General features: G+C 50.0%; 2 protein-coding genes across 2 annotated transcripts; one reads left to right on the top strand and one right to left on the bottom strand.

The window, feature by feature from the left end:
* Positions 1-33817: 33817 nt before the first annotated feature.
* On the bottom strand, positions 33818-39826 carry COX4I1 (cytochrome c oxidase subunit 4I1; the record flags this gene model as incomplete). The annotated part of the gene is given in 7 exon segments (XM_080937022.1): positions 33818-34044; positions 34755-34886; positions 35294-35461; positions 38659-38732; positions 39719-39764; positions 39767-39796; positions 39799-39826. Coding segments are annotated over 7 exon segments (615 nt in total). The 3' UTR covers positions 33818-33907.
* A 139-nt stretch (positions 39827-39965) lies between these two features.
* EMC8 (ER membrane protein complex subunit 8) lies at positions 39966-49704 on the top strand. Its single transcript, XM_080936881.1, has 5 exons — positions 39966-40287; positions 46626-46702; positions 48391-48460; positions 48905-48999; positions 49285-49704. Exons 1-5 carry the CDS (start codon positions 40066-40068, stop codon positions 49442-49444), a joined length of 624 nt encoding a protein of 207 aa, XP_080793007.1. The 5' UTR covers positions 39966-40065; the 3' UTR covers positions 49445-49704.
* The last annotated feature ends 21278 nt before the right edge of the window (positions 49705-70982 follow it).

Here is a 70982-nt window from a genome sequence, read left to right as displayed (position 1 = left end):
AAAAGGCTGGACCTAGGAGACTCTACACTTCAGATCCTCTTAACATGCAGCCATTTAAAGACATGACCGGGGCTGGAGAGATGGCTCAGTGGTAGGCTGCTCTTCCGAAGGACCCAGGTTCAGTTCCCAGAATCCAAGTGGCCCCCTCACAACCTTTTGTAATTCCAGTTCCAGGAGCGCCAGTTCCCTTCTAGCTTCTGAGAACATCAGCCACACACCGTGTTCACAGATGTCCATGAAGCAAAACATGCATGTACGCATGCGTGCGCGCGCGCGCGCACGCGCGCGCGCACACACACACACAAATGTATGTCCCGACCAAAATAATAGCAAAGCAAAGGTCACCAGGGAGAAGTAACTAGAGGGGGAAGTGACCCTCGGAGGGCTGGGGGAACCTCAGAAATCATGTAAAGATAATCTGTCGTGCCAGAGAAATGAATAGACAAGCCCACACGTTTGTCAAGACTCATCAAATTGTACATTGAAAACTGGTGCATGTTCTTGCCTGCATCTCACCTGTATGAAGTCAGAACTCTAAACAAAATACATAAAATCTCTGAGTTTCCAGGCGCTGGGATCACCGGGACCTGGAGGGAAGGAAGGTCTCTGTTTCTGTGGCCAGGGGCTTCCTCTCAGCGTGTGAGACACTGCAGGATTTTTCAAGCGTTTCCCTTACACTTTCTCAAGCCCCACCCCAGCCCCCACAGCTCTGTTCTGGCCACTCTTGCTCTCCTAGGACATCAGCTGAGACTCTCTGTTACTCTTATTAAAAAGGTATGGCTCAGAAAAGTATTGGATCTCTGCGACCTGTCAGCATGTAAGTTCCAGGCTGTGGTCACAGCGGACACCCCGGCCCTGAGACCTGTCACTGAGAACACTGAGACCGCTCCTGTGGACACTGACCTTCACCCTTTGCCTTCTGAGGTGGCCCGGTGGATTCTTCCACCGAGGCAACCCTGCGGGGCACAGATTCCCACAAACCATGGAGGAGAAGAGAGTAGCAAACAGTTAGTGGACTTGTCAGACTTCGAGGCTGGGGAGTCAATTCTCAGTCTTCGAAAAGGCTTGGCCAGCCAAGAGACCAGTCTGCTGATTTTCCCACAAATGCCAATAGCCAGTGAGGGTCAGACTTCCCCTAACTACTAGATTCTGCTTCTAAAAAAAATTTTTAAACCTCTTCTTTGTTATTCTAGTCTCCCCAAGTCTTACACACACACACACACACACACACACACACACACACACACACACACACATGCCAATCCTGAACCTCTTAAAAGTGTAGTTGCATCCAATTCGAGACCCAGAGGGGAAAAGGTTGCTCAGTGGTAACAACAGAGAGAGCAGATATGCTACCACAGGGTTCTGAGGACAGAGTAGGGACCACCTGCCTGCTCTGCAGTGTCCTTTCACCAGCTGGAGGACTGTCCAGCCTCCTTCCTGCCTGTCTGGGTTCCATTTAGCTGCCAGTTTGGTCTAGCCTAGAGTTGTCATCGTCCAGACCAGGTTAGCCTGTGGTCAAGTCTGTGAGAGGTTGTCTTGATTGATGTGAGAAAGCCTATCCCACTGGCCAAGGTACCTCCTCCAGGCAGTGATTGATGTGAGAAGGCCCAGCCCACTGGCCAAGGTACCTCCCCCAGGCAGTATTCCTCGCCTGTAAAAAGAAGCCAGTTAAGCCTGAGCCAGCAAGCAACTCTTAAGTCTCTGTGGTTTCTGCTCCCAGTTTCTGCCTCGAGTGCCTGCTCTGACTTCCCTCCGTGAGGGACCATGAGCTGCCTTGTGAGACCCCTTTCTTCCCTGGGTTGTTTGTGATCCGATTGCTTCATCACAGCGCAGAGGGAAACTAAGAGACAGCTCTTCCCCTCGCCCCTCCTCCATGTTCACACCTAAGGCCCTCTAGGAGCTCCGCCAAAAGCAGAGATATGGAGATCCCCGGGATGGGCTATCAGCCCACTGAAACCGGGGTATATGAGAGACTGACAGCAAAGGATCCAGAACCCGAGCTGCCACTTCCCACCAATGCCACCTGACATAGCAGGAAACAGTGGGGGAGTCCCTCAGGCTCTCTGAGTCACAAACGCCGCCCACGCCCACAAAGCCTAGAGGACACACCTGTGAAGATCAGCACGTGGTCCTGTCAGAAACTCAGACCCTGGTTCTTCCCCTGCGGCCTGTTTTCGGAGGGAAGGCAGAACAAAAAGGTGGAGCCCCTGAGTCTGATGGGACTTATTATACCTGGCTTGTTACTGTGTTTCTGTCTCCGTGGATCTATGAAAACCAAACTAAGGCTGCTGAGGATCTAAGTCCCCACCCATCCCCATGGTAAAGATGCTGCTCTGTAAACATGAGGGAGGCCTTTGTGGACCCAGCTGCCTGTGAACCATGGGCCCCAGTATAAGATGGGGTAGAGGAGCCTCAGGACATTACACCCACTCCCTCCTGCCCAACACCTCCTGTTAGGGATTCCTTTCCATCATATTAAAACTGAGGGTACATTGAGGCTGAGGCAGGAGGATTATTAAGTTTGATGCTGGGCTGCATAATGAAACCCCGGTTGGTTGCTCTATTTTTCCTTTGGTTTGTTTGCTTTGCCGTTGCTTTGTTTCATTTAAAAAAAAAAAAAAAAAAAAAAAAAAGCCTGGAAGGAAAGCACACTGAAAATACTCGGGATGCCCTGTGTATCCGTTCACACCTCCACAACAGCAACCCTCAGTCTGCTGGGCCGTCCTAACCACACTGCAGTAAAGACGGTGAGCCTCCCTCCTCTGCTGTTGCCAGCCGAGCAAACGCCAGGCCAGCACACTTAGAGCCTGAGAGCAACCTCCCTTCTCATCTCAACCCCAAGACTTCTTGAGCTAGGGGCAGGACTCACTTTAGTCTCTTGATCTCTCCCGGGCTTCTGTCTCATGTTCTCATCAACCCAAACCTCTGGGAGCCCCTTCACTGAGCTGCTGCTTCCCTAAAAAAGAATAGAAGCAACCAGAAGGGGAGGAGGGTGGCATCTCTGAGACCAGCGCTGCAGGGCCATGGATCCATCTCGAGACAGTTCCCGAGATACCCTGTGTTGATTAGCTTCTCGCTTGGTCCCATTACATGAGTCTCTGCTGATTTTGACCCATTTCTACCCTGGAACTAACATATAAATACTCTACTTTTTCTAATAGGCTTGTTTGGCACAGACCTCACTTGGATAAGTGCCATTCCCAACAACTCCAGCAGAAAAGTCTAGATTGGCTCTGAGATTTCTGAGACAGTTTGAAGGCAGGCATCCTCTTCCTCAGACACACAGGAAATCACACACTCCTCAGTCCCAGTGGGGAGAAGCCTTTCCTTTGATTTCCAGAAATCTAAGATAAGGAGGAAGATGGGCACAGGAAGGTTCCTTGTCACCACTGTGCCCAGCCCTGTTCCCCACTGAGTACCATCAGATGGTTAGATTGCTAGTAGCCATTATGGAGATCACTGAGCTAAGAGACGACCCTGTGTAGCCCATAAAAAGTCTAGGACCATGTCCTATAAAGGTTACAGAGGAAATAGGAACCTTGCCGTGGAGATAACATGCCATCACACGGACACCTGCAAGCACAGGAACCAGCCATCCAGACACAATGCATGCCTTTGGATTCCTGCTGTCCATCCTGGCTACCATGGAAGTGCCACGGCTGGACACTTCAGCTCCAGCAAGAATCCTCTGTCTCAGTTCTGGAGACCAGACATCCAGATTCAAGGCACCAGTCCCCTCTTGGGACTCCTAGGAAGGAGATTTTCTTCCTCTTCCAATTCCAGTGGCTGACACTATTCCTCAGCCTGACTATATCACTCCAATCCCACAGCCTCTTTCTGTGTCTGTCTCTTCTGGGATTTGCAAGGTATTTCCATTGGACATAGGGCCCAGACAAGTCACCAAGAGTGGTCTCATTTCTAGCTCCTTAAATTAATTTGCAAAGACCTTTTTTGCCAAACAAAGCCACATTGTAGTGGCATTTTTTGAGAATCTGGAATTTGGGTTCCTTAAATACACAGAGAGGGAGAGATAGATAGAGAGAGACAGAGAGACACACACAGAGAGAGATCATAAAACATGCTCTTGTTTTAATATCAGGTGTGGGATGTGGGACTGCTGCAGACTGTCCACAGCAGCTGACTATGATTTGTCTGCTGCCCTAGCAGAAGCTGGTTTTGCCAGCTGTAGATAAGGTTTGCAACTGTGTGACGTTTGGAGTTCTGGAAACTCTTGAGAGGATACATAGATGCTAGGGCTCTGAGAGGCAGGTAGTAGGTTGTTGGTTGTTCCTGGAGGTTAGTTACTGCTTGTTAGTGGCGATGGTCAAAGAAGGAAACAAAAGGAAATAAATTAGATTCAGGAATTTTCCTAATGTTTCTCAACCCCCTCGTCCTTGGTTCTCTCCTACTAGTGTTAGGGGGTGAAACTGGGGGCATGACAGGTGAGAAAAGAAGAACCCAAAAAGTAGCAAAGACCAGCTACACCACAGGTCAAGGGGTGATTGATTGTGCGGCCATCTCCGGAAGCTGCCAGCCTCTACAGCTGAATGTCGCTTATCTATGGGGCCAGTGTCCTCAGCACTCAAGAACTGTCACATCTTTGCTTGGAACGAGTTTTCTAGAGCCTAACACATCCACAGAGGAAGAGCAGCAGTCTCTACCCTGACATCTTCAGCTCCACCACAGGACCATGAGAGGAGACCGTCCAGAGGATGGAGAGGGAGGTTGTGGATAAGAAGAAAAGCCAAGGACCCAGCTGGCAGTCATGGCTCATCTTATTTCCTGCTGGAGATGAGCAGACCTTCTAAGTACAGAACATTGTGCAAACTCCACCGTGTTTACAGAGGCATGATGGGTGAACAGGCAACGCATCTGCCTGGCACCTGCGTGGATGGGTATTGGGAACTCCAAGGGACTACTTGTGGCATTCTTCACTGCCATAGGCCAATGACTTTGCCGTGAGAATCTGAAAGTGGGCATGTTAGAGCAGCCATCTTGGGACACTGGGGGCTGCTGTGAGTAGATGGCTGTGTGTTTTCCAAGCCTTTTCTAAGCTCACAACATGCTCACTGGAGGATCCCATTGGTTCATCCTCACTCAGGCTGGCTTCCCAGTTAGATTCTCAGTTCTGTCTCTTTCTTTAAAGTACAGGTTTGGGAGGCTGAGGATGTGGCTCAGTGGTCAAGAGCACTTGCTGCTCTTGTAAAGAACCTGGATTTAATTCCCAGTATCCCCATGGAGGCTCATAGTCATCTGTAACTCCAGTTTCAGGGGCATCTGATGCCCTCTTCTGGTCTCCATGGGTACTGCATACATATGGTACACAGGCATACATGCAAGCAAACACCCATACACACAGAAAACAAATTTTAAATTGAAAAATAGAAGTGTTTGATTATCTCTGACTCTCCTCGTGCATGGGGTCCATGTACTTTTTGAGACATTTGACTTTTGAGTTATAGCTGCCACCAAGGGCCTGAGCCCAGAGCCCAACCTCCGGCCTCCGTGTATCAGCATTGTGCAACCGGGGCTATAAAGAGATGCTCAGAAAATAGCTTCTTCAACAGGCTTCCTTCCTGTGGCTGATTTCATGTAGACATGTCACAATGGTGGGGGGCAGGGGAAACGAGAGGTTAAGGAGTGTGCAGGATTTGCTGAAAAGGTTATTTCTTCTTTAAAAGAAAAAAAAAATAAAGGTTTGCCCTGTCAAGTGGGGAGACAACAACTGGGCAGACTCTACCTGCTTTGTTTCCCAAGTGTGTGAGGATGAAGAAGTTCCTCACATGCCACCAACCATCTCCTAGCCCTGGCACCACCAAACCAGCTTCCCAGCCCTGTAGATGCTCAGGGAGTGTCTCTGGGTGTGTCCCATGAGGATATCCATCGTATTGGCGTGGAGTCCCTGGAGGGTGAAGCTGGGACTTGAACTTAAGGACTAAGCCTTGCTGCCTGCAGCTACCTGTGCCACTCACTCACTGCCCTCCATGGGGCGGCTCCTGTGCCTTTGTTCCTCTTGAGCAGTAGCTAAGTTGGGTCCAGGTCTAGCTTGGAGGTTTTCTTCTCTGTCTCTCTAACGATGCCCTTCTGCATCCAGCAATGTGGCAGCAGCTCTTCTCCTCTGGCTGCCTTTTCCTTCCGGATGCTTGCCGGGCATCTTCGGTCTGTGGCGTTGGAAGCATCACTAAGTGTCTAACTGTGTAGTCTTCTCCCTTCTGCTCTGTACTTCGTGAATTGAAAGAGTCATGCTTCAGCAGGGTGTGGTGGCGCACATCTTTATGCCCAGCGCTCTCAGGAGGCAGGTGGGGCTCTATGAGTTCGGGGCCAGCCTGGTCTACATGGACAGTTCTGGCATGGAGCAATCTCATGCTCACACACTCTGTGCCTTCCCATGGAGCTCTGGCTGAGATTGTAGCATAAGCCGGTCTGTGGAGGGTTTCATGCTGGAATTGGTGTGGTCCTCACCCTACCAAGCTTTGTCACTATTTCCATGGTAACAATGTAAAACACTTGTTTCGTGGGGAAAAAAAAACAATTTCCTTTTGATCTAATGTAGTATTGTCACAGGTGAAGCAGATGGAAGTTATTGACAACATCCAGACCCCAATTCCAGCGACAAAATCTATCTGAATGGCTGCCCAGTCCTTTAACCCTAGAAGGACCGGGAGTATGGCAAGTGAGTAAGGCTTTGCAGACTGTGCTGTCTCTGCCGCAGCTACTTGATGCTGAGTGCAGAAGCCGCTGTGGAGGATGTCAGTGGGCAGGCGAGCCTACCATGCTCACTTCTTAGAGCAGGTGACAGGTTAGACACGTCCCATGTGTCTGTCAGATGCTGAGCAGGTCTTGTGTCTTACACTAACACTCTCTCGAAGATGCCTAGAAGCCTTCTTGGATACTCTGAGAAGCGAAGAGCTTACTCCTTCCTAAAGACCTTGTCTTAGTCAGGGTTTCTATTTCTGCACAAACATCATGATCAAGAAGCAAGTTGGGGAGGAAAGGGTTTATTCAGCTTACACTTCCATATCGCTGTTCATCACCAAAGGAAGTCAGGACTGGAACTCAAGCAGGTCAGGAAGCAGGAGCTGATGCAGAGGCCATGGAGGGATGTTGCTGACTGGCTTACTTCCCCTGGCTTGCTCAGCTGCTTTCTTATAGAACCCAAGTCTACCAGCCCAGGGATGGCACCACCCACAATGGGCTGGGCCAGGGATGGCACCACCCACAATGGGCTGGGCCCTCTCCCCTTGATCATGAGTTGAGAAAATGCCTTTCAGCTGGATCTCATGGAGGCATCAAGTTGACAAAAAAACAGCCAGTACAGACCTCAATAAACAGGGATAAAGCAAGTTCTTAACCACACACCCCCAGTGTGATTCTTCCCCAAACCTCAGTGAGGGGAAGGAGGGACAGCCAGGGAAAAGTCTGAACCAGTTAGGTTCATTTCTCACACCTGCAAGCTCCTTAGGAAAGACAGCCGCTGGTGCCTTGACAGGAGAAAGTGGGCTTGAGTGGTCAAGGACATGCCCGCAGTCACTGAGGTTTAACGGTAAGCCTGTAGTCACACAGAGATGTGCAACAGCTGGATTTCTGCCTCCCAAGTTGATGCTCATGGCACTCAGATGACAGCCCCCCTCCCCCGTCTTAGAGCAGTGGTGGTGAGGTAGTTGGAGAGCGGGGTGAGTGGTTTGTGTTGGGTTGAGTTTGGGTTGGGTTGGGTTTGCAACAGGTCATGTTGCCCAAACTAGATTGCAGCTGTTGGCCCCAAGCATCCTCTTCAGCCTCTCTGTCTGGCTGTGACTACAAGCATGCACCTCGTGCCTACCAAGTTCAGCTTCTAACACCGTCATTAAGCAGACGCCGCCTGGGGCTGTAGAGGTGGCTCAGTAAAGAGCTCACTGCACAAGCATGAGGACTGAGTGCAGATCCGCAGCGAACGCTAAAAAGCCAGGCACGGCAACGTGCCTGTCATCCTGGTGCTGGGGAGGCGGAGGCAAGCAAACGGCTGGAGCTCACCAGTCAGCCTAGCCAATCAGTGAAGCTTCAGGTCCCGTGAGAGACCCCGTCTTAAGAGAGTGCTGTAGAAAAACGACAAGGACACCTGACACTGATCTCTGGCTTGAAAACATAAAGAACATATAACAATATACACCACATGTGTGAACATGTATACACACATGAACATGCACACGCAGCATATACTACACACAATGGTAGCATCTTTTTGGTAGAGTGTATTTGAGGGATCCCCCCTGGTCTTGCAGGTCGAGTGGCTTCACGTAGAGACATTTGTTGCCCTTGGTCTGTTATCCACATGACGTTCAGGCCGGGTCTCCCGTCCACCTGCTGTGATGTTCCCAGGGAAGCTGGCAAAGAACTAGAGTTGAACCCACTGCACACTACATCCACCCAGCCCCATGTGTTTCTCCTGCTAAATTACCATTGGCCAAAGTGAGGACAAGATCCAGGTCTAAACACGATTCCCTTGCTTTGTGTACACCTTGCACACATACGCTGGGGGTAATTTATAGAGTATCAATAACTGTGCAGGAAACTCATGGCCCGACAGGGTTTTCTACTGTGACGTCATACCTGTGCTCTTCTAGAGCATTTAAGACCTCAGACTTGAGGCTGGAGAGATGGCTCAGTGGTTAAGAGCACTGGCTGCTCTTCCAGAGGTCCTGAGTTCAATTCCCGGCAACCACGTGGTGGCTCACAACCATCTGTAACGAGATCTGGCACCCTCTTCTGGTGGGTCTGAAAACAGCTACAGTGTACTCAAATTTTTTTTTAAATCAAAAAGATCTCAGACTTTCAGTCATTAATCCTAGCACTCGGGGAGGCAGAGGCAGATGGATCTCTGAGTCCAAGGCCAGCCTGGTCTACAGAGCGAGTTTCAGTGCAGCCAGGGCTGTTACACAGAGAAGCCCTTTCTCAAAAAAAAATAAAGCCTGTGTGTGGTTGAATTCATAAACACTTTCAAGGGTGGGATCAGACTATAGGAAAGTGGTCGACTACACTGAGAATAAGCGTCGGGGACAGAGAGAAACAGCTGCCACCAGATGGGTGCTGCGGTTACCTTGGCACCTGCCGCCATCATGCTGGGGCTGAGCACCGTGAGAAAAAGAAGAGGCCAGCACTGAAGCAGATTAAGGTCAGTCAGTGTCTCAAGTGTATGCAGGATAGTGGAGTATGCTCACACACAGCTCCCTCTCCCCTTCCACTTCCCCTCCCTCTCTCCCTCACCTCCCCCTCCCCTTCCCCCCTTTCCCCCTGTTGCTCTGTCTATCTGGCGTTTGTCCCACATGCTGGGTCTGTGTAAGGTTTTGTCGTCTTCAGGTCACACAGAGTGTGAAGCAGAAAGTTAAGGGTTCTTTGGAAAGTCAGTTAAATGGTGTCTTGCTGGGGCAAACACGTGAAGGAGCCTTGCTATAAAGTGGACACAGGTGTGAAAGGCTAAGGTCGACTCATTCAGCCGACACAGGAGAGAGGGTGTTCTGCTAAGGCAAGCACATGAAGGACTCTGCTAATGATACACATGTATTGGTCCGCCTTACATTGCGTAGCCGATCTGCCTTTATCAGGACTCCTCAGACTCGGGCCAATTGGATGCACGTGCTAAGGCAAGGCACATGGAGGACAAGGCACAGTACTGTTTGGAGGGCATAAATAGGACTCCACAGAGTGATGGAGACAGAGCTCGGCTTGCTGGTACAGCTCGCTGTGTAACACTGTGGGTCTCAATGGTTTTCGCTTCCCTGAGAAATGCACAGCTGAGAACTTCTGGTGTCCTGTTGGTCTCCCGGTAACTCGAGCTGAGGCTGAGGCCTGGCTGTCTCTGCTAGGTCATGTCGCCACTGTTGCTAGGTCGACTCTACTGCACTCACTGGACGGCCGGTGTATCCGTGACGTGTTTGCGAGTGGATCGAGCTGCCGCCGCTGACCTGTGAACTCAACTGCCGATTTCCAGACAACACAGATGGGAGTTGCCCCCAAAGAACATTTCTAAACAGGTCCACCTCCTGCCTGCCCCCCATATCCTTTCTCCTCCACTACCTCTGGTGGGTGGTGGGCTACAAGGGAGGTTAAAGGAGGTTAAGGAACTGTCATTAAAATAAGGTTTGGGAAGATAAAAGTTACACACCTGCACTGTGCTTTGTCCCTTTCTGCCACCAAGAGGCAACCCATGGTCCAAAACACAGTTCACCTACCCACTCCCTCTCCTAGTGATGGGAACAGTCCCCTTGTTAACCGTCACCAGGAATGCTGCTCTGTCCACTCCCTGGCAGATGGCAAACATTTAAAAGCACAAGAGAACATCAGTAAAAGTTTGGCCACCACCTCCAGGTACCAGGCAGGACTCTGTGTAATACCACACAGCCAGACCCTGTGGGTCTCAGCAGCCTGCACTGTGAGTACCTCCTCCTTCCTCCCCTGCATGCAGAGATGGAGAATGAGTGTGAACACATGTACATACACACACGGGCATATGGGCACACATATGTGCACATACATACACTCCCTTTGGAGCCTAGCCCCACTCTTCAGAGTACACTTTTTCCCCTCATTAGTTTTCAGAAACACCAGACTTGCAGGTTGGCTCTGGCTGGAGTCTGCCAGCATTTACAGTGAAGTCACTGTGTTTCTGAGTTCAAACACCCTACAGACCACAGCCTCCTGCTCAGGCCATCTGCTCCTGTCGAATTTTATGGCTCTGGCTGCCTCCAGTTGGAGACATGCTTCGTAGATGAAGATGACGGCTTCCACCATTGTGCCAGAGTTGGCGTGAGGCATCTTGAGTGTCTGGCCCTGGTCTGGGAGAGCCAGGGTGACCTCATTCCTTACAGTGGCACCTGAGTGCAGAACAGGAAGGTGACAGCACTGACTGTATGCCCTTAGAGTCGGTGGTTACACACGAGAGAAAGCATCCCGTCCTAGGAGAGAACTTCCTAAGAGAGTTCTAGACTAGACCTTGCTGAGTTCAAGCCCACCAAACCCTCCCTCTTCAGTCACATCTGACACTGTGGGAAGTACCCATGGAGAGGGACAGGTGAGCAAATGGCCAGCAGGAGAGCTCACAGAGGGACAGCAGGGGTCACCCGTCAGCTTGGGGTATAAGAACATATGTGCCTCAGAAGACACAGACCTTCTCCTTGACAGAGAGTCTGCAGGCCGGGCCCAAAAGGAAAAGAAAAATGGGCCATTGTGCACATCTATGGAAATTGGGAATCAGGCAGACTGCCCACGGGACCTGTTCTTTATCTCAGACCTTGAACCCAGGCTCCTTCAGGCTGGAAAGGTGTCCTGGGTTTGCTGCTTCTGAATGGGGCAAGTGCTCTTCCAGGCAGGAGGACATCTACGAATCTTATCCCAGACTGCAGGGCTGCCACCTGCCAAGCAAGGGGCAGTGGGCGTGTCCCACAAGTGACTACCCTTGGCCCTCTGAGAGACAAAGGCTCCTCAGAATTTACTCCAAAAGTAAATGTTCCAACCAAACGAAGCCCTGTGAACTCCACTGTCGGCACTTTGTCATCAGAGCCAGGAAACCTTCAGAGACTGCAGCAAACTGCCTCTTAATCCTGTCAGGCAAGGTCAGTAGCTGGGTGCAGGCTCCATACACAACCCAGAGCCCCAACACTCCATCCATCTCCCCAACACTACAGGAGTTAAACTGTACCTGACCCCCAAAAACACACAGACACATAAACATTGGGAGCTATGACAGCCCAACTCCGCTCCACTCTGAGGAAAGAGATGAAGAGCCTCTGAGAAACAGCCTCGCTGTGGGAAGGTGCTGGTTAGCCCAACCCCTTCCAGCAGCTGCCTTTGCTGTGGTGTTGGAGGAAAGTGCTCTTGGCCCGGAAACTATTGGGGAGAAATGCAGTATGGGGTCAAAGTCATAATGTTCAGGAGCAGAAAGAGGCACCGCCCAGGAGCTTGCTTGAAAGCAGACAGTGGTGTGTGTGGCTGTGTGCCTGTCAGGGGCCTAAGAATGGTGCAGAGACTTCTCCAGGGTGAAGAAAGACAAAGGGACAGAGAGAAGCTGACATGGCTGTCCGTGAAAAGAAGGGAACTAGGTGTTCCTATCTAAAAGGCCCAGACTTGTGGCTGAGGATGTGGCTCAGGGCTCAGCAGTGGAGTATTTGCCTGGCATGCACAAGTCCCCTCGTGCCAGCACTGCAGAAGATCAAAGGTCAAAGCGGAAACCAGACGAGGGGGAGTGGGGCACCCTGTGCTGGGCAGCCTGGGGCGTGGCTTACTGATGTCCCTGATGAGATGGGGACATGGGGGTGGGGGTTCTGTCAGAAACCAGAAGCCGCTCTTCTGGTGATAACAAGAGTGGGACATGAGGATTTTCGGGGTTGGAGACATATTGCTGGCGTGTCAAGGGGTGCCAGGTGCTGATTGAACAGTAGATGGCAGGAGGCAGGGCAGACTGGCTGAGAAGGCCAACGGGTGGACACCAAGGGGAGTTCTCCCAGCAGGCCTGAGGCCACTGCCCCTACAAAGGGGGTGTCACAACTGCCCTTGCTTCACATCTAGAAAGGATGGTTCTCCCTTTTCCAGAACCAAGAAGAGCCATGTACCCAAAGCAAATCACGAATTTCCACAGAACTGGACAAGACGAGCCTGTCTACTTGAATGGTGCACCTGAGTGTGAGGTTGTGAAGCTGTGCGGCTGTGAGGTTGTGCGGCTCTGAAGCTGTGCACTGTATAAAAGCATGTCAGGACTCAGCTTCCCTCTACACTTTGGATAAAATCCTGTCTCAGAAAAACTGGCATACCAATATCCATTCATTCTGAACCCAGTTCCGAGTCATGTCACGCTAGAGGAATTGGCAGCCAAAAGGAGCATTGGTAGCTACAGGAAGAAGGAAATCGGGGCACTACAGGTTTAGGGTGAGGACACGGGACAGCAGAGGCAGGAATTGCTGGGTAGGGCTATAAGTCCAGGATCCCCCAAGGGTGGTCAACAGCCACCAAAAGGCAAGAGGAAGGGAGGGAGAGTACTCTCCTGACACCTAAGAAGGAACCTGAACCCACCCACATCTGAATTCCAGCTTTCTGGCCCACAAACTAGGACAGATGGCTGCTATTCTGAGACCTCCTACCCAGCTTGCATGGTTGTAGCAGCCCAGGAGGCTGAGCACTATAGAAAAGCATGTCAGGACTCAGCTTCCCTGACCGTGTGCACTGCCTGCAACAGAGCTAGCAAGAGGTCCAGAGCCTTCTCTATGCTTGGAGCTGGTGAGCCTGGGAGTCAGCCACATCTCACTGTCGAACCACTGACTCCCAGCTTGAGTGGAATCCAGCCCTACTTGACAGGGGAGAATCCTTACTCAGAAACACAGAAGGGAGTTAGCAGGTGACCAGGCTTCCTGCTAGGGCAAGATCTGCCACCAATGGAAGCATTAAAATGGTGTGTCCATGCGTAGGGGAAACCATTCTAAACTCTCACTAAACGTACGAAATTGTGTGTGCTGGAATCAAAAGAAAGTCTACACCCGCACAACACTGAGGACGACCCCAAAGTCACAGGTAGATTCTGACCCCTGATGCTACAGGTGTGACACTTAAGTCACCTGCATTCCCAGAAGTACCAAGACACAGCCAGTAGGCTCCCTTCTCCCTGAGCAAGCTGAAAATGAGCGGGTGGGTAGCTTCTTCATCAGCGTATCTCCAGGGATCAAGAAGTACCCCTAAGGACATGAGGTCAGCCCCAGTTTCTTCTGAAGGAAAGAGGAGACACACCATAAAGTCGCAGGACGCAGTATCACAGGAGGAAGGGACAGAGCAGGATGGAAGGGAAGACCTGGAGAGCGTCAGAAGATAGAAGCCAGCAAATGTATACGCCATTTGATCCTCTCAGCAACATAGCATGTAGACCTTGTGGCCCTGCCTTACAAAGAGTGCGGTTGCCTGCCCAGTGACACACAGCCCTGCACTCAGACACAGAAGTCCACCCCTGCCCTCCCAACACCTTACCACCCACCTGAAAGCCAGCACTTTTACCAGGCCACCCACGATTGCTACCCAGCCCAGCCAGGACGGTGCTCTCTGTTCAGTGGACAGGAGCTGGCACCCAGACACGCTTCCAAAAGAGGTTGAACCTGCTGATGATGGCTGGCTAGGCTCATGGAGAGCACTGGACAGAGAGAGACGGACCATCCAGGAACTTGGATGCCAGGGAAAGGCCTCGCCAGTGAGCAACAAAATGCAACATAGTTTCCACTTTGTTCTCAAGCCAAGTTTCTCTGACCTGAAGGCCAGGCTGCCTTTCTCAGTTCTCCGTGGAAACCTCTGTTCTTAGGGTTGCTGCAGGGCATTGTGGTGACCACACTTTGAAAACAGCACTCTGGGGTCATGGATACCAAGGAGGAACCTAAGAGATGGATGGAGCCTCCCTTTGGCCTTATCCTGTAAACAGGCTCACGATTCCCAACATTGTCTAACCTCCCCCAGCTCTGACCTCTCATAGGTGCGGAACACTGGAACACAGCCTCCCATAATGCTCTGAACAAGAACAGGTATTCCAGTCTGGTTCCAGGATGTCCTCAGAGGCATGTAACCCTCGCCGGGGACTTGAGCAGCTGTGCATTCTCTTCTGCTGCACCCACTGTCACTGACGCCTGAATAGCCTGGTGACCAAGTTCTCTGTGCAACACTCAACACCAAACCAATTACTTCCTAGCTTGTCACATCCTGCCAGGACCAAATGGGGCACTGTGTCCTCTTCATCGTTTTTTGTGACATCTCTTGTCAAACCCGTTTCCTGGCTGGGAAAGCAATGCTTATCACACTGGGAACTGTGGGTCACACCGGAAGCTGGACACCTGGATCCAGCCTGGGATTGATTACTTATGTCATATGGATCAGGCACTGTACTGGCTGATTTTGTGTCAACACAACACAAGCTGGAGTTATCACAGAGAAAGGAGCCTCCCTTGAGGAAAGGCCTCCATGAGGTCCAGCTGTAAGGCACTTTCTCAACTAGTGATCAAATGGGGGAGGGCCCAGCCCATTGTGGGTGGTGCCATCCCTAGGCTGGTAGACCTGGGTTCTATAAGAAAGCAAGCTGAGCCAGCCAGGGGAATCAGGTCAGTAATCAACATCCCTCCATGGCCTCTGCATCAGCTCCTGCCCTGTGTGAGTTCCAGTCCTGACATCCTTTAGTGATGAACAGCAATGTGGAAGTGTAAGCTGAATAAACCCTTTCCTCTCCAACTTGCTTCTTGGTCATGATGTTTGTGCAGGAATAGAAACCCTGACTAAGACAGGCACCTATTATGTCTGTGGATCCTGGAAGCCTGAGCTTTTGACACCACTCCTGTGACCCACAAAGAATGAAGGAAAGGTCTCCTGAGGTCCAAGCTCTTATGATGCCAACTTTTATGTATGATTCCAGATTTTATGTACACACATATACATGCATGTATATTTATACACACACACACACACACACACACACACACACACACACACACACATCCAGTTTATATTCCACCTAAGTCATTTCCTCATTAAAATAGGCCATTGGCTGAAGTATCCCACTTCTGGAAGCCATGTTTCCCAGGAAGTCAGCCCTGACCAGCCTAGACATACTTTCTCCTGTTAATGGAAATTTGCCAATTTCCTTTTTTGAATTCCCTTGATTCTGAAATCTCAGAACAACATTCTCTCTTTTTTTCCAAGAACTAGTTCGGGCTCTGCAGTCAGAGAAGCAGTCACTGCTGGCCTTGTCACTTGAGAGCCTGGATAGAGTTGGCAGCTCACAAGCCCCTCCCGCCGTGAGTATCAGAGTCTTGGCCTGCTTCTCACCGTGGCCTCCGGACCTTTCAGGTTGAACACTTGACAGACACCCCGGTCTGCATTTGCCTCCCCATGAGTCAGGTGGGATGTCACCCTTCACGTTTGACAGAAATGTCCATGAAAACTAGGAACACTCCTGGGAGTGACTATCAGGATCCTTGACACACTGCATTCTCCCACCCTGAGACACCTCCTTTCCACATCTGAGCCTTACAAACCTGCCAGGCTCGGGCCACACACCCGAGGGACTGAACCCTCTGAGATACAACCCAGTGCTTCTTTTAAACCCAGGCTTCTCATGGCAGACTGCTGCACTGTGGTGTCAGCCCCTCAGACCAGGGTTTCTCTGCCGCCCCTTCCCCACAACCCCGCCCCATGACTCCCTGTGGCGTGTTCAAGGTTCAGATCACCAGAAAGTGAAAAAAAAAATACCATCAACTGCCCCTGTAACACAGCAGGCTCTCTAGGGACACACCACAGCCCCAAGTTACCTGTCACTTCCTGACTCAACTCATACCCTTCAAATGGCATTCACACCGTGACCTGTCAGAGTTCTCGAACTCAGCTGTGGACGCTGTGTCACCTGTGCTGGTCTTGGTGTGGATGCTGTGTGTGTCACACCTGGGCTGGCCTCAGTGTGCCAGAACTGCCGGCACATACTTTGATGCACATCCTTGATTATGGCACATCTGGGCTGGAAGAGCTGTTCCTCTGCACACGTGAGCACACACAGCGCTGTGGGCGAGTAAGAAGCTCGAAGGGTGCAGATCCACGGGCGCAGTAGAGGTAGGGACCTGCTGCCAGATAATGGCTTGCTAAGCCCTCCATGACGGCTGCCCTTCCTTGTCAACCTGACTACAACTGGAACTAACTAAAGCCTGAGTGTCTGGGTACACCTGTGAGAGTTTGCTCTCTCCCCCTCCTCTCTCTCCCCCTTCCCCTCCCTCCTTCCCCTCCCTCCTTCCCCTCTCTCCCCTTTCCTTTTTTTTTAAATAGTTTTTTTTTTTCCCACATAACGCATCCCAATTATGGTTTCCCCTCCCTCTACTCCTCCCACACACACCTCCCCTCCCTTCTGGATCCATCCCCTTTCTGTCTCTCATTAGAAAACACACAGGCTTCTAAGGGATACCAGTAAAATAAAGTGTAATAAAATGAAACAGAAACTAACGCATCAGAATTGGGCAAAACAAACAGAAGAGGTGCATAAGAGAAGGCACAGGGAACAGACACACTCATTACACACTCAGGAATCACACTCAAGAATTCCATCCAAACACCAAAATGGAGGCCTTAAGATATAGGCAAAGAACCTGGCGTAGACCCGTGCAGGTCCCATGCAGGTCTCGCGTGTGCTGCCTTGGTGTCTGTGAACTCTCATGAGCTTTGATCATGTGACTTGGAGGGACTTGTCTGCTTGCTGTCCCCCATCCCTCTGGCTCTTATACTGGTTCTGCCTCCTTTTCCACTGGGTTCCCTAAGCACTGGGGAGGGGTGATTGATGAAGGCCTCTCTTTCATGGCTGAGTGTTCAAAGGTATTATCTGCACAGTCTGGCTGTGGGTCTCTGTGTTTGTTCCCATCTGCTGCAGGAGGAAGTTTGTCTGATGGTGGCTGAGCCAAGCACTGACCTATGAGCAGAGCAGAATGTTGTTAGGAGTTGTTTTATTGCTGTACTGGTTTGTTTGCTTAGAACAGTAGTATTATGTTTTACCCTAGTCTCTGGCCTGTCTAGTCTCAAGTACGTGGTCACACAAGCAGTATTGGGTATGGGTCCCATGAGTGGAATGAGCCTCAAGTCAAATCAATCCTTGGTTGGTATTTCCACAACCTTTGTGCCTCTATTGCCCCAGCATATCTTGCAGGCAGGACAGATTGTAGATAAAAGGGTTTGCTGCTGGATCGGTGTTTACATTTCTCTTTCGGCAACTGCAGAGTACTTCCCATACCGAAGGCACTAACATGAAGGGGTGAAGGCTCTCTGGGCACCAGCTTGACTTTTCCATGTTCAATGAGTTGTCCAGTGTTGTCTTCAGCAATGAGACCTTGCCATCAGTTTGTGGAGAGCAACCTATAGTCCTGGCAACAGTCTGGGTTGTTTGGGGTTCCCATGGGACCCCTTTGGCCAACAACTCAATTAGATGCAACCCAATCTCAGTACTGGAAGCTTCCTTTGATGACAAGAGATGGCCGGTTGGGCTCTGTTTCCCCCATTATTTGCCTATATCACTTAGATCACCTTCATATGTGTATATGTTTTAGGAAGCATCTCTGTATTTGGTTCCATACCATCCCTCAAATGACCTGTAATTTCTGCCATCTCTCTCTGTATCTCTCCCTCATCCTCTTCTCCCCTCCCCCTTGATCTTCCCATTCCAGCCCCCTCCCCCATCCATCCATTTATCTACAACTATCTATTCTATTTCCCTTTCCTAGGACATCTGCCTACTCCTCAGTTCTAATTCCTAACTCTATAGCTAACTAGTGTGGTTCTATGGATTGTACCTTGATTATCATTGACTTAACAACTTCTATCCACATTTTTGTTAACAGCTGAGTAATACTCCATTGGGCAAACATACCGCATTTTCTGTTGAGGACCATCCAGCTTATTTCTGAATTCTGGCTATTCTGACTAAAGCAGCAATGAACATGGTTGAGCAAGTGTCTCTGTGGTAGGATGAAGCATCCTTTGGGTACATGCCCAAGAGTGGTACAGCTGGCTCTTGAGGTAGATTAACTTCCTTCTTCCTGAGAAATTGCCACACTGATTTCCACAGTGGTTGTTCAAGATTTTATGTCCACCAGCAATGGATGGGTGCCCCTCTTCCCCACTTCTCCATGGATGAGTCCTCCTCTTCTCTACTTCTCCATGGATGAGTACTCCTCTTCCCCACTTCTCTATGGATGAGTGCTCCCCTTGCCTCATTTTTCCATGGATGAGTGCTCCCCTTACTCCACTTCTCTGTGGATGAGTGCTCCTTTTCCCCACTTCTCTATGGATGAGTGCTTCCCCTTGCTCCACTTCTCTATGGATGAGTGCTTCCCTTACCCCACTTCTCTATGGATGAGTGCTTCCCTTACCCCACTTCTCTATAGATGAGTGCTTCCCTTACCCCACTTCTCTATGGATGAGTGCTTCCCTTACCCCACTTCTCTATGGATGAGTGCTCCCCTTACCCCACTTCTCCATGGATGAGTGCTCGCTCCTCTTGCCACACTTCTCCATGGATGAGTGCTTCTCTTCCCCACTTCTCCATGGATAAGTACTCCCCTTGTCCCACTTCTCCATGGATAAGTGCTCCCCTTGTCCCACTTCTCCATGGATGAGTGCTCCCCTTGTCCCACTTCTCCATGGATGAGTGCTCCCCTTGTCCCACTTCTCCATGGATGAGTGCTCCCCTTGTCCCACTTCTCCATGGATGAGTGCTCCCCTTGTCCCACTTCTCCATGGATGAGTGCTCCCCTTGTCCCACTTCTCCATGGATGAGTGCTCCCCTTGTCCCACTTCTCCATGGATGAGTGCTCCTCTTGTTCCACTTCTTCGTGGATGAGTGCTCCCCTTGTCCCACTTCTCCATGGATGAGTGCTCCTCTTGTTCCACTTCTTCGTGGATGAATGCCACTTTGAGGGGTCTGAGATGAAATCTCAACACAGTTTTTATTTTCACTAAGAGATTTTTATTTTCTTTTTTGGGGGAAGCAGAGGGTGACTCAAGACAGTTTCTCTGTGTAGCTCTGACTGTCCTGAAACTCACTCTGAAAACCAGGCTGGCCTTGAACTCAGAGATCCACCTGCCTCTGCCTCCTGAGCGCTGGAATTAAAGGTGTGCGCCACCACTGCCCAGCTGGGGGATTTTTCTTAATCAGATCTTTGGAAGCGCTTGTTCTTTGCCTATTCCCTCGCTCTGCCCTCACTGACATGAGGGCCTACCTCTCTGAGATCCCAAGGTATACGAAGACCAGTTGAGACAGCCAGCCTTGTGGACCGGATTCTTGGACTTCCCGTTGGTAGACAGCCATTGTCCTATTATTGAACTATCTGGACCACAGCCTGTAAGCCGCTCTAAAAAAAATCATATATATATATAGACATATAGACATATAAATACATATATACATATATATACATATATTCCTATCATATAACATTAGTATATTATATTAATTAACTATATATTATTAATATATGTGATATTATTAATATATTAATATGATATATGTTTTATTAGTTCTCTTTTTCTAGAGAACCCTAATATACCCATCCAGCACTTCTCTCTCCACCTCTGAGCCAGCAGCACCATGATGTTGGTTGGAAGTTAGTCAGCCATGGAGGGAAGGTTGACACCACAGCGACAGCCGTAGGCATCCAGGGCTTTCTCCAAGAAAGCCAGTCATCAGAACTGAGCACATCACAGGTAATCTCCCAGAAATCCATCGGTAAAGGTTTGATTAGGTGAGCTTTGCAGCTGCCCCCCATCTCTGCACATCTTCCTTATACTGCCAGTGTGGCTCAGGAAGGGCCAGGACACCAAGAGTTCCTGCCTGGCTTGCTCTCCCCCAGATCTGAATGTCCCCATGGGTACAGGGCTAGACTGTTTCATGTCTGAACAGATCTGTTTGACAGCAAACTGCTGACTGCTCTCCTGACTCAATGTTAATTGTCTAGGGTTTAAAGGCTACCCTACCTTCCAAGGGGACCATATCCGAACACCATACCCAAGCCCCATTACAGACAAGGATGTGTAATTAGGCTCCAGGACTAGCAGAGGAGAAGAGAATAGATAGCTTCATGCAGCAGTGCGTGTCCCTTGTCACACTGGTCCTGCTTCAGGATTCAGTCTCAAAGATGGGCTCAATAAACACCACCCAGAAAGCTGTTGACCCTAATGATCCACCCAAAGTCTGTACATGTTGGGGACCAAAATGTGTTTGTCAGCCCTGAAGGAGGTCCTGTGCCAGCCAGATTTCCATCAACTTGACGCAACCCGTAGCCATGCAAGAGGAGAAAAATGTGACTGAGAAAATCTCCACAAGATCAGGCTGTGGACCAGCCGTAGAGCATTTTCTTCATTAATGATTGATGGGGAAAGTCCCAGCCCACTGTGGGCAGTGCCCTCCCTAAGCTGATGGTCCTTGGGTTTATAAGAATAGCAGGCCTGACCAAGCCAGCACCCCAATCAGCACCTCCTCATGGCTTCTACATCAGCTCCTGCCTCCTGGTTCCTACCTTGTTTGAGCTTCTGTCCTGGCTTCCTTCGGGGATGAGCTACAATGTGGAAGCGTGAGCCAAATAAATCCCTTTCTCCCCAACATGATGTTTCATCATAGCAATAGAAACCCAAACTAAGACAGGCCCCTTCAGATAGATGTGTCCTGGGAGCCAAGCTGGAGACAGACAGTGTCTCAGCTGGCAGGAGCAGAGTAAAGCCCATGTTAAGGGTCCCGCTGCTGTGTCTCAGCTGATGGCAGAAAATACAGGCACAGAGCTAACAGAATGATGGTGGCTGCTAGGTCCACCCATCTCTAAGTATCCTCACCAACCATGCCTCCCTCCACTGTGGAGCATCTTATTCCTTTGGGTTTCTGATGAAAACTATTTTCCTCCAGTCTATATGTCTGATCCAATCCTTCCCAGTGAGTGGCATTTGCTACCCGGGTTCAGATCCTGACTCTGCCTTGCCATGGGTAAGTATGCTTAGATCATGGCCCAGCCAGAGTCTGGCTGCCAGAGTGGGAGTTGATTGGGGGATGGGTTCTGGACACAGTGCCGTATTCAGGGGGACGACTTTTAACAGAGACCAGTAATCATCAAACAGTGCAGAGTTGCCCTGAGCTCTCAAGTGAACCAGCAAACCTGGGCTCTGGAGACTGATGAAAGGCAGGACAAAGTCCCTTCTGGAACCCCGTCAACTGGTGTGTACAAGTGTGCATTGCTGGGATGTGTCACTTCGTGAGGTCCCAAGAACATCAGATTCATAGTGACAGCAAGATGCCACCTGAGGAATGGGGGAGCAGCTGCTGGGTACAGTTTCACTGGGTGTTAAAAAAGCAGAGGGGATGGAGGAGAGCCACAAAGCAGTGTAAGTATCTCATGTCGCTGAGAGATATACTTAAAATGCTTACAGTGGCGAAATTTGGGCACACTGAAAATGAAACACCAAAGCCAGGCATGGTGAGCGCATGCCAGTGACCCCCAGCACTTGGGAAGCTGAGGCAGGATGAACTCACTGCTTTCTTTACAGTAAGTTCCCAGACAGCCTCGGCTACGAGACCCATCTCCAAAAACCACCACCACCTAAACCCAGGTTGGCTGTTGAAACTGGGGCACCCTAGTCCTTAGGACTTGACTTGAGTGCCTGTTTACAATGCCCCTGTGGAATGCTCTCTCGAGTGCTCTCAGCTTCGATCCATCCAAAACTGTGGCCAGAAACCACAGCAGAAGCATGTTTGAAAGATGTCAGGGTCTCACAATGCAGTTGAGTCTGTGCTATGGTTTCAATTATGTACAGAAATATGCAATCAAGAAGAATGAAACACACCAAAATTACAACCGCTCAAGTTTGGGCATGGGGATAGAGGGATGGTGATCCTTTCCTCTGTTCCCTCCTGGTTTGGGGTTTTGGTTTGTTTGTTTGAGACACCATAGCCCAAGCTGGCATGGAATTTACTATGTTACCTGAACACAGAGTGATCCTCTATCACAGCCTTCCAAGGGCTGGAGTTTGGAGCACACATAACACACTCAGCTGGTTGTTGTTCTAAACGCTCTGAAGCACAGCCCTTTGCATAGACTTCAGAATGAACTCCACACATCCCAAGGTAGCTTCGTCTGACTGGGCGTGGAGGTACTGCACCATCAAGGGAACAGATTCCCGTGCACAAGTCTCCTGGCTTCCTGGGGAAGCAGGCCAAGAGTCCTCTAGGAGCCATAAACTCAGGGCAAGGACTATGTGGTAATGGGGTGTCCAGGCTAGCTTCCCACAAGCACAGGCTCTGGTAGACATATAGAACCAGGACTTTAGTCTGAAAGCTAGCTGTAAAGCTTTGTTCTCAGTCACCAAATTATTACTGGGCTTCTCCAGAAGGTGCAGCGGGACACATGCCACCCTGGCAGCAAACAGTAGTAGGACCATGACACACACACACACACACGCACACACACACACACACGCACGCACGCACGCACCCAAGGCCTGGTTCTGGGGGTGTTTCCTGCTCAGTTGCACCCCATGGCCAGCTCAGCTTCTGTGCTAACACCAGGCAGCTGCGGCGTCCACGGCTTGTGGTTGCCTCAGCCCAATCTGGGCTCCTGGTTGCTCAACCCAGCATGCTTTTCCTCTTCTGCTTTTCCCAGACAAGCTGAGCCCTTCTGCATGTGCCCCCCCCACCCCGGGGCTCTGCGGGTGCACACAGAACACCCCCGGCCGTTTCCATGCCCCTGATTGCTTTTCCCTCCTGGGGTTGCTAAACAGCCTATGAAGAAAGCCCTTTCTTTTGCCTTTTTATTTTAAGGAAGGAGTGTGACATCTGTCTACAGAGAGGCTCCATGTCTAGAGGTATCTGTTTCCTCTCCTCCTCAGAGGGGCCCCAGGCGAGTCTAATGACAACTTCAAGGGTTCAGGCAAGGGAAGCCTCAAATGCTTCAGTGAAGAATCACCCAGAACTCACCTCTTGGGCAGGGCAAAGGGGTGAAGAGGAGCCTGTGGGGGTCAGGGTGGAGGCCAAGCTGAGCACAGAGACGGGTTGTTTCACAGGCCCCTGTATTGGCCTTTGTGAAGCATTTTCTTTGAGCAGTGGCTCCCAGCCTATGGGCTGCAACTCTTCTGGGGGAGGTTAGCTGGGGGAGGTTAGCTGACCGTTTCACGGGGGTTCCATGTCAGATATTCTACAAATCAGGTGTTTACATCATGATTCATAACAGTAGCAGAATTACAGTTCTGAAGTAGCAATGAAGATAGTTTTATGGTTGGGGTCACCACACCATGAGGAACTGTGTTGGAGGGTTGCAGAGTTGGGAAGGTTGAAGACCGCTGCCTTAGAGTTTTAAGGAAAGCGTCTCGTCATCTCTTGTTCTAGCTCTGAGTGAAAACAAAGAAATTGGCTGACTGCTGTACTCTGTGAGCCGACCCAAGCAATTGCTCACCGGCAACAACGCAGCAAAGCAAGGCCCTGCTTCTGGGCCCTGGTGTGGTTGTGCTTTGTGTGACAGTCACACCTCGGGCCTCCAAGTGCCCTCTATTCAGCTTCCAGAGGCCTTCAGGCTAACCGACAAATGGCTGTCCCTTCTTCTCTACAAGAACCTTGAAGCACCCCTGCATATGGAAGGAACCTGCCAGGTTTCGCCAAGCCCCAAAAGAAAAAGCCAGGCTAGTCAAACATCTGAAACAAATACCCCCTTTCTTGATCCCTGGGTCTGCGAGGATCTTTATTCCATAAACATCTGAGAGGGCTGTCTAGGAACAGACAAAAAGCATAACTCACTCTCAGCAGAGACAGCCTGGCCTCCCGGCGCCCGGACCCTGGCTTATATTACTAAGTATCTGAAGGTTGTGGGGGGCTTATGGCCAAGGGCCAGAAAACTTCTCTACCAGCTCCGCCCTGGCAGTAACCAAGGCTTCATAAGCATGAGGGGCTGTCCCTGAAAGGTGGGGCACAGCTGTCCCATGCCTGTGTGTTCTGAGAGCACAGGACCAGCGTGAACAAGTCTGGCTCATCCACCTTGGAACATGGGGAACTCGGGGCAGCCCCTGCATAGGTGTGCAGGAACTTTCGAATGTTCTAAAGTTGAGTTTTCAGCCTGAGTCCTTAGAGTCTGAAGGCCTGTGGCAGACCCACTGGGCATAGGTCTCTGCTGCACACCACGATTTACGTTCCTGTGTGTATTGAGGAGGGGCATGTCCTCAGCTTTTGGGTTCTCAAAAGTTCCAGAGTCCATGTGCCCAGCCTGGTTATAAATGAAAAAGCAAAAGACAAAACTCAGGCAGCACATACCTGGGATCTCAGCTCTCAGGAGGGGGAAGGGGAAGTGGGGGTCAGAAGTTTAAGCTCACCCCTCCTGCATACTGCAGCCAAGGCCAAAATGGGCCATAGGAGACCCTGCTTAAGAAAAAAATAATATTAATAGGCCAAACTTTAACTGGTTTGAAAATGGACTGGCTGGCTCACAGTGACAAAACACAGGAGTAGCCGACAGCTGGCAGGGTGGGGTCTGTGAGGTCCAGCCATGCAAAAGCCACAGTCTCACTCCGAGTCCGGGGCCCTCTGCCCTGCAGTAAGTCCAGACACACCCTTCTTGCTCCACCTGCAGCAGAAACTGCCGCCCAGCTGCTAGCAGAAGTTCTGGGAGCTGGAGAAACAGTGTAGGGCCTATGTGAACCCTCCAGGACGAGACCTGGGATGGCCAGTGGGCTTAGACCGGAGAAAATGAGTCACCTGCACACCAGCAGTGGGCAAGGGATACGTGGCTTTCCACAAGAAGGCCAAGTGGTGCTCTGAGAAATGGGTTTGGGAACAGGGTAGCACAAAAAGTGTGTGCAGGCAAACAAACTCCCAAGGCACGTCCAAGGTGGGTATGATGTCACACATCTCTTAACACTAGCGCTTGGGACGTGAGGCAGGAGAATTGCTTTGAGTTTGAGGCCAACCTGGGCCCCATGGCAAGTACCATGCAGCTAGTGCTACAAACGAGAACTTGTCTTTAAATTTTAAAGGGGAAGAGGGGTCTCATGTACAGGCGCTGTGATTGTGGCCAGTGGGGGTGGGTGAGGGAGGTGGGGGGAAACCAGCTGTTCCCTGGCTGCAGAGTTGAGCTGTGGGAAGCAGCGCCATCTACTGAGGGCTGGACTCCTAAGGATCCCAATGAGATGACTTCGGATGAAAATGGCCCTAATTGTAGTGACAGCTGTCCTTCTAAGGCATCATTGAGGAGATGTGACAAACACAAGGCAAACAGAAGAGACTAAAATGAAACAGCAGAAGTCGGGCCACCCTGCTCCACCCACTAAGGCCTCAGACTCCACTCATGTGAGAGGAGGAACCTTCATTTTAAGCCCTCAGCCCAGCCCAGGTCATTGTCAAACAAAGCTCCCAGGAGACACACATTCGACTCTGTCTTTGTAGGATTCCTACCACTGTGATAAGACATCATGACCAAAAGCAACTAAGGAGGGAAGGCTTAATTCCAGTTTGGGAGTCTCAGGTTGTCATCTGGGGAAGTTGGGGCAGGAACTTAAGTTGGGAACTGAAGGCTGCATTGTTCCAGAAGCCACAGAAGGATGCTCCTTCCTGGCTTGCTCCTCAAGTCTTGCTCAACCTGTTGTAGCGCCCAGAACCACCTGCCCAGGAATGGCACCGCCCACAGTGGGCTGGGCCCTCCCTCTGACAACAATCACTAAGAAAACGCTCCACAGGCTTGCCTATTAGCTGGTCTACCCAGCACATTGAGCCTGGCTCTGACTAGATGGTATAAACCAGGCGCTCCAACATGAGTGCGTGGCCAAGCACCCCAACATCCCAACATGGAACTCCTCCCACAGTCCACACTCTGCTCTTCATCCCCAAGTATCCCAACCTGGGGTTTTCCAAAAAGGCCACAAGGACATTTGAGGAAGTAGTGGCCATGAAGGCTGGGAAAGTCCTCTGGGCCTCATGACTCCATTTCCCAGGTGACCCCGATCTAAAGAGGCATTCTCCTCCAAACTTCCCAGAAGGTTCTTCAAAGGGGAAAAAAAATCCCATACTCCCCAGCCCTCCAGCCCACTACAGTCAGCACATGGATGGAAACACCGGAGTGGTACCAGGAGTCAAGCTGTCAGGAGCCACAAGTCTCCACACACAAAACCCAGCGTTAAAATCCCCCGGGGACACACCCTCTAACCACATGTGGTCAACTCCAGACAGTACTCTCTGCCACCCAAACAGTGCCTAGTTTCAGTGGCCAGCAGAGAAGCCAATTCCTAGCCATCTCTGACTAAGCCAGCTTCTAGGCTCATACCTGTGAGGCCCCACTCTGACTGGGGGCAATGCTGTGAACTTCAGACTACTCTTCAAGGATGAACACAGCCAGGCTCTAGAGAAGGCAGATCAGGGATTGTCCCCGTGCAGACTTTCTTGCCTGTTTCACAACCAGCATTTAGAAGTCATCCATTTCCAACCAGAACTAAACTTCCTACCTTCTAGGACCAGAGGAAGAAGGCGATGGTCAGAGCCACACTCACGGTAACAGTCATGGTGATGGTGATATGGAAAATTCTAGTGGTTCCAGTGACAGAAATGGTGATGGTGGTAGTTACGGTAGCGTAAACTATGCTATGGTGGGGCTGTGATGGTAATGGCGGTGATTGGTATTGATAATAATAGTATTTGAAGTGACGGTGGCGGTGGTGATGAAACTGAGACTCCTCTCTAGACTGGACTCCTCGGTGGGAGCTGTACCCCACATATTCTATCCTCTTACGAGCATGCCTTGCACATAGTAGGTGCTCAAAACTATGTTACTGAGGTATTAGTTTGTTATTACATTAGTTATTAGAGCAGAGGGGTTCCCACACACGCTGGCCGCCGGTGCTAGAACCTCTGAAGCTGAATGTTTTTAATCTGTGAAGCTAAGCTTTCCTTCTATCCTGTGTGACAGCCATGTTTGTCTTACTCATAACAAGAGCACTTGTCCAACTCAATGAAAATGATGCTCCCAAGAAACTATGCCATCTGTATCTATTGCTTTGTGAACACACACGCACACACACACACACACAGTTTATAGCCATACCTTTGCAGACACACAACACACACGAACAATGACATCTTCCTCTAAGCTCTCCAAGCCTCTGCTCCACATACCCAGAGGTCTCTAGAAAGTGAGGCCAGGAGCACAAACAGTGGCTGTTTAGCCACTGTGGAGAAAACACGTCTCTCTCTGGCCCTGGTGGCCCACATGTGAGGAGGGGTGAAGGTTGGGCCTTTGGAGGAGTGGTCTCCTCAGCTTGCTGGAGGGCAACTCCATGTTCTGAGTGGACCTGAAGTGAGACCACACCTCAGCAACTTTGTGCTCAGAGCCAAAGGACATCAAGACAACAAAGGAAGCCTCTGACCCAGGCCTAGCTTTTCACCCCAAGCCCCACATTACCTATCTACACACTGGTCAACCTCCCTGAGTTTCGATTTCCCCGTCAGAAGTAAGCTGAAATGTGCAATGCGGCTGCCAACGCTTGACCCTGGGCCTGAGGATGAGCGTCCCACCATCTCCTGGACAGAGTTGTAGCACGCTCAAGGAAATAAACACGGGGAGGCCAGCATCCCCTTTCCCCAGTGTGTCTGATAGGTCTTTGGCCCTGCAGATGGAGACATCTGTGCCACTTCCTTGGGGATGGCTCTGTGTCATCGGTGGAAGTAGTTGTTTCTATTTCAAACTACAGCAATATTGTGGAGGAGGATACACAGTTCCCATGGATTATCCAGATCAAGCAGGGGCTGCGGCCAGTGAGAACAATTAGTGAATGGTTCCAGGCATCACGCCACGCTACCCTTTTTTATTCTCTGTCCCCGGGGTCTCGCCCCCTCCATGGTTAGTCCCACGTTCGTGCTAGCTACTCTCTGGTCCCAGCAGCAGCCGCCCTTCCGTGGCTCCTTGCTGTGGACTCTGCTTCCATTCCCAGAAACCCAGGAAAATCAAAACTCTTGAGGCTTGTAATTTATCAATCAGACTTATATCAGTAAATTCTCACTCCACAAAACGTCCACACGATACACTCGGAGCCAATTGATATTGATATAAACTGCCCACCTAGATAAGACAAATTATCCTGTAATTCTACACCCCTTATAAGATATTCATAGCTACCTGTGGCTATTTAAAGCCACATGGGTCCAGGTCATCTTTCTCTTCCTCCATCTTCTCTTCTTCTCCCCTCTTTTCCTATCTCCCTGTCTCTCAAAAACTCTGCCCACCTTACCTTTTCACTGTCCAATCACAGGCCTTGCCTTATCTTGGGCCTGCCCTCACCTGCATATAGACATCAACCATAAGAACACTCAGCAGGTAAGGCCAGGCCTGAGACCCTGAGCTTGTCCTCTGAGACCCACATGCTGGAAGGAGAGAACCAACTTCACAAACTGTTCTGGGACTGTCACACAGGCACTGTAGTATAACACAACTAAATAAATGTAAAATGGTAAAATTCTTAAAATTTGAAACCATTTTAAATTTTAAAACCATCCTAAGTTTAATTGATTTTTTAAATTTCCAAGAAAGGTCTGATAGCTCAGACCTTTGCATATAGTGGTTTGTGAAGGCAAGGTACCGGAGAGGGGAGGAGCAGGAGGACCACTGGAAGCACAGTACTAGCATGGAGTCCTTGCGCCCCCTGCTGTTCACTGGGGAGGTGGCCACCAGTTTCCCATGTGTCAGCAATTTTTCTGCTGCTGAGAAATTACCTAAAGAATCAAGCTTAAGAAAGAGTTGATTTGGACTCATAACTCAAGGGCAAAGTCTGTTGTGGCAGGGAAGTCATCCATGACAGCAAGAGCAAGAGGCAGCTGGTCATGCAGCATCAGCAGCCAGGAACAAATGCTGACTGCTGGTGCTCAGCTCACTGTCTTCCCTTTACTCAGGCCAGGCGCAGCCTAGGGAATGGTGCCTCTCACTTTTAGGATAAGGCTTCCCACCCAGTTAACCCAGTCAAGACAATCCCTCATGGGTGTGCTCAGAGGCTTTCTCCTAGATGGTTATGGATAACGTAGAGCTAACAGGCTGTACACGATACTAGGTTACATACCAGCAGCCTGGATCCTATGGGAGCTACTTGCTAGGTGGTGACAACCTCTGTACCCCTTCCCTTTCTGCCTGTTCAAAGGCTGGGGCTCCCCATGAGGTAGGGAAGTGTACTGGCTGGTTTTGTGCCAACTCGACACAAGCTGGAGTTATCACAGAGAAAGCAGCCTCAGTTGAGGAAATGCCTCCATGAGATCCAGCTGTAAAACATTTTCTCAACTAGTGCTCAAGAAGGGAGGGCCCAGCCCATTGTGGGTGGAGCCATCCCTGGGCTGGTAGACCTGGGTTCTATAAGAAAGCAGGCTGAACAAACTACGGGGAGCAAGCCAGTAAGTAACATCCTTCCATGGCCTCTGCATCAGCTCCTGCTTCCTGACCTGCTTGAGTTCCAGTCCTGACTTTCTCTGGTGATGAACAGCATGTGGAAGTGTAAGCTGAATTAACCCTTTCCTCCTCAACTTGCTTCTTAGTCTTGATGCTTGTGCAGGAATAGAAACCCTAAGATAGGCAGTGACCCCCCCACCACCACCTTGCCTAATTTCCAGGAAAACCAATAGGCTTGTTAATGTCAGTTTGCCCCCTTGGACCCTGTTCAGCACCTCAGGGGTGAAAAGGCCACACCTATGTGTCCAGCCAGTTTCTCAGGGGACTCCTAAGAGTGTGCAGTGACTTAGGTCACTGGAGCGACTTGACAGCCCAGAGCACCCAGACTAGCCACCTTTGAGCTCTTGTCACTGGCTGCCAGTTAGTCCTACTGCCACCTGCACTTGATAGCAGTGCAAACTCCAGATGTCCCGAGTCCTGTTCCTAACGAGGCTCTGGTGACCATCCCTGCTGTTCCGCCAGGAAGCACAGTTCAGGAGCCTATGGGATTCCAGGTGTCCTGTGTGAGGGTATTGCATGTTTGCTGACCTTCCTCTACCGATATTGCCTCGGGACCCCATGGGAAACCCTCATGCAGCACTCAGAGCTGTCTCGTCACGATCATGGTCTAACATGACTGGTTAAATGACGTCATGGAACTTCACCGCTAAAACCCAGGAAGGCTTGAGGAAACCTCTTGGTGAATGCAAGCAGCAACTATCAGTCATTGGATTTCTTTTCCTTTTAAAATGCAATGTGATTTACACTGTCACTCTCTTCAGACACACAAGAGGACATCAGATCCCATGACAGATGGCTATGAGCCACCATGTGGTTGCTGGGAATTGAACTCAGGGCCTCTGGAAAAGCAGTAAGTGCTCTTAACCACTGAGCCATCCCTCCAGCCTGACCATCACATTCTTAAAGGAATAGTCTCCTCAAAGATGAGAATTCCTGCTTTCCACACTCATCACCAGGTCTCACCTTGTTCATGCCTAGATCGACCTGGCACAGGTGTTTTCGTAAAGGAATGGAATCCAGTACGCCCATCCCAAAGCAAGGTGCTACCCCCAGCCTGCTCTAGCTCAGCAGGCAGCTGAGGGAGACCCTTAGGTGTTTGCATTTGGCTGCTTTCAGAGTTTACTCGTGGCAGAAGGGCGGCAAAAGAACTAAAAGATGAAGTTGTTTGGGAAGCCCCGTGGGCCCACCCATGGGGTTTGGATGTGTTCATTTACTAAGGTCTTATGAAGAACCATGTGCCAGGCACTGTACCAGGCACTGTACCAGGTGCTCCAAGACCAACATGGGAGGCTTACGTCTGAGTTGTGACCCACATCACTCAGTCTTGGCTCCAACTGTGCAGATTGTTTAGGTCTCCAAGCGCCCTCTGCTGCCCAGAGCTGAGAATACAGTGAATGGAAGTAGCTGAGGAAGATGCCAGACTCAGGAGACAGGAGCCACTGAGATGCTGGAAGAAGACAATTGAGGCCCCTTTCTGTTTCAAAGCTGTTTCAGGAAAAGGCTCCCATGGCCAAGCCTGATAACCTGAGTTTGACCCCTCAGGGAAGGTATAAGTTGCCTTCTGACCACTACACACTCAACATACCACTCACGCACCCACCCACATACAAAATACATACCAAGTAATACTTGTTTTAGAAAGTAAAAGTACATACCAAGTAACTCTTGTTTTAGAAAGGATCTATGTAGTCCTGAAACTATGTAAACTAAGCTGCCCTCAAAAACCTCTCTTGGGTATTGGGACTAAACACAGGAACCACCACACCGCTAAATATGTTTTAGGGCTGGATGTGGTGGGGCACGGCTTTGATCCCAGAGGTGGATCTCTGTGAGTTCAAAGCCAACCTGGTCTACAAAAACGAGTCCAGGATAGCTAGGGCTGTTATACCGAGAAACCCTTGTCTCAAGAAAAAAAAAAAACCAAAAGATTTATTTTTAAATTCTGTGTTTATGGGGGCACCAGTCTGGGAGTCCAAGAGCCAGCAGAAGACAGCATCAGATCCCTGGGAGCTGGAGTTACAGCAACTTTGAGCCATCTGACATGGGTGCTGGGAACCAAACTCAGGTCCTCTGAAAGAGAACACATGGCTAACCACTGATCCATTTCCCTGGCTCTGACATCATTTTTTAAAAGAACAAGCACAAAGCCTGGAGCCGTAGCTCAGTAGCCCAACGCTTGCCTGTGTGTGAGGCCCCAGGTTCAAACCCTATATTGCCCGAGAAGTGGTGGATACTTAAGACCCTTCCCTTTGGAGAAGACTTTAGACATGGTGTGGGATCCAGGACTCCTCCACCCAAGTCCTCAGAAAGCCTCACAGGAGGTCCCCACCAGCCCAGGCCTAGTGGAGCACGACTCCTTGCCTGTGCTCAGCAGTGGCCACTTCACAGATGCTGGTGGTAATGAAAAGTGGCACCCAGTTGGAAAGCAAATCGAAGTGCAACGTGACCAGAAACAAAGACGCCACACGGGGATGCACAGGAATGCTGAGAAAGCACAGGTGCATAGCCATCGGCTGATGGTAAGTAGCATTCAGACTAAATACACTGCAGTCAAACCGAGTGTGGTAGAGCTGGGTGTGGTGGTGCATACCTGGATGATAACACTTGGGGTGCTACTATCGGAGGATTACCATGAGTCCCCGGCCAGCATTAACTTGGAAATAAAGTACATTTCCCATCAGTTTCCATAGGATGAGGGTGGTACCCAGGGGCTCCCACATCCTATAACTGCTTAATGGAAGCAATGCGCCCAGGGTAGATTTCAGGTTTGACTCTGGTCTAGGTCCACAAGCAAAGTAAAGTTCCATGTCTTTCAGTGGCTCTGACAGGAGCTGCAAACCTAGGGAAGGTCCAGCTGACACAGGAGGAAGACCTGAGAGAACCGTCAGCCGTGAGCACCGGTCCCACAGGGAAATGACACTTTAACCTATGACTTAAGTCCTCCACTGAAAACCACAACCACCACTGGGACTTGAATTTATGTAACAAAAATACAAAAATAAAAGGGGGGGGCAAAATGGTGACAATTTCAAGAGATAGTTTCAGAAGTAGCTCAGGGCAATGTCTGTAGGCTACTACACCAAAAGGATTTTAGACCATGTAAAATGTTACAACTGACAACAATAGCACGTGTCACTTGGTACTGGTCACTGAGCCCTTTGGTGGAAGACCCTGGGGTTTGGAGCATCTCGGGCTTCCCACCCTTCCGTACCCGCTCAGGATGCTCTAGGTAAGGGCCTCGCACAAGCCTGTGGCCCTGGCTGGGATCTACAGAAAGAGCCTGGAGAGCCTGGAGGAAAGGCTGGGATCCGGCGGCACTGCCTGCACCTGAAGGCCAGCCCTGTGGTTTCCGACTCCCAGTCCAAGTCAGTCATTCCTTCCCTTCACCTGTGCAAACTGTCTGCATTTCTGTTAATTCATTTTCAGAAAAAATGCTAAACAAAAGTGCTTTAAAAAATTACCAAAAAAAGTAGTATGTTCAAAATAAATAAGTCACAACCTACAATCTCCCAAACCACCATAGTAGTCTGTCTAGTTTCAATTTTTGTTTTTCAAAACAGGGTTTCCCTATTACAGCCCTGGCTGTCCTAGAACTCAAGAGATCTGTCTGCCTCTGCCCTGGCCCCTGAGTGCTGGGAGTCACCACTGCCTGACAGGTTGAATTTTATAAACTCTTCCTCAACAAGTTAAAATGCAAGTCCCCTACTCAAATGTACTTACCCATCATACTGTCACGATAATAACGCAACCAGCAAAAACCTTAAATCCCTCACTTCCACCATGAGAGAGAAACCTAGCATCTCAGCAGACAAGACCTTCTTCATTCAATGACTGCCTAAGAACGAACCACACAGGCACCACGTAAACTGGTCATTTATTAACATGGACCGTTGGGCACAGCAGTTTCCAGTGTGCCGAGGGAGGGAGAGAGCTGGGAAGCAGCAGGCTTACTTCTTCCATTCATTCTTGTCGTAGTCCCACTTGGCAGAGAAGCCCTGAATGGGGTTGACCTTCATGTCCAGCATCCGCTTGGTCTGCATGGCCACCCAGTCACGATCAAAGGTATGAGGGATGGGGCCATACACTGTGGTACAGAACAACTTGTGAGGAAGGCTGCCCTGCTGGGACGGTACAGTCCAAGCCTTCCATGGCTCAGATTCTCCCCAGACATGAGCAAAGCCACCTGCCCCTCAACCCTTCTCACACAGGCTTAATGCAGGGCACTAGTAACTCCTCTCAGAACTTTCCTTGCCTGTGGAAGGTCAGCAGGAAAGTCCTCAGTACTAAGCTGTCAGTGGCAGACTGCACAGGGCAGCCAGGCACACAGCTAGGGGTGCCACTCAGAGGGCTGACACAGTAATATGCAGCCACACTCAGGAGGGAAGGGCCTGCTCAGGATGCAACACCACCTGACCCAGAGAGGATGCATGTCAGGGAGCAGGCAAGCTCAACAGTGTCCTAACAGTATGGAAAAGGCCTAACACCCCAGACTCCAGATGCTCGGGAACAGCCAGCCATGCAGCCAATGGGTCTCCTAGCTCACACTATGCAGTCCTCTGTGGACATGTGACTTAATTAAGCAGACCCAGGGCTAAAGGACATGGTATGCTATACAAATCGAACCTATCTTACTCTGCCATAAGGACAGCTGGCCACGCAAATGGCACGCTCTAGCTCCTAACTGTTCTCATGATTACAGTGTGTTTATCCACCCTGGGCTTGGAGGCCATGTGAGACCCCAACAGTACCAACAGCTACAGCTGTCCTGGGCCTCATCTCACTCTCTCCACTTACCATAGCTCTTCTCCCAAATCAGAACAAGCGCAGTAAAGCCAATGAAGAACATGGCCAAGCCCACAACTGTCTTCCACTCATTGGTTCCCCTGTTCATCTCAGCGAAGCTCTCGTTAAACTGGATGCGGTATACTGAACAAGACACATGCAGGGTAAAGAACATGTACAGAGGACTCAGCCCCCTCCCTGAAGAAACCTATCCCTGAGACTGCATAGGCAAGGCCAGAACACACAACTGTGCACAGATCTGCACTCACACACCAGCACACAGGGAGGGAGAAAATGCAGAGATGACTGTGAGCAAAGACCTCTGGATGTGAGGTCACATGGCTCTTCCACATTGCTTCCACACACATGACATTTAGCTGATCTTTTGGCAAAGGCACACCCATTGTGTGTACTGAGAAGCTAATCTCCATGCCAGTTCCTAAGGGCTAAGCCAGCAGTATGGAATAGAGATACCCAGCTCAGTTGGGAGATCTGATCTAGAGCCACCTCCACATGCTACAGAGTTTTTGTGCACACCCTCTGATACCCACATTGGATTTTCTCATCCCTGGAAAGGCTGCTCCAGTCGGCCTTCTCCTTCTCCTTCAGGGCCTTCTGGCTTGCAGACAGCATCTTGACATGGGCCACATCAGGCAAGGGGTAGTCACGCCGATCAACGTAAGCAGGGAGAGCATAGTCTTCACTCTTCACAACACTCCCTAAAACACATTGGATAAATCTGAAAACCAGTGTGGATAGGAGTCTAGGCAGAAGGGAAAGCCCCTGGCCTAAGCAAACCCTAGGGTTTACAGTCACCAAAAGTAGGACCAGGGTTGGAACAAATGAAGACCCAGCCACAGAGCCTCATAATCAGAACATAAAACTCAAAAAGGGAAGGGTGGCTGTCGCAGAGAACTGATAGGTCAATGTGACCCCCAGCAACCTCATACAGTAAGCCACCACTCATTAGTTAAGGACTTACCCAGGACCTACTGTTCACTAAGGCTAACAACTCTGGACATAAGCAAAAGGTAGCCCTCAAGACTCCATGGGAAGAATGCTGCGTTCAATAAGCAGACCCACTGCAGACCGGTTCTGCTTCCCTTCAGATATTTCCCACTTAAAACACTGAAAAAAGTCAAGTTAGCCCAAAGTGAGCAGTGTGTGAAAGGAGCAAGGCCTGAGGGGAAGCTCTGACTGCTCCACGGTGGCACCATCACAATGAGCAAGCACCTGCACATCACTCGGGACTCACCAGGACAAAGCTCAGGCTGGGACAAGTAGAGAGCTTTAAGCAACAGAAAACCCTGGGGATGCAATCAAGGCTGTCCATAGGACAAAGCTTTGCAGAAATGCAGGTCCTATAAGCTCAGACCCATGTTGGCACACAACAGACTATGCCCTAAGCAGTGCTGTGGTCCTTCCACACTTTTATTTTTGTACACAAATGGCCAGTGAATCTCCATTCTGTTCAACCTCACCCCAACAGAATCTGAACCAAACAGCCAGAATTACTTTCCCATTTTAACTCTTAGCATCCCCTAAAGCCAAGCATGATAGCATACATGGAACCCAAGCACTTAGCAGGCTGAAGCAGGAGGATCTCAAGACTTAACTGAACAACCACAGAAACGTTGTCTTAAAACTAGGAGACAATGATCAGAAAAAGAATGAAAGCCACTGAACATTCCTACCAAGTTCAGCAGACACCTCCTCACCCTATTTCTCTAGGCTTAAAACACTTGGATTACAGGCTATTGAAATAGATGTAAATCAGGGTGAGAATGTTTCAGAATCAATCAACTATGATGATGATGGCACATACCAGCGGCTACACTAAAAGTAACAAGTGACTTCAGTGAGCCAACGTGCTGTGTGACTTACAGCTCAGCTATCAGACTGCCATAAACTCTCATGGTCTCAGAGCACAACAGCCATAAAACGCTATATTCTAGATCAAAAGTGGTTAAGTTATTTTCTAGGTACATTTCAGAGCTGTGTGCTTATCCTGGGATCAAAGGAAAGCAAAGGTCAAACAATCCTTTCAAAAGGACAGAGGTGCAGAGCCCAATCGGCTTCCTCGTAGCCGCTGCCACCTGTGCAGGACCAGGCTCCACGGTGTCCAAGTGCCCAAGTGTGGCAAGAAGGTGACCTCACTTCAGTGAGTGACCTCATTAGACAAGGACTGGCATCACCCTTCCCCCAAACATGAGAAACATAGAAAGACACTGACCTCTGGGGGCCATGCCAAGCCTGAAGGCAATTCCTATGAAACCATCCTTGCTCCTCAGCCCTGTTTGGGCCTAAAGGCTGTGGGTGAATGGAGCTGACATACCCACTGTAGAAACCTTCCCTCCCTACAGGGGCATATGCCAGGCCTTAGACATCAGGGGTTCTCTGTAGCCCTTCATGCCTTAGTAAACCTGAGTCTTTGGAGAAAATTTACAAAATAATAGAAGGGCAAAGCAGAGCTAAGACTGCATTCAAAAGATCACTTCTGTCCCTTCTGTTCCCACTCAAGGTGAGTGCTGCCCGGCTGGTCAGATGTTAGGGTTCAGATCCTTTCTCAGTCAGGCCAAACATGAATATTTCAACTGATGGCAGTGCCCAGTGGAGTCCCAAAGTGCCCTAATACTGTAAGCATGGATGTCCACGGAGGAGACTAATTTAAAAAAAAAAAAGACAGTCAAGCCAGACTGAAAATTGGTCTTGTCACAGATGTCTGTGCTTGGAGATGGAGCATGTCTTTCATGTTGGTGAATAAGAGGGTTTTCCTTACCCAAACACCCTTCCATAACACTTACTGACCCAGCCTGCACCTATGGTGCCCAGGGAGAGCAACAGGACACAGCAGCACCACTGCAGGACGGCCTCACTGAGCACCACTGTGGAGGGCCACTGCTGCAGGAAGAATGCATGCTAGTGTCTGGGTCTCTAGACGGACAAACCTTGTTCTCCAAACTCCTCATCTACAACCTAAGCCTCACGCCTCACACTGCTCACCCTTCAGCAGCAGAACCTTTCTTCTAGAAACCCTCCAGAGTGCGAGCCAGGCTACCCCACCCACCTCTGGGGCTTCCTGTAGCCAGCCCATCTGTACTGCATGCTCTGTGGAAGGTCCACCTCACACATTATCTCACTCCCAGTGTCTAACATGGGTATGAAAAACATGTTTCATAAGTGCCAAGCTAAAGTGGTGATATGCCAGGCTCAGAACCAAAACCTTGTGCGTCCGTGCATTTCAGCTGAGAAGGCAGATCCTTAAGACACCAGGGGCTAGTCCATGACTGAAATAAAATCCACACAGCTCAGACTCAAGCCCACCAACCACCCTTTGCTTCCTTTGCTTCTGGGATGACAACAGGAGGGCTTAATACAATTACAGAGTTTTATGGAAGGAAAAGATTAAAGTAAGATATGGAGACAGACAGAAGGGAGAAAACTTTACAGGTGTGGTACTGTGCCGTTAGCCACAGCATTCAGGGGGCAGTCAGGAACCTTTCAAGTTCAAAGCCAGTCAAAGCTACACAGTGAGACCAGAAAAGAGGAAGGAGGGAAGGAGGGAAGAAACTAGAAAAGAGGAAGATAGAGTAAGCCAAGATCCAGACTGATCGGCTTTATTTGTGCTCCTTCAGGCAGACAAATTTTCGTCCCTAAAATCCCTGCAAGGTCAAGCTGACAGGCATCTTTGTAAAAGGCCTGTACAGGATCTTATACATAAGGGCAAAACAGCATTAGGTTAGCCTTAATGTCCTCAGCCAGGCACGGTGGGGCACATCTTTAATCCCAGAACATGGGAGGCAGAGGCACATTATGTCTCAAGTTTCAAGACAGCTAGAACTACACAGAGAAACCCTGGGATGAGAAACCAAAGAAAACAGAAAAGGAAAGGAAAGGAAGTAAGAGTCCCACTTACCATGTGCTCGAAGGCACACCGAAGTAGAAATGGCTCTCTTGCCAATAAGGCTAAGTACCCTGGTAGCCAACATTCTGAAAGACAAAAGAAGTATATCTCTAACAATGAGAAAAAACACCTTTTAGTGGAAGTCTTTTTGCCACAGAACATTGAGGAAGTAAATGCAACTTATTTCCCCAATGTTAAATGCTTTTTTGTTATGATCATATCAGCTTATTAAGGCACAGGCTAGCCTGAAAGCTTGTACCGTATCTTCCTCTATCGCCTACCAGCTGGCATTACAGGCTAGAAGCATGCACACAGGATCGGGTTTTTATTACTGATGCAAAGGCATGAAGTAGTACAGGATGAGGTTCTTCTACTTAGTATGCATTTACTGAGCTTTCTGGTATCAAACCAAGAGCTGTAATATACATGGCTTTGGCCACTTACTAAAAAATAAAATAAAAAATAAACGCTTCTTAAAAATTAACTAGGAAGACAAAATGACTGAAACTGCTAGAACTCAGTATGGCACGGGTGCCCCCACAAGCTGTTTCTTGCTATGGCGGTGGGAGCACCGCCTGCGACTAGGTTTTATTTTAAAAACCGACTTGCGCAGAGACTGCGAAGGACAAGCGGAGGAGGCCGTCCAGGCCCTGGCCCGCTTCCCGTCTCTGCGGCCCGCAGGCGACCTGGATGACCCTATCACCCGCCCCAGCGACCCGAGCTCCACGCCTCACTTTAGCACAACCCCTAGGATTCGAACCCCGAAAGCGAACGTCTGAGCCCGGAAAAAAAAAAAAACGCCCGGGGCGGCAGAAACCGTAGCGTGACGTCAGGGCTCAGCTCGCTGTCCCTCCGGCCTGGCGAAGCTGGAACGCCCGATGTGGGGCAGGCTGGAGCCGAACGGCAAGTGAGGACCCAAGACAACAGACCCGCCCGGGAAGCGGGCGCCCCAAGGTCACGAAGCTTCTCAAGTCCCGGTTCCGAGGACGTCTGGGGGCACGGCGCTCGCCCCGGCGCTCAAGGTCCTCGGCCCCCGGCCCCGCCGCCCTCACCCGCTGTCAAAGGCCGTCACCTGCCACTGCTGCCCAGGCGACCGCCGCGACCGCCCTCTACACCCCGGGTGCTCGCGACCGGAAGAGCGGGGCCCGCGCCGGAAAAGCAAGATGGTGCCGCGAGGCATCGCGGGAATCGAGGAAGCCCCGCCTACGCCCGTCAAATTCAGATCGCAGTGCGGCAACTGTCGCGAAAGGCCGGGCGGGCCGCGCTGCTTTCTGGCAGACGCTAGCAACTACGCTTTCCGGCGAGCGGGCGGGCTGAGGCGGGAGGCTGCAGCTGGCGGTGGGAGCTCCTGTCAGCGTGCAGCGGGGTCGTGTTTTGTGCCGTGGTGCGTTGGTCGCGACGCGGCCAGCTAGGCTCAGCATGCCCGGCGTGAAGCTGACCACCCAGGCCTACTGCAAGATGGTGCTACACGGCGCCAAGTACCCGCACTGCGCTGTCAACGGGCTTCTGGTGGCCGAGAGGCAGAGGCCACGCAAGGAGCATCCTCCGGGCTCGGGCAGCCACACTCTTTTCGTGGACTGCATCCCGCTCTTCCACGGCACGCTGGCTCTGACACCCATGCTGGAGGTGGCGCTCACCCTAGTAAGCTCGGGCTATGGCGGGGTTCTGGGCTGGGCAAAGTCAGGCGCCCTTCGAGGGAGGAGCGTCTGCTCTCGGTTAGGCAGTGTAGCTAACTCTCGAGGTTTTGTAAAATTGTCAAGAAACTGAGTGTTTCTTAAAACCAGCACTCAGGATAGGGAGGCAAGCGGATCAGAGTTCAAGGCCTGCCTGGTCTACATTGTGAGACCTGGGATGGGTAACGTTTAAAGTTTAAGCATAATGTGCTTGTGAGTCCACAAAGAAAAAAAGAAATGCCTATAGCATGTAAATCTCTAGTCTTCCAGGCTATATTTTGTCGGCCCACTTGACTTTTTCCTCCCAGATACTGAAGACTATTGTAAAACTTGTTGTTTTTACAAGATTATGATACCGACTGGTATTTCTGCTTTTGTCATCAAACTCGCTGATTGCAGGACCCAGAATTATAACTTTGTGGGGTTTGCCTGTATAAAGGCCTGGACTGATAGAGCTAGGTGCTATCTCTTGGGAGCTCTTTCGGGTGTTCTGACGCACCGGAGATACAAATCAGTCCTGCTTCCAGTGTCAGAGTAAAGAGCTTCCCAGACCGGTAACAACCCAATCTCTAAACAGCTTCCTTCGCATCTCTAATGGTAAAGCCTGAGCTGGCTGGGGAGGAAATGTTAATCTTGTCTCCCCTCCCCCACTAAAATGATGGCATTGGATCAGAAACTTGCTTTCAATGTAGCACCCTGCTAGCCCCTGACTACCAACACTTGCTGCTCTAGGTTCCTGTGACCTGGGATTACAGACCTATCTCTTTCTTTTGTTTTTCGGAGGAGACAGTGTTTTGCTTTAGTGGGCTTGGCTAGTCTGGGACTCTGTAGACTAGGCTGGCCTCCATCTCCTGAGAGCAAGGACTAAAGGTGTGCATTACCACGCCTTGCACGTCCATTACTTAATTTACATTAAAACACCAAATGAAATTTCCCCGAAGACTGCTAGTACCTTTAGGCAAATTGTCTTGTTTCTTTAAGATTCTTTCTGAGCAGGAGGAAGATTTGGGGTGATACTTGGTTCCTGAAGAAGTGTGCTTTTAGTGCCTGAAGTATCTCTGAGAATTCTTATGCATGGTTCTGGCCACTGTCTTAATTGTTCTGTTAGCAAGGGAGTTGCAGGTGGCTGCATCTGGAGGGTTCCACCTGACTGGGCCCTGCCTTCAATAGTAGGTCAGGGTTCTCAGGTTCGTTCTCCCCTGAGCATGACTGGTGTGTTGAACCCAGGGCTCAGTTAGACTTGCATTTCTAGTGGTCTGACAAGCTCCGTACAGAAGAGCACAAGCACCAGCTAATGGAGGAGCTGGAGAGATGGCTCAGTGGTTGGAGCACTGGTTGCTCTTGTAGAGGAACAGTCCTAAACTAGGTCAGCACCTACAACCGCCAGTAACTCTGTCTCCAGGCTCCCTCTTACGGCTTCTGTGGGCACTGCACTCACATGCCCATACCAACCTGTAGATCCAAATTAAAAGTAAAACAAGGGCCAGGTGAAGTGGTCTTTAAGTTCTTAAAGTTCGAAGCCAACCTGATCTACAGGGCTAGTTCCAGGACAGTCAACACTACATATAACAACACCCTGCCTTGAAAAACAAAACAAGGTAAAAACAAACAAACAAAAAAGTTTTCCCTTAAAAGATATTGGCTCATCAGAGCCAGAGGATTAGGATGGTCAGGGCATCCCAGGCCCCATGACCTACCTGCCTTGGAGCTTTCATGTCTGAGGCAGTCCGACTGTCCCGGACTCGGTGACCACTCCTCCAATGCTGTCAGTTTAATAGTTCTCAGGCCTGGGCTCAATTGTGATGAATTCTGATGCCTGTGGCTGTCTCCCTCAGGCTCCTGTTGAATCTATCCCTTCATCGCCTGCCAGCATCTAGTCTCAGATGAGCCGCCCTCTGCAGCAGGTTGCATGCTCCCCTTGAAGGACTGGGATCTGACATTGCTTCTCTGAACTGGTGGTTTAACTGTCCCCAGGATATGACCCCATGCCCATGGGAGCAGCAAAGTCCCTTGGAGCAGTCAATATGCCTGCTGCTCCCTGTCTCTTCATGCTTCTTACCCACCACTGTGTCCCTTCCTAAACACACAAAGTTCCTAGTACTGTTCCCTCCTGCAAGTGTTCTCTGCCCTGAATGCCCTCCACTACTCTCCTGGGCTGTCTAACCATCCCCCATGGCACTCAAGTTTCTTCAGTTTGTGCTGTTTACTTAGGAAACCTTGCATGATGAAGGCCAGGAAGAGGTAGAGTTTAGAGCCTGCAGCTGTCAAAACGCAGGCTGTAGAACAGCAGCAGGCAGAACCCACGTAGTTACTTCAGTGAGGCCCCATCCTGGTGGCTCCCACTGCTCCCTGGAATGGTGGTTGGATGTGGTAAAGACGAGCCAGCCACTTCTTGATGTGTGCTCTGCCAAAGGGCAGCATGAGACTCCTTTGAAGGGATTTCTATTATCATTTTCCATTAGACAAAAATCCTTGCATTTCCGGGTGCTTTTCATCTGTTTAAGTACTTGTGCCTATTAGTACTCAAGCCCTTTGACGTAGGCAGTGAAGGAATTACTCCTAATAGCAAAAACCCATAAAAGGGTTGGTAGGGAAATTAGCATAGCCCTGTTTCTCTAAGCCCGTCTGTCTTTCTCTGCAGTCTGCTCAGATGACTATCTTACATGGCATAGTTTCAGGCCAGTGTTCTTCCTGCTGTCTCCACTCCATGCTCCACAGCTGGTGTCCCTCAGCATGCAGCCCCTTCCCTCTCATCAGTGCCCCCACCCCACCCTACCCCCAGCTTCTCTTCCAAGGAAAAGTCAGGGCAGGCCTGAGAAGTAGCTCCCTGAAGCCAAGGCTTGCTTGCTGCAAACAGGAGGTTTGACCGCTTGGTGGTTATGAAGGGTTGGGAATGGTGTGGTTCTTCCTTGCCTGGTTGGTGGTTATTATGGAGTCACCTAAGAAGGATGGTAGTACTTAAATACAATGTCAGCAGGCTTGCCAAGAGGGGCCATCTGTGCAATCTTAGCAGGAACCAAAGGGTTGGCCCTGTCCCCTCAACAGCTCTCCACTGTGACTGGCTCAGAATAGCATAGAGAACATTGAGCAGAGGGGGCAGGTTCACACCCAGCCAAGAGCTTTGTCCTTCCCCTGTGAAGATAAAGATGTGGCTGAGGAGACTGGTGTGTACCTGGGCTTCACTTACCTCCCTGTGGTCCTGGACAGCTATATGCTATTCCTATGCTGTTCTTAATAAACTTCATGGTGGGAGCCTGGGTTTTCAGTTAGCCATGCTTGGAAGGTGGACATTAGCAGAGGTCAGCTTAAGGGTTGTGCTTTATCTTGGCCCACTTGGGGGGGGGGCAGGTTACGTGACTGTGCCACTACTCCAGGCTACCCAGCTTTTCATGAGACTGTTGGGCTTCCCTCTGGATTCTGAGGCCTCTATGCTTGTCCAAAGTCTATCCCCATCCTAATACTTCACTCTCCAGAGGCCACCTGGTTGGTTTGTTTTGTGAATTATTTAGGGGCTAGAGAGATGGCTCCATGGTTAAGAGCACTTGCTACTATTCAGTAGACCACCTTCAATTCCCAGCACCTGTGTCAGGTGACTCAACAGTTTGTGACTCCAGTTTTAAGGAATCTGACACCTTTGACCTCCACAGGTATCTGCGGTCCTGTACATAGACATACACATAATAAAAAAATAAACCTTTAAAAATGTATTTCATGTGTATGGGTATTTCCCTTCATATGTATCTGTGGAGAGAGTGTGTGAGTGTGTGTGCGTGTGTGTGTGTTGCTTATGGAAGCCAGAATGTCAAATCTTAGAATTACATAGTCGTGAGCCACAATGTGGGTACTCTACGAAAATATCCAGTGCTCTTAACAACTAAGTCATCTCTCCAGCCCTTTTCCCTATTCTTAAAATGTTTCCCTGCCTCTGAGTATGCAGGAGGAGTCTGGTCCCTGGTTGATGGATAGGCATTGCACGGGTGCTAAGCTTCCATGAGTTAGGTGGGAGACACAGACATACACACAGTGAAAATTCTTTGCAGTTCCTAGAGCCAAGCCAGAGCTTTTTGGCCTGGTTTACTTTATGCTTCCCCACAGAGTTCTGAAAGTTCCAGGTCACAGCATTATGTCCTCTCCTGGAATTTGGTTGGGTGCCTGGAATTTTCACATAGGAACTCATCCTCAGCAGACACAGAGAATGAAGCATGCGTTGCATTTGTCACAGGAGTCAGCCTCATGGTTGTGCTCAGAGAACAAGTCCAAGGTGGTATTGTATATGTTTGAGGCAGAGATGAGTCCTGGACCTTGTGGCTAAAGAGCCAGATTAGACTGTTCACTGAAGGCTGATGCTGTGCTATTGGGGTGTAAAATGTGTTGTGCCCCAACAATAATTACAGCATAGCTGTGGTCAGCTGCACAGACTTAAAAGATATTCACGGGCAGAGAGATTGTCCTTGATTCTCTGTGTAGGACCAGAGTAAGCATGGGACTCCTTAAACAAGTCAGTGAGCAAGGTGTGGAGACAGAAGTAGGTCAGGCTAGAAAGGGGGTGCCCAGAACTGGCAGGAACCAGCTCCAGTCCCATGGTAGACTACCCACCTGTGAGATAAGGAATTAACGTTTTATGCCAGTGTATTTGAGGGCCTTGTGTCAAGAACAGTAAGTGGGAAATAGTCACTGAGAGAAGGGAGCTGGCCAGAGGTAGGGCCACCTGCAGCAAAGACAAGGTTGGCTTTGAGAAGGGGCTAAACCCAAAATTTATAGAGTAAGGCCCTCACTCTATAAATGCTGTATGGGGATAAGTTTGGGGAAGGGAGAGAAACTTCTAGGTAGGGACATTTCTAGCACCTGTTCCCTTAAGAGAAGATGGCAACACGTGACTAGCTTTGCAGGGATTTGTGCAGTGGAGCCATTATAAATATTTGGGGATGTAACTCTAATCTTTTGGGTAGATGACCAGCATTTTTAGCTGGTTCAGTGAGCCCTGGTTTTGTCCCAATATGGTAACTCTTGAGTTCTCAGGAATTTGGAAGTATTCTAGTCCACATGTGCCAGGGACCCTAAGACCTGACTTAATGTCTGTTTTTAGTCATGAAGGAGACTAGGGTCTGAACCAGCATCTGGGGGAAATCAGGTTTTAAACACAGGCATTTTTGTGTTTTTGTTTTTAAGACTATTTTCTTGGACCTGGCAATGGTGCCAGCATATACCTTTAATCCCAGGAGCCAGAGACAGGCATATCTCAAAGTTCAAGGTCAGCCTGGTCTATAGAGTGAGTTCCAGGACATCTAGGGTTGCACAGAGAAACCCTGTCTCCAGAAAGAGGACAGTAGTCTTGTGTGTAGCTCAGGTACCCACACTGTGGTGTCCATGGACTTCTGGCCACAAACTTAAGATCTTTTTGCAGAAAGATCTAAATATTAAAGCCACAGATAAATGCTACCATGTCCAACTTGCATTGTTGGGGTTTTGGGTTTTGGCTTTAAAATTTACTTTATTTTTGTGTATGTCTGCCACAGGCAGGCGTGAGACCTGCAGAAAGCTAGATCGGATGTGATAAGCCACAGAGCATTGAAATTATGAAAGTCTGACGTTGCTCCTATTTCCCCCACAGGACAGTAAGCGTGCTGCACTGCAAAGACATGGGTGCCGTTTGCACCTACCCCACGTGCCTGTTTACAGTACTCCAACCCTGACAGGCATCACAAGTTGCTAAGAATGTTAAAGCCCATATCAAAGACTTCAGACAAGATGGAGGTCCTGCAACTATGCATACTCAGAGCCTCTCTGAGCATTAGTTTTCCTTACTTGAGAGGTTAACTTTAAATAAGGCACTTCTTTTTTTTTTTTAAAGATTTATTTATTTAGTCTATATAAGTACACTTATATAAGAGAGCATCAGATCCCATTTCAGATGGTTGTGAGCCACCATGTGGTTGCTGGGATTTGAACTCAAGACCTCTGGAAGAGCAATCAGTGCTCTTAACCACTGAGCATCTCTCCAGCCCCCAAATAAGGGATTTCTAACTTGCTGTGTATCTAAGATAGTGTAAGTGTGCTCAGTGTGTTTGAGACAGCAGTGTCACTGTGGAAAGCTCCAGTGTGCAGTGTGCATTAACTAAGGAGTGGATCAGGATGGCTTCCCTCAGATCCATCCAACAGTGCTGCTGTGGGAGGACTCTCTGGACCCTGAATGCTTGAGTTCTCACATCTTTGTAGTCAGAGGAAGGACTTTGGATGTAAGGACTGCGGGGAGGGGTTTAGTTTACAGACCCGGTACTGAGGTTCTTTTTCCATTTCTGTCCTCAGATTGACTCGTGGTGCAAAGATAACAGTTATGTGATCGCCGGCTATTACCAAGCTAATGAGCGTGTGAAGGATGCCAGGTATGGGTTGCACTCTGTGGGTGGAGGGTTAGAAGCCACAGAGCCACCACTGAGGTGATCTTGACCTTCTATAGGCTTCATTCGGCAAAGCCTGCGCAAGTCGCCACCTCCCACCCCCTGCTTTCTCGGGTGTGCAGGTGATGGACCAGATGATTTGCCAGGGTTTTGTCCACGGCTCCTCTGCTGTGCAGAGAGAGAGCTCAAAAAGAGGAAGAGCAGCCACCAGGTCTGCCTGTGTCCACTAGCCTGCTGCCTCTCACTCCCAAACTAGAAGGTGTAGAGGGCCAAGTAACTCTAGTGAGTTAAAGTGGTTTGGGGTTTGGAGCTCTTAGGATGGGGCCTATGGTGAAAGTGTGGTCTTTGGTACCTGAATTGGCTCTAGGTTCCTGTGCCAATGATGCCCCCACCTCTGCTCCTTCTTGAGCAAGCTAAGTTTATGTCTGCTTCAATCTGGGGCCCATGAATCTAGCCAAGGATATCTTCTGTCAGGGTGGCTTCAGGAGCTAATAGGTGGGCTATTCCTAAAGGGGTGGGCCATGGATGGAATTCAGGAGCTGTGTACAGGGACCAAGCCAGTGACAGCAGCCTCCATCCCTTAGCCCTCCAGGGCCAGCGAGGAAGAGCTGATAAAGAAGGCCACCTCCAGAGGAGCAACATCCTTTGGCCACAGGACATGGCCAGCAGCCAGCCTGATAGGTCCCACGTCAGGGAAGGGAGGCCCCGATCAGTCGTACTGATGTCCCTCTTCCATGCCCTCTGCTGTCCTCCAGAGGCTTCCTTTGGCTGCAGCCAGCTAGAAGCCAGGGGACAGCTGGAAAATACCCATACCGTAAGTACTGGGGTTTCTTGTGTGGTTAGATGGAGCCAGCAGACCCCAGTGTGCTCATGTGGTCTGGGCGGTAGGATGGCCCACAGGCTCTTCTAGAAATGAACAGAGAGCTGGAGCTGCCCCACTCTTGTCACTGGGGCTTGGGGGTAATCAAGAGCTGTGCTGTCTCATTGAGTCAGTCAGGGCACCTCTGGGACTCCCCACACCTGTGAAAGCCCTGTGCGCAGGTCCCTGGTTCTGCTGCCATCTCTTGTTCTCTGTGCCCTCTGGTCCTTGACGAGTTTTTGTCCTCCCTGCACAAAACCTGCTGTGGAGGTGGCTGTGGATGACTAACTACTGAGCCAAGTGGGCCCCTCAGTCGCTGTGAGGGCCCTGTAGGAGGAGGCAGGCTATCGCCGCAGAAGTCGCAGACCTCTCCCCAGCAGCATGGCTGGAGAAGCTTTGTCAGTTTGAGGTGCCAATGGCATTGGTCAAACATGGTGGCACCAAATTGAAAGCTCACAGCATGGGAAATGTAAAATGGCTTAGAGTCCTAAAAAGTGGTTTGATTTAAAAAGAGGATTCATTTGTTAGGGCCCTGGACCTCCTGTGTCGTTGCTGTGGATAAGCCACTTGAAGCAGGCATGAGGAGAGTGCATACTCAACTTCCAATACAGTCCACAGCCCAGCAGGTCACCTGCTGCCCTAGGCCACACTGCAGGACGCTTTTCCCTTCAGAAGATGCTCTAAGTCATCTCACTGAAGCCAGTACTCACCAACAGTCAGCTCCATTTCACTTACTGATTCAGGTGCTGAACTGAACTGACAGGCTGTTAGGCTCAGATAAAGTATTGTAGCGCTCACAGGTCCTTCTCTACAGCCCAAACCAGGTGGCAGAGAAGGTGGCCTCCAGGATCGCAGAGGGCTTCAGTGATGCTGCACTCATCATGGTGAGTCTCGCCCGCCGTCGTGCTGTGTGAGCTTCCCTCCTAGGCCTGCCCCAGCTCCAGGCCTTAAGTGTTAGTCATGGTGGTGGGCAAGTGACTACTGCTGCCAGCATGACATTGGGACAGGGCTCTCACCTCCAGCAGTCCTGGCTTGCTCTCCAGACTCACTGAACCCAAAACCCTGGTGGTAGCTCAGTAAATACCAGTGTAGCCTGGGCTTCGGGAGTAGGGCAACATTGCATAGTTCGAGTACTCGGTCTAGGGGTGACGGGAGGAGGGGTCAGGTTAGGGCACTCTGCTCAGCTTTTCTGGAAAGATGGGAAGAGCCTCACAGAGTTCTTTGGTATGGGTATACCTGTGCTGCTGGCGCTGCTCACATGGGAGCCCAGGCTGGCACTGTTCTTCTGGGCACTATACTCACACCTGTTACGACCCCCTCCTCCTCAGGTGGACAACGCCAAGTTTACGATGGACTGCGCAGCACCCACGATCCACGTGTACGAGCAACATGAGAACAGGTGGCGGTGCCGAGACCCACACCAGTGAGTGCAGCCGCCTCCACCTGGGCAGGCACGGGCTTTTGTGTAGTGCGGGGTCTGGATGGTGTGCCATGGTCTCCGTACACACGGGCACCATGCTCCTCCAGTGTTTGCTTTCTGATGGCATGGATGCTTCAGCCATGTCCTTTAGGTTCTTCAGAGTCCTGTTTGGAGGGACCTGTCTATTCAGACAGGTCCATGTTCCTGTGTCTCCCAGCAACTGCTCTGTCCTTCGCAGCCTGGGTGGTCTCAGTAAGCATGAAGCTGACTTCCCTGTCTGTCTTGCAGTGACTACTGTGAAGATTGGCCGGAGGCACAGAGGATCTCAGCTTCACTCCTGGACAGCCGCTCCTATGAAACACTCGTGGATTTTGATAACCACCTGGATGACATTCGGAGCGACTGGACAAACCCTGAGATCAACAAAGCAGTTCTGCACCTGTGCTAGACAAGGACCACGACTGAGACTCCACTACAGAGAAGATGAAAGCATATTTTTAAATTTAGAGGAATAGTGGGTTAGCCCGATGGGAAGCTGCAAGTCTGTGATGTGTGCCTTGGAAGGGAGGGCCGTCGGCATCCTTCGGGGCAGGGCTTTGGAGAGCTGTGGGCTGCCTAGGCTTTGGATTCTTAGTCCTGTACTGCCCAATCCTGCCCATCAAAGCTCTTTCTGCTTGTCCCAGGTCATTCCTATTAAACAGTTCTAGCCTTTTATAATCCTGAGAGGATGTATAGTTCAGTCTTTACTCTGGTGAGTGTGGGGGTCTATACTTAGCTCCAGGCGTCCTGACATGCTGGAGCATCATCTGATCGGCCACGTTGCCTGCAGGGCTCGGAGCTGCACTGCTCCACAGGCTACACAGTGAAATTAGGCCACCTGAGAAACCTCACTGTATGATGAACACAGCGCTGTGGTGAGAGCAAAGATCCCAGGAGAAGGTGAGCCCATAAACGTTCCCAAAGTGAGAGCTGCTTTGTATAAGGAGGGGAAAGGCCTAAAGCCCCACGATGTCCCAAGCAGTGTGCTTGTCAGCTTGGATCTTTTGGCCAAGTGTTCTTGACCATCTTAGGAAATAGTATGCAGGCTTTTTGATACATTGTATGTTGTCCTTTGTGAATGTTTTATAGAAGGAACGGTGCCTTTTCTTGGGTCGCATGAAACTGCTAACAGCATTCCCCATGGTTCCCCATGTTCTTACTAAGTGAAGGTCGCCTTAGTGTGGTTTCTCTCCTTTTTTGTTTGTTGGCTGGCTTTTGTTGTTATTTGGGGGAAGTGTTTAGTTTTGTCTGGTTAAGAATATCCCTTTATGGTCCTGAGTGGCATGGTGTTCACTCTGTGGAGGAGCCTGGCCTTGGATGTGCAATGATCTCTCAGCCTTTTTAAGTACATCAAGATCACCCCTCCCAACGCCCCTGAACCTTCTAAACTGGCTTCCTCTGTGTCTGAACAAAGGAAGGTGTGAGGCACCAATCCCCACTCTTCCTCACCCTCAGCCCCAGCGCTGCCTTGTTTATTTTTATTTTTGAGATGGGAAGTGTCAAGATGTAGCTAGGGCTGGGCAGTAACTTACAGTACTGTCTGCCCAGGCCAGATGGCCCCTGCCTGAGACCTGGCATAGAGGAATCACAAGTGTGAGTCCAGGTCTTCATAATGAGTTTGAGGCTGACTCAGACTAGAGTGAGAATCTGTTTGAAAACACTGACTCTTGTCCAAACAAGCACTCTTACCTAGCTTTGATCTCCTGTCTTGTGTTCAGCTATTCCTTTACAACGTGGCTAGCAAGTGGTCCTAATGGACAGCATTCCTGGGAGCAGAACCCAGGGTCTCACCCAGGAGAAACTACCCACCCTCTGGTGGGCATTTTAACCTCTTACAGCACCTACCCTCTGTCCTGGTTAGGTTTCTGTTGCTCTGATAAAGCACCCAAACTAATTTGTGGAGGAAATGGTTATGTCACCTTATAACTCAGATCAAAGGGGAGGAAGCTGGAGGCAGGAACTGAAGCAGAGGCCATGGAGCTGCTTACTGTTCACCCCATAACTTGGGCCCACACTCGAAGGGCAGCAGTTTCTCAGTAGGTAGTCCCTCTACCCAGGTAACTAGTTTATGTGCAGTTGACAAAAACTAGCAAATGTATTAGGGTTCTCAGAACTGACAGTGGGGGAAATATGTGTGTAAAATGGCATTAGTCACAGGCTGTAGTCCAGATCTTTCAATAACAGCTGTCTCCCATTGGATAGTCCAAGATGTTCCTCCTCCGCCCTCAAGGCTGACTGTCTCAGCTGGCCATAGGTATGTGCTGGAATCACAAAGTGGACTCTAATGGCATTGAAGGGATGGACTTCACAGTGTGCAAGTGTGAGCAGGCAGTGAGCAAAAGCTCCCTTCACACTCTCTGTATGGGCTGCCAACAGGTGTGGCCAGACTCAAGCTGGGTTTTTCCAGCTCAGATACATCAAGAAAAATCTCTCCCAGGTGTGCCCAGCAGCAGACGTAGTTACTTAACTCCATATAACTAATATGGTGATTCCAAGTAGCATAATCAAGCTGATGATCAAGAACAGCTACAATCAGACAACTGACCCTTTGTTAATGACACACAAACATCTCTATTACACCATAACCAAGTTGCTTCTGGTTGGTGTTTTAGCACAACAGAAACTAAAGTAGGATACCATTAAAAAGTACACGTGTAGGGCAAACTAAGACATAAACTTTTCTAAACATTCCAAAGAAACTAGGAAAGATTTTGAAGGTCCTGTCACAAAGCAATAATGAAGAGAGACCTGCCCATCCTGCTTTAAATGTGCAGTGTTTGTATTGAACCGGAGCCTCTTGTAGGAGTTTGTAATCAGTTTAAAACTTTTTTTAATGAATTTCCCACTTGATTTTGGTTTTTGTTTGTTTCTTTGTTATATTTGTTTTGTTTTATGAGACAGTTTTACAATGTAGCCTTGGCTAGCCTAGAACTTGGTGTGTAGACCAGGCTGGCTTTGAACTCAAAGATCCACCTACTTCTGCCTCCTGGCTGCTGGGATTAAAGGAGCTTTTTACTTCTAGAATTACCTTTAAGATGGAGGCTAGAGAGATGGCTCAGTGGTTGAGAGAGCTTGCTCTTGGAGAGGTCCCAGGTTCAATACCAATGTGGTAGCTCACCTACCTGAAATTCCATGTTTGAGGAGATGCAATGCCCTCTTCTGACCTTCACCAGCACCAGGCACATGGGGTGCATGGACATACGTGTAGGAAAACACCATACACAAAGAATAAGTGATTCAAGATTTAAAAACAAAAAGGATTGCCTTTAAGAATTAAGGATACTAAGCCAGGCATGGTGGTTCTTGCCTTTAATCTAATTCTAGTACTCAGGCTGAGACAGTAGAATTGCCACAAGTTGAGGCCAGCCTGAGGCTAAAACGAGGACCTGTCTCAAAGCAACAGGAAATAATACCAAGGGACACTAATACGGTAAAGCAGGCAGCAGCCTCATCAGAGCGGTGAACTGCTGAGGAAAAGCTGACTTTGCTATCTTAGAGGTGTGTGGGATGGTGACCAACCTAACCATGTGTGTCCAGTGCCCATGATCTAGAAAACAGCTTGGAAGTCCTGGGAAAGTCTTTGTATGGCCAGCAAGATGGCTCAGCAGAAAAAGGCACCTTAAGACCCACATGTTAGAAGTGTACAGGTTGTCCTCTGACCTCCACACATGCACTGTGACACATGGTTAATAAATAAATGTTACTTTTAAATCCTTTGTATAGTTAACATTTATTCTAGAAGCTTATTTTTAATGTCCGGAGAAACCTACTGTTTCTGTATGGTACTTTCCACTTTGTATGAGACCTGTATCTCAGGTTAGGCGGGAAGCTCCATAGAAGGTGTCCTGCCAGCTCAAAGGTGAGGGCATGAAAGTAAGCTGCAGGGGAGGGGGTGAAAGTATCTGTGGTGTATGAGTGGTGGTGGGTGAGTATCTGTTGGGATGAGTGTGTTTGCAGGGAGGGTTTGTAGTGCTGGAGATTGAACTAGGGCCTCATTCATATATGTTCCATGAGCGTACTACCCCATGATACCCATCCTCAGCCCTGTAAATACTTCATTTTCAAATTAGCTGCCACTGTGCCTGTGATATCCTCAGTAAGACCTGTGTCATCCTTCACAGCTGTTTCTGAGACCTTCCATCCCTGACGATCCGCCGCCCCAGAGCTGCTCCTTGCAGGTTTCTGAAAGGCTGCAATCTAGAATCTGAAGTGCTGGCTCTGGAGTCAGATCTAGGGCACTGCAGAACAGTCAGGGATCTGCCTTCTCTGTTACCTCTGCTTTTCAAGCAGGTGACACCAGCACAGTCAAGACCTGTCCCTTAATTAGAGGTGAACTTTGGCTCAAGTTTGTGCCATCTTGCAAAGTGAAATAGCATGCAGTGTTTAGTGCTGGCTGAGAAAATTCCAGACACCATCGTATGCCTAATGAATTATACTTCTGAATACTTGTAATATCCCATGGGCAAAATCCCTGCCTGTAGGAGCAACCAGGAGAGGGGAGTCAGCAATGTCCAGCCTCAGGAACAGCCACACTACCAGGTTCTCTGTTACTTGCCCCTGGGAGGGATCTGGGCATTTCTGAATTGGATGCAATCTTGGACCCTCATAAGTTTCCCAACAGGCTTTGCTCCCTTAGGGAGATAGCTTAGAACCTGCCAACTGGTGCCAACAGCCCCACACCACACTGGGTAGTCCAGAAGAGTTGGGTGAGCCCCACTGACTACTATGGCCCAGAGCATGTTCCTGTCCATACTCCTCTGACACCCACCGGCAGGGATATGCACAGCAGAGAACATGGTCACAGTGGAGTAATGACTAGAATGTGTTGCTGGTCAGATGCATTTGAGGGCACCAGGCCATAGACAACAATATCAAAAGGGTAAGTGAATAAGACATTGAAAAGCTGCCACAGCCACCTCATCCTTCTGCGTCCATCCCTTCGCCTGGTGTTTCCATTTACAGACAGACAGCGCAACCAAGGCCGCCCAGCCTGTGGCAGTGACTTCTTAGATTCACACAACAGTAAGTGATGGAGGACAAGGCTTGAGCTGGTGGTGTCTCTACTGGAGACAGACTCAGTGTTGCTTGGCATGTGTGAGACCCATGTTTGGTACCCTGTGCTACAGAAAACCCTTTCTCTGCACTTGGTGCCCTTTATTATGAAATCAATATAGGAAATTAGGAACAGACAGGTACCCCATTTTGAGTGTATGTGTGTACCTGCACTTCCCTCTTGCTGTCCCCTTCACTAATGAGTGATCTGAGCTGCAGCCACCTTGCAAGCAGAGATGACCAGCGTGATGCCTGTCTGAGGGTGCCTGCAGTGAAGAACTGTAGTAGCAGGTAGTGATCTGTAGCCATTCAGACCCCAAGCCAGGGTTTTCAGCAGCCTGAGTTGTTTGGTGTATTGTCTCCCTGTGGTGCAAACTGGCCTAGACGTTCTGCCTCTGACCAAATGCTGAGTGCAGGCATGCCCGAGGCATTCTTTATCTAAATATTAAAGTAAATAGTATGGTTCCAAGAGGGGCCCTCCCCTGGAGTGCTAACAGGAAGAGGCAGGAGGGTTATGGGGTCAGCCTTGCTAAAATTCAGGGCCAAAATAGACCACAGGACCTTGTCTCAAAACAATAAACAAAAGTAAAAACAAGCAAGAGGAAAAATACTGCTTCTGGGTAACACTCCAGGGATTGTGACCTCAAAGGTGGCATGGATTTTTAAACGGTGCATACAGAAGTCATCCATTGTACTACATGAAAATTTTTAAACATGTTCATAGACAGGACAGTTAGGAGGTTGGCATGCAGGAAGCAAGGCTGGGAGACGGTGAAAAGGGTTATGAGTTGTGCAGCCATGAGGATCAGAGCTCAGATCCCAGGACCCAGAGAAAGGCCAGACAGAGCCACAAGCAGCCACAACATCAACACTGGTTATGTCCCTAGAGCTCGCTGGCCAGCCTGTCTGAATCAGGGAAGAGACCCTGTCTCAAAAAAAATAAGGTAGAGGGTTGGAGAGTCGGGCAAGCAGTTAAGAACATGACCTGAGTTAGCTTCCCAGCACTCGTTAGATGGCTCACAATGTAAGTCCAGCTCCAGAGATCCAACACCATTTTCTGACCTCTGAAGGGCATGAATTCATGCTTGCACCTGCACACATCTTTTTAAGTACTTATCTTCCTTTTTAAATATTTATTTATGGTAAGTACACTGTAGCTGTCTTCAGATACACCAGAAGAGGGCATCAGATCTCATTACAGATGATTGTGGGCCACTGTGAAGTTGCTGGGATTTGAACTCAGGACCTCTGGAAGAGCAATCAGTGCTCTTAACCACTGAGCCATCTCTGCAGCCCACATGCACACATCTTAAAATAAATAAAAGCCATGTGTGGTGGTGCATACACCCTAATCCCAGCACTCTGGAGGCAGAGGCAGGTTGATTTCTGTGAGTTCCAGGACAGCCAGGGCTATATAGAGAAAACCTGTCTCAATAAAGATAAATACAGTGGGGAATGACTAAGGAAGATATATCGGCAGGTAAGAGCCCCAGTTGCTCTTGCAAATGACCAGGCTTCAGCTTCCAGCACTCATGTGGATGTTCACAATTGTAACTCCAGTTCTGTAAGATCTGTCTTCTGGCCCCAGGCATGAGCGTGATAAAAAGACACAAAAGCAAGCAAAAGGCCTGTGTTAGTTCAAATGAGAATGGCCCCCATAGGCTCTTATAATTGAATTCTTCGGCCCCAGTTGGTGGAGCTGTTTGGGAAAGATTAGGGGGTGTGGCTTTGTTGAAGGACATGTGTCACTGGGAATAGTCTTTCAAAAGATGTTAACTCCCAGAACTGTGTCTGCCTGCCTGCAGCCATGATGGTCATGGACCCTAACCCTCTGCAACTGTGAGCCCCATTTAAATACTTTCTTTTAGAGTCAGCTTTGACCACAGTGTTTTGTCATGGCAATAGAAGAATAACAAAAACACTAAACATACACATAAAATGGAAATGAAAATGAAACACATTTCTAAAAAGGAATAAAAGAGGAAGTTGTAGAGATAGCTCAGTGGTTAAGAGCATTGACTACTCTTCCAGAGGTCCTGAGTTCAAATCCCAGCAACCACATGGTGGCTCACAACCATCTGCAATGGGATCTGATACCCTCTTCTGGTGTGTCTGAAGACAGCAACAGTGTACCCACATACAATAAATAAATAAATAAATCTTTTTAAAATAACAAAAGGAATTCATCTAGTGTACTCATCTATACATATAAAAATTACTGAGTCAAGTGTCTCAAACTAAGTAGGCATTTTTCAAAAGGCACCCAACAGCTAGCAGGTATACAAATATGTGTCATTGGTGTCCCCAAGCAGGAACAAATAGAAAACAAGGTAATTCTTAAACAGGAAATGATGTCCCAGTACCTGGACCATGGGCCACATCAGAACTGAGGTGTACATCTGATATACCCACACTCATCACCTCAGAGCTAGTTGTCCCACACCAGGGTGTAGGGCTCTGGATATGTGTCCTCAACACCAGCCTCTGGATTGAAAGTCACAGCTGAGGGGTTCATCACTGCTGCTCAGACAGCCCCTGGGGGCTCCTAAAGGCCCCTAGAGTCCACATTTACCGTGAGTGTCTAACACCTGTCCATAACTTGTCTCTCCCAGAGCTTGGACCTAGACCCTGCAGTGTCTCCTGTTCTTGGGGTTGGCATCATCCCCTGAACGGCTTAGAGCCATTTGGGTGCCCACTGGTGAGCAGCTGCCTAGGGTGCCAAGCTCTGCTCAGAAATATCTGCTCTGCAGGCATTTTCAAAGCAGCAGGCTAGGGCCCTGTGCCTTGAGATGCTCTGATCACTTGTATCAGGAAGGTTACAGTCACTGTGTTCCGGCATCATGAGCTGAATGGAGAAAGGGGCTCTGTGTGTTTTATGTGCACTTTAGGAAACCTGATGAGCAGGGGCAAAGGGCAGGGCAGAACTCAGAAGTTCAGGCCATTAACAGCATCTCAGCACGGCTGCTTCCTGAGAACCTTATGCCCCATCTTAGCATCCCTGTGGAAGTCACCCAGGAGCCCTGCTAATGGCTGCCCTGTCCCTGGAATGTCTCGGTGTTCCAAGCTGGCCTCTCAGATTGCCCATTTGCAGTGTCTGATCTGGGCTAACATTCTCCAGGGTTTGGTTTGGTTTTCATGCTGGGGTTTGAGCTCAAAGCCTAGCACATGCCAGGCAAGTCTCTCGATGAGTGAGGTTCCCCACTTCTGTGCTCTTCCTTTCCCATCACAGCCTTCCTGGGCTCACCACGAGGGCAAGCAGAGAACCCTGCTACAGCAACACAGGAAGGACTGTGGCTAGGCAGGTTAGATAGAAGTAATGGTGAGAGGTACCCTGGAGGCTCAGAGCAAAGGGAGGCTCCAGCAGAGAGGAGTCTAGATGGGGTTCCCACCCACCCACCCCAGGCAGCAGGGAATGTCCACTCCTTCAGAGCTGTGACAGGGACAGTGAAGAGGAAGTCAGAAACCCTTCCTTCCTTGAACTACCACCTTCTTTCCTTCCCCTGGGGCCACTACTGGAGGGTAGGCAGAGCTAGTGATGAGTGGGCCTCAGGGTCTCAACCAACATGTCTCATGTTATACGTTTAGTCCAGAGTACCCAGGGCCCCCGCTAGCCCACATCTAGCAAGCATGGGTTCTGTGCACACAGGCTCCACCAAGAAAACACCTAGGAAGGGAAAGATATTCCCAGGGAACCATGAGAGAAGTAACCTGATCACAGATTTTCCTCATCACTGGGCCATAGAAAACTCTGGGGCTAGGAGTTTACTCCACCCTCTTCTTCAGTACCTACTAGGTTCACACACTTCCTGTTCTACTCAACATCTTGCCTAGCATCCCCTGCCAAGCACCCTGATCAGTTTTGTCTAACATCCACACACAGTATCCCTGCCTCCTTCCTCCCCAGGCTTCCTGCAGCATGCCTGCCCAGCATCCCTATCCAGCTTCCTACCCAGCCGCCTATCTAGCATCTCTGCCAGCTTTTTGCCCAGCTTCCTGTCCAACATCCCTGCTCAGCATCCTTTAAGTACTTACTTCTAACAAGATCCTAGAGAGAAGACTGTCTATCCATCACAGCCCTAGCACCTTGTCTCTCCTGGGAGTGACTTGGGTGGGGGAGCAAGAGTCCCTCGCTGAACACGGCACTGGCTAATAATATACTCTTTTCTGTCTCTCGAGGGTCTGCAGCCGCAGCAAGGCCTTAACATCCCCAGACAGTTCAGCCAAGATTGCTGCTGCCTCATAGGCTACTGTTAGCCAGTATCTCTCATAGGTTCCATCACCCTCTCCCAGGCACACTGGACTCACCAGCCAGAGCCTTCCATCTCTACCCACTGAGGTGGGTACCCTCCCACAGAGGACTGAGAGGAGGAACCAAGGTCAAGGGGTCTTCCTCATACACTGGCAGAAATGGCTACACGTCATCCCAGAGAGGCCACTATGCAGTAATTTGAACAGTCTTCGAAGGCCTAACCTGTCCCCAAGGATAGACCACCGGCATCCATCCCGCTGAGAAGGGGCAATGGAGTTAGGCATTCCCTAGATACCATGATGTGTGAGCACAGAATCTAAACACCCAGGCATGTCACAGCAGAGGAACACCTGCCATTTCTGCAGCCCATTGCTCCAGGGGTCCTGGCTGGCTTGCCAGGGTAGGGCACTGACTTCTTTCTTGCACTTTCTGTTTCTGACAGCTCTGTGATTTGTTTGCATCCTTTTTAAATGTATTTTAAGGTGTGTGTGATGGGCCCAATCTGTCATCCTAGTTCTCAGGAGGCTGAAACAGGAGGATTGCCATGAGTTCAGTCAGGTCAGCCTAGCCTAGAAGACAAGATGAGACTACTGTTTCAAGAAAAGAAAAAAAAAAAATTTCAGCAGAATTATTAGGGCCAGGTGGTGATGTCATACACCCTTGATCCCAGTGCTTGGGAAGCAGAGGCAAGCAGATCTCTGAGTTCGAGGCCAGCCTAGTCTACACAGCAAGTTTCAGGACACCCAGAGCTATACAGAGAAATCCTATCTTAGAAAAAAAGAAAGATAGATAGGTAAGTAGGTAGATGGATGGATGGATGGATGGATGGATGGATGGATGGATGGATGGGGAGGGAGAAAGAGAGAAAGCTCTTGCACTTTCCTTCTTGCTCCTGCTTTGTTCTGTCACCCCTTCCCCCCACCCTCCTATTCCCCTCACCCCTCTCTCCATGTACTCATGGCTGACCTCCTCTTCTCTCTCTCTCTCTCTCTCTCTCTCTCTCTCTCTCTCTCCCCTCTCTCTGCCTTTACTACCCTAACTGCCCTCCATATACCTTGAATAAACTCCATCCAATACTACAGAGAGAGAGAGAGAGAGAGAGAGAGAGAGAGAGAGAGAGAGAGAGAATGATGATTTATAGGCAGTGTTTGAGTGGCTTTGGTAGTAAGGGCCCCAGCTTGTTTGTCAGTGATCAATCCCATCTAGGACTATATAATCCACCCAGTCTTGTAAGACCCATAAACTTGTGCCCAGAGCAAGCCACGACCACATCTGACCTGGCCATGGCCCCCGAAGGGGTGTGTGGTCCCCCAGCTGGGCTCTTCAGGTTAGGGGCAGTACAGTTGAGACCAAGAGAGCATGATTGTCTGACCTGCAGTATACTACAGGCCCAAGGCCTGGGGTTCTGCCCTCAGCCAATGGGGCCTTTCTCAACACAGGTGTAAGTGAACAGCCCGGTGTACCTTGGCCCTGGCTCACTCCCTCAGCCTTCGGGGTCCTCATGCACCCCAAGTGGGCTTGATCACCCTTTCCTCCAGACCATCTCCTGGGAGGCAGGAGATGTTCCTACCATTGCTGCTTTTGTTGTCAAAGCCCAAAGCCCAGGTGCCTTCTGGGGACAGGCTTAGGGACAGCCTCTGTGGCTGACATTCTGGTTCCAGGATGGGAGTGGGGGGACGAGACGGGGAAGCATGAAATGTTCTAACTATGCCCTCACGGAGAGTGACACGGTCTCACTAGGCTACCTACAACACCCAGCCTCCCTTTCCCAGGGCAGTCCCAGGGCCTCACAGCCATCACTGGGGGCAGTCACAGCTGGCCACACTTAGAGAAGCGTTCATGCTTCCTCCTCAGTGTGAGTCCTGCCTCTCCCAGAACCTCTAGTCACCACAGGCCTGGGGAGGGCAACACCGTGTGGAGCCAAGACACTTGGCGAATGCTGGTTCAGAAATGTTCTGAAGTTAGTCAACCTTTCACTAACCAGCCCGTTCAGACACATGGGCCAGTGGGCCTGGGTGTGGCTCAGGGACAGATACATGCTTAGCATAGAGCTCTGTCACCCCACCACTCCAGGCTCAACACTTTGTCCCCTTAGGCTGTGCATACACCTAAAACCTCCACTGCGGTCTACTGGCTTCCCCTTTCCCATCCTTCTTCCTCCCCATTCGCCCCTTTGTTCTACTTGGCCTCCCATTGGCCCACCCCTGCAGCGCCAGGGCCAGACGTGGGAATCCGAAAAGCAAGGGGATTAAAGTTCCGAATGCCACAGGGGACACGCAGGCCTGGGCTTAGGGATAATTTCCCTTCTCTGCAAAGGCCAGGCATTTAGTCCACATGGGCCAGGAGGGATGGGGGGCAGCGCAAGGGCAGATGGCCACCACAGAAGAGCAAGCCACTGTCCCCAGCTTGGATGAATTCCCTGAGACCAAAGTCAGCCACTGAGATCCTGCGCCAACAGGTAGGAGGGGATGGCGGGAGGTAGGGGATCCCCATCTTCAGCCTTCAGGAGTCTTCACTCCCGCTTGTGCCCAGCCAAGTGCCATGAGCTCTCGAACTGCTTCCCAGCAAAGGCAAGGAAATGTCACCTTTATTTTGTCAAAGTGGCCACCATATGTGCTATTACTATTTTATCTTAAACATAAAAGTTTACATTTATTTATTTGCGTGGGGCGTGGAATGCCATGGTGCATTTTGGAGACCTGAGACCAGCTAGCAGGAGTTGGTTCTCTCCTTCCATCATGCAGGGCCTGGGGATCAAACTCACCTGTGTCTGCTAAGCCGTCTCCACCGTCCGTGTTGGGTTGTTTTAAATTAAAGACCCCACAACCACCACACCGGTGAAAGAGGGGCGGGCCGTGCTGCAGTCTGCTGTGATTTCCGCCTGAGTCCCTCCTGGCTGACCCTGAGGAAGGAGCACATTTCTTCTCTCTGCTGGTTGGCAGTGCCTGAGGGAGGGAGGTGGCCATTTGTTGAACAGTCCTGGGGATGAACCCTTACCTTAGTTAGAGGTTCTCGGCGTTCCTCCCCAGCAGAGGCAGCCAAGGCCCATGTCTCAGGGCTGGCTCTCTTCTAGGACAGCCTGTGTGGATAGCTGAGAGCCCTCCATGCTGGTACCTCCTACAGTCAGAAGTGGCCTTCTGGGCTCCCATGTAGGCTTTCCACATAGGAGACAGGCCCAGCAGGACCTGTAAGTAGCCAGAGCAGCCAACTCTGACCTGAGGCCACTAGAGCCAGGTGCTAAGGGGTGACTTAGCACCTGCAGACCTTAAAATAATTCTCAGGCTGGGCACTGTGGCTGACACCTGTCATCTCAGCATTCAGGAGCCTGAAGCAGGAGAATTACCAAGAGCCTAGGCTGGGTGGTGAGTTCCAGGCCAGCCTGGCCTTCAGAGTGAGACCCCTTTTCAGGCACAAAACAAAAAAGAGAGCCAGGGACGTAGTTCCCTTGGTAGAGTGTTGGTTCGACACTCAGGACACCCTGGGTTCATTCTCCAGCTCCACATAAACCAGGTGTGGTGAGACACACCTCTACTCCTAGCACTTGGAAGGTTGAGGCAGGAGCATTGCCTCAAATACAAGGCCAGCCAGGGCTATGCAGGATCATGCCCAGAACAAGACTTTTCTTTTTATAACCCCAAAACCAATCAAAGAAATGTCTCAAGATCGGCCTAGTCCTCCCTAGAGTTGGGCCTTCTGACACAATTGTGCAATTGATTGATCAATTGTTTGTGTTTGTGTGGGGGTGTGGGGGTGGTATGTGTGTACAGGTATATATATACACAAATCAACTGCATCCCCAGGGAAGCGCTTCCCAGATACCAGCAAACAACAGTCCTGTCCCCTGCTGCAGCTATGACGCCTCTGCTTGCCCAGGCGACTCTGTCAGTATAGTGAGTTGGTGGCTACAGTGTGGAAATTGCTCAGGGTTATCCCCACAAAGCACTTCACGGCCAAGAGCTGTGCCCAGTCACCAGGTGACAAGGTAGGAGCCAAATCGGCTCAGATAGGAGAGTCCCCGGGCCCACACTGGCTCTTGGTCCCTCTTTACAGGGCCAGCTGCAAGCTGTAACCTTCACTAGGGCATTGTGACTGTGGCTGCTGCAGACACCACCAGCTTTGAGACTGAGCAAAGAGCTGTCTTGAAACACTGTTTCTGCTAATGATGCACTTAGTGAGGATTGCAGACAGACCTGGCCAAAGAAAGATGGGGGTCCAGTGAATGTCACATGCTACTTAGGTTTTTTGTTTTGTTGAGTCAGGGACTCTTGTAACCCAGGCTGGCACTGAATTCCTGATCCTCCTGCCTCTGCTTCTTAAACACTAGAAGGCCTGTGCTACCACACCCAATTTTGTTTCATTTTTTTATTTTACTTTTGTTCATTTGGCTAGTTTGTTTGTTTTGTTATTTTGGGGGAAGCTTTTTTTTTTAATTTTTATTTTCAGACAGTTTCTCTGGCCCTGGCTGTCTTGGAATTTGCTCTGTAGATCAGGCTGTCCTCCAACTCACAGAGATCTGCCTACCTTTGCCTCCCAAGTGCCGGAATCAAAGGCAGGCGCTACTGGGTCCCTAGCCTCTTTTTACTTTTTAAATGTATCTTCTAGTAAGTCTTAAAAAGTGCCTGGGACTCTGCTAACCCTTTGCCTAACCAGTCTGATGCAGTCACAGCAGGGACCCAAGGAAAATATCACAGACAATGGGTGGATGGTCAGGTAGACAGCCAGCCAGATGACCTCTGAACTGATGCGCAGAGTGACCAAGGCCTAGCAGCTCCATCTTTGCTCTCAGACTTCTAGATTGGGGTTGTGATGAAGGCTGGGAGCCTCTCTTCTCCTCACATTCCATGAAGCCTCAAATGCAGTAGCCCCATGGGAGGGAGTGCTGAGCCCCTCCCCTGCAGCCTAAGTCACAAGAGCCTCCTGTCCTGGGAATAGCTCCCTGCCCCCCACACTTACTGTTGCCTGTGACACTCTCACCCCCTTGGCACCATCCCCCGGGGTGCTGGCCCAGAGCCTGGAGGGTGGAACTGTTCTGCTAAGGGGTGCAGCCATCACCCTGAGTTCTCAGGGAGGAAAATGCCAGCGCTGTGGTTGTCCCTGGGCATGATTCCCAGGCCAGGGCAAGCAATGTCTGTACACCACGGTGTCTGCTTTGAAGCTGCCGGGCCAGCACTTCACCAAGGTCTGGGCTGGCACCCAGTTTGCCTGGGAACGAATACCCTCTACACACACGCTGTGTCCTGTGTCGGGAACACATGAAGTTGCCTGAGCTCCTGACCAGAGTCTTGAACAATGTACTTTGTACAGCTCAGGTCTGGGGACACCAAGCCCCTCCTCCCCGTGTCCCCCACTGTGCCTGGCCTAAGGAGGAACAGACTTCTTCACAGAGGAATGTCTCCTGGTCTGTTTGCTTTTTCCATAACTGAGAGATTCATGGTAGGTGTTCTCCCTAACACAGAGCTGCGTCCCTGGTGTCTTTGACATAGAATTTGACTGAGTTGAACTCACTCTGTAGCCCAGGCAGGCCTTGAACTTGCTATCCTCCTGCCTCAAACGCTTTAGTAGCTTAGATGACAGGCCTGGCCATAGGGCCTGGTAGTATTTGTATCTTGGTGCCCTGAGCTCACAGGTCCCAAAATCTTCCCAGATGTGCCAGGCTGGATGCAAACTCTGGCCTGGGCTTGGGACTGTCAAGGCTTTCTTGCACCTAGTACTCTGTAGAGGTGTGGCCAGGAGAAAGATGACACTGCTGTCCTTCAAGGACACCTTGGCATATGAGCAAGAAGACAGTCCTGCAAAGGCCACTTTCTCTCAGGTGGCAGAGATCTGGTCCTGGTCACAATAGCTCAGGATTTTCCACATTCTGACTTGAGCAATGTGAGTTTGTTAACTCCCAGAGGATCCCCGTGGGCTGAAGCAGGCACAGGACTGACGTCAGGAGCCAGCCTGATCCAGCCACACCTAGCGGGCGGATCCCGCCACCACCCACCACGCACAGGAGCCTCTCAGGCAGTCACTTTCTCCACTGTCCTCACCCTAGCCTCACCCCTAAACTTCTTGCTTTGGGAAGTCTCTCTACAGAGCTTACCCACACCCAACGTTCAATACCATTTATTCTGGAGCATCCGTTAATGTTGGTTTAAAGTCAGTGTCTCTGGAATTAGTTCGGTGTGGCCATATGCAACATTGCCTTCATTTGCTTTCGAATGGACCGATGTCGGGGAGTCTGGTGTCCTGGACAAGCTTCAGTCACTTTTATTTGACACTTTCTCAATATGTTAGAATCATGTTTTTATTCCATGCTTCTAGCTGATCTTGGGGCAAATAGCACACCCTCAGTCTTAGGCCACAGAAGGAGCCTCAGGCAGATAGAAGCCAGCAAGTGCTGCACCTTGTAGAAGCTTCCAGAACAGCTTTATACCTGCACGAAGAGGGAGCAGAGACCCACATCCTCCTCCCTTGAGGTGACTGAAGGACAGTCACAAGGGACCTACCTTTCACGGCAGGACAAGGAGAGCTCTGACACTCTTATAGCTCTAAGACACATATTGGTTTGTTCCTTCAACTCTGGAATCCTTTTCCCCCTTAAAACTCTTGATTTAATTTACATTTACTTATTGTGTGTCTGTGTGTGTATTGTATGCACATGTAGGTGCCAGGGATAAAACTCATGTTGTCTGGAGGGATGGCAGACACCCTTACCTGCAGAGCCAACTCAACGGCCCCTTGATTTTGTTTGATATGAATTCTGCTCCAGTACAAAGAAGTTAAAAAGAAAAATACAGAAAGAGATGCATGTGCTCAAAACAAACCAAGACTAGAACGGACATTTGGGCATGTGTCTGAGTGCAAAGCCCTTGCCCAGCATGTGCCAAGGTCAGAACCCTGTACCCATGGCAACTTTTTCTAGACAGGATTTCAGGTAGCCCAGGCTGGCCTCAAATTCACTATGTATGGCCTTGAACCCCTTGTCCCCCTGTCATTGTCATCTGCCTCCCCTGGGTGCTGGGAATGCAGGCGTGTGTGGCTGGCTCCATAGTGGGATATCTTATGGCTCCTAAGAGCTCACCTCCAAGTCAGCACACACCCCGCTGCATTTCCAGACCTATTTTTCTTCTTGTCTTCATCTCACTTGTACGTCCAGGCAGCAAGTGAACCTGCTCTGGGCTGGTTCTCTACCCACACTGCTCAGCAAGCACTGCAGAATCCAGCCACCACTGACCATGGCTCCCTGGCCCTGAGCTGCCAGCCTGGTCTCCTGGCATGCTAACTTTGAGGTCTCATCTTTCCCGCCCTCCTCCTCAACTCCGAACCCTGCTACCTGGCCCTTCTACACCTCAGCTTGGCATCTTCATCCCATCTTGCTAGGCTCGCCCATGTTAGGGCTCTGTCTTGCTGGCTTAGTGGCACCCCAGAGGTGGAAGACTTGCCTGACTGCTCTCCTTCCAGAGCCTTGACTTACAGAGGTGTGGGATGTTGTGTCTGCAGTAAAGAAATGAGCCAAGAATGAAGAAGACAGAGAGACAGGCAGAGAGACAGAGAGGACAGGGAGTCAGTCAGGAGAGGAGAAGAAAGGAGAGAAGGGAGAGAGAGAGAGAGAGTCTTGAGCTCTTGACTAGGAGTTGGAGGAGACCTGACTCCTGATCACGATGTGGGCCTGAGATAATCTGGTGTCTAAGATCCCTGGGTGTTCCCGCCTTTATCTCTCCCCTGTGCCAACCCTGCACCCTCCTTCAGCGCAGTTTCTGTCTTTCAGCCTCCTCCTCCCTTACACCCACCATGCCCTCCTTGCCTCCTCCTGGCCAATGGTCCAGCTCTGCTGGAGGTTCTGGTAGCCCTCGTTGGTGTGGTCATTATATTATGCAAGAGTAACTTTTATACCTTAAAGCTGCCTGATCTAAGTGCACAGTTCAGTAATTTCCGTAAACTGACAGCTCTCTCAGCCTGCATGCTGCCCTTCCTTGGTCCACCTGGAGCCCTGGCAACCACTAATCCGATTGCTGTCTCTGGATTTGCCTGTTCTGGATGCTTCCTGTTGGTGGGATCACACACTCTCTGGCCTTCTGTGTCTGTCTTTTTTCCCTGAGCACCATGGGATTGGGGGTATAGGGAGGGTCATTCTGCTTTGATTTTGGAGACAAAGTCTTGTTATGTAGCCCAGGCTAGCTTTGGACTTGAAATCTTGTCTCTGCCCCCTGAATAGGACTCGGGGACCTGCTGCATACCCATCGGGCAGTGTTTTGAGGTCTGCGTGCAGGGCGGCAGTGTCGGCAGCCCAGTCTTCCCTCTCTGGTTGTCTGATAGACACTCATCTTGGTTAGCAACATGACACACTTGGGAAGATGGAACCTCCAGTGAGGAATTGCCTTCATCAGACTGGCCTGTGGGACATCTTCTTGATGATGTGGGACTCCGCCCACTATGGGTGGTGCCATCCCTAAGGCTGGTGGTTCTGGATGGTGTAAGAAAGGGAGCTGAGCACACCATGGTGAGCAAGCCAATAAGCATCAGTTCCTGCCTCCAGGTTCCTGTCTTGAGTTCCTGCCCTGACTGATATCAGGACTATAAACTGGAAATCGAAATGAACCCTTTCCTCCCCACGTTGCTTTTGGTCTTGATTTCTCACAGCAACCGGAGCAAATTGGGATAGCACTCCTAAGTTTGGATGGACGGTGGTGGTGGTTTCCATAGCAAGCTGTTGTGAGCAGGTAACACAAGCACACCTGTGTGAGTTAGCATGGGCACTCTCTTTGGCGGAGCAGAGAAGTGTTGGAGCTGCTGATAGGCAGACTTTTGAGTCTACAAGAATCTGCAGAAGTGTTTCCCAAGAGATTGTACCATATTCCCAGCCGCCTTGCCCACATCCTTACCAAATGTCTCCGTTTTTTCCTTTTCTGTACATGTGTTTATGTGCATGTGGTGTGTGAGCCCATGCATGCTACAACGTGCACATGAAGGTCAGAGAACAACTTTGGGGGAGAGCCAGTTTCCCCCTTCTGACCATGTGTTCACCAGAGATTGAACTTGGGTCATCAGGCTTGGCAGTAAGGGCCTGTACCCACTGAGCCATCTTCCCATCTTTGTTTTTTTTTTTTTTTTTTTTTTTTTTTTTTTTAAGAAAAGAGCTTCTCGTGCTAGAGAAATGGCTCACTGGTTAAGAGCACTGACTGTTTTCCCAGAGGTCCTGAGTTCAAGTCCTGGCAACCACATGGTGGCTCACAACCATCTGCAATTCGATCCGATGCCCTCTTCTGGTGTGTCTGAAGACAGCTACAGTGTAGTCACATACATAAAATAAATAAATAAACCTTAAGGAAGGAAGGAAGGAAGGAAGAGAGGAGCCTCTCACATAGCCCAGGCTGGCTTTGAGTTCCTTGTGTCCTCCCCCCAGCCCCTGAGTGCTGGGATGACAGGTGTGCCCACCACCCCTATTTTGTGGTTGGCTTGTATGTGTTAGTACTGTATCCCACAGGATGGCTCTGACCTCAACCTTTGTCCTCTCTGCTTGCTGCCATCAGAATCTATTTCTTGAAGTAGGGCCTCCTCAATCTTTCACCTTATTCGTTGTTGCTGGGTAGAGTTTGGGGTACAGGGGCTAGAACCCAAGGTCTCCTGATGCTGAAGGTGATCTGTCATCCGGTCCTTGTGCCTGCTCAGGGGGTGCGTTACACACAGAGCCATCCCCACAGCCTAGGCCTTCACTGGGTATTTAAAGAAAATCCTGCATGCATGTCTGTGTGTCTGTGTGCCAAATGAATGTGGGTGAAAACAAGACTGAGGTGTCAGATGCCCTGCAGAGAGAGTCACAGGCAGTTGTGAGCCACCTGCTGTGACAGGTGCTGGGAATCACACTGGGGTCCTCTAGAAGAGCAACACTTGCTTTTAACCACCAAACCATCTCTCCAGCTCCTCCTTGTTTTTTCAATTCTGAGAGTTCCTTACATACTGTGGCACTGAGTCCTAACTGGTGGTGGCTTTTCTTCCCACTTTGTTTTGCTTTGGTTTGTTTTCACTGAAAAAGGGATTTGCCATACAGTGAGTTGTCATCAGGCCTTTCCCCTCCCCCAACCTCTCTACATGGGTGTACATGTCTACATGTGAGAGCAGGTGCCCGCAGAGACCAGAGACCTCTGACCCTTGGAGCTGAGTCACAAATGATTATGGACTGTCTTGTCTGTGTGTTGGGCCATTTCCCCGGGCCCCTTTTCACGTTCTTTATTGCATCTTCTAAAGGTTTCATTTTGAGCACCTGGTCATCTATTTTGTGGCTTTCCATCTGCGGAGGTCCTGGTTTTATTGTTGTTGCTCGGCTGGAGTTCTTTGTTTGTTTGACTGATTGGTTGGTTGGTTTTGGTTTTTTTTTTTTTTTTTTTTTTTTTATTGTTTTGGTTTTTTGGAAACAGAGTCTCATATGTAGCCCAGGCTAGCCTTGAACTCACATTATAGCTGAAAATTGAACTCCAGCCTTTACCTCCTGGGTGCTAGGAAGAGTTTATTTGGCTTCCGAATCATAGTCCATCTTTGGAGGAAGCCAGGGGGCTGGAGAGATGGCTCAGCGGTAGGAGCACTGGCTGCTCTTCCAGAGGTCCTGAGTTCAATTCCCAGCAACCACATGGTGGCTCACAACCATCTGTAATGGGATCTGATGCCCTCTTCTGGTGTGTCTGAAGAGAGTGACAGTGTACTCACATATATTAAACAAACAAACAAACAAATCTTGAAGGAACCCAGGACAGGAACTCAAACAGGTTAGAAACCTGGAGGCAGGAGCTGGGCAGAGGCCATGGAGGAGTGCTGCTTACTGGCTTGCTCCACATGGCTTGTTCAGCCTACTCTCTTATAGAGCCTGAAACCACAATAGGCTGGGCCATACCCCATCAATCACTAATCAAGAAAATGTCCTATTAGCCTCGAACTCAGGGGTCCACTTGCCTCTGTCTCCCAAGGACACGGATTAAAGGTGTGCACCACCACAAGCATTCAAACAAACACCTTTAATCTTACCATTTGGAAGGTAGGAGCAGGAAGATGAGGGGTTCAAGGGCAGCCTTAACTACATAGAGAGTTTGGGCTATTGTAAGACACTGCTCAGAATCAAAAGCTTAAGCCTGATCTTTGTGCAGTTTCCTGAGGCTGCATCCAGCTGTGGGGACTTCAGCCCAGGTCAACAGGGGCCTGGGCTCCTGCGCCACTCTTTACAGATGCTACTGAGGTCCCATATAGAGGAGTCACCACTGCCCTCTCTCAGCTTCCACACGCTATTTTATGCACTGCCATGTTTGTGTGTGTATATGTATGTGTGTATATGTGTGTATGTGTGTGTATGTGTGTATATGTATGTATGTGCTTGTGTGTATGTATGTGTTTATGTGTGTGTATGTGTATGTGTGTGCTTGTGTGTATGTATGTGTATGTGTGTATGTGCTTGTGTGTGTATGTATGTGTTTATGTGTGTGCTTGTGTGTATGTATGTGTATGTGTGTATGTGCTTGTGTGTGCTTGTGTGTATATATATGTGTGTATGTGTCTGTATATGTGTGTATGTGCTTGTGTGTGTATGTATGTGTGTGTGTGTGTGTGTGTGTGTGTGTGCTCCACTCCAAGAGTTTTCTCTTCACAGCCCTGCTTCTCGAACAGCCCACAGTGGCTTCTCAGGCTTCTTGGCAGCTGGTTTGCTCTGAGGGTGGGTGCTGGCACCCACTGCCACCCCCATGCGGGCCTTCTTCTTCACCTCCCCACTTATCACTGCAGGAAGCTGCTGATGTGGAGCCAGCCAGGCCCTCATGCTGAGTGCAGGGGCAGCGGGGAAGCCAGCTTCACCATGTTTCTGGGCTACCAGAGGAACAGGCAGAGTGCAGGATGGGGCACCGTAGTAACCAGAACTAAAGACAGGAGCAGTGGGAAGGAAGAGGACTGGCCAGTGGGAGGCAGCAGTGACCAAACTCTGTCTTCATCCTTTCTGGGTAGAACATACCCAGAACATCCTCAGCCTCTAGGACCTGCTGATGCCTGTTTTTTGCTCTCCTTGGTCCTCAGAGTCTAGTGGCAGGAAGGGTGGATGCGCCTGACACAGGAAGTACTTGGGTCATATGGAATGGGTCACAGGAAATCGAACAATCCCAACTTCTGGGGCAGTTTGAAGCTGAGAAAAGGCTGATGTCTACCAGCTAGCCCAGGTCCTTCGCCATCCAGAAGAGGAATTAATTCAAGGACTCTGGCTGCTAGCTCCAGGGGCTCCCATACCTCCTTTGTCACCATGAGGAGATAGCCCTGTCCCCTTGCTCTAGAGGGCAGAACCTGAACCTAGAGCCAAGAGCAGCTCAGGAAGTAGTCTACAGGGATTCATGGGAGGTGATGAACAGGCGTGTCACCCTTGGAAGGCACCAGGGACCCCCTAAGAAAATCAGGGATCAAGGAGAGGAGAGTTGTGACCAAATACAGACACACGTGTATGTGAAAGTGTCTGCTCCCCGCCCGAGGGAAGGGACGGAGCTGGGGGAGATGTAAGATGTTGTGCTGTGAAGCTGAAGGCACAGAAAATGCCTTGCTCTAGCTCCTAAGCACTCCTGCTCATCCTGGTTCATGCCTGGGCACAGACATGGCAGCCAGGCGCTAAGCGCCTACCCAGAAATGCCCACATCTTGTCCGG

This window comes from Micromys minutus (assembly GCF_963924665.1).
Source record: "Micromys minutus genome assembly, chromosome: 24".
NCBI lineage: Eukaryota > Metazoa > Chordata > Mammalia > Rodentia > Muridae > Micromys > Micromys minutus.
The sequence above is the reverse complement of the archived record's forward strand: the minus strand, read 5'-3'. Positions and strand labels throughout refer to the sequence as shown.

What these genes read in the sequence shown, in the direction of transcription:
- EMC8 (XM_080936881.1), top strand. Translation starts at nt 40,066, where the DNA reads ATGCCCGGCGTGAAGCTGACCACCCAGGCCTACTGCAAGATGGTGCTA. An exon ending in TGGAGGTGGCGCTCACCCTA is followed by an intron (nt 40,288 to 46,625) that starts GTAAGCTCGGGC and finishes TTCTGTCCTCAG; the next exon opens with ATTGACTCGTGGTGCAAAGA. An exon ending in GTGATGCTGCACTCATCATG is followed by an intron (nt 48,461 to 48,904) that starts GTGAGTCTCGCC and finishes CCTCCTCCTCAG; the next exon opens with GTGGACAACGCCAAGTTTAC.